Source organism: Hemitrygon akajei, chromosome 27, assembly GCF_048418815.1.
Source record: "Hemitrygon akajei chromosome 27, sHemAka1.3, whole genome shotgun sequence".
NCBI classification, from domain to species: Eukaryota; Metazoa; Chordata; class Chondrichthyes; order Myliobatiformes; family Dasyatidae; genus Hemitrygon; species Hemitrygon akajei.
Window position 1 is genome coordinate 51490346 of NC_133150.1, and position 72089 is coordinate 51562434.

Sequence of the window (72089 nt, forward strand, 5' to 3'; positions counted from 1 at the left end):
CATCTGCCATCTTTCAGCCCACTCGTCTAACTGGCCTAAATCTCTCTGCAAGCTTTGAAAATCTACTTCATTATCCACAACGCCACCTATCTTAGTATCATTTGCATACTAATCCAATTTACCACCCCATCATCCAGATCATTAATGTATATGACAAACAACATTGGACCCAGTACAGATCCTGGAGGCACACCGATAGTCACTGGCCTCCAACCTGACAAACAGTTATCCACCACAACTCTCTGGCATCTCCCATCTAGCCACTGTTGAATCCATTCCACAACTTCAATATTAATACCTAACAATTGAACTTTCCTAACTAACCTTCCATGTGGAACCTTGGCAAAGGCCTTACTGAAGTCCATATAAACAACATCCACTGCTTTACCCTCGTCAACTTTCCTTGTAACCTCTTCAAAAAATTCAATAAGATTTGTCAAACATGACGTTCCACACACAAATCCATGTTGACTGTTTCTAATCAGACCCTGTCTATCCAGATAATTATATATACCATCTCTAAGAATAATTTCCATTAATTTACCCACCACTGATGTAAAACTTACTTGCTAGGTTTACTCTTAGAACCCTTTTTAAACAATGGAATCACATGAGCAATATGCCAATCCTCTGGCACCATCCCCATTTCTAATGACATTTGAAATATTTCTGTCAGAGCCCCTGCTATTTCTACACTAACTTCCCTCAAGGTCCTGTGGAATATCCTGTCAGGATCAGGAGACTTATCCACTTTCATATTCTTTAAAAGCACCAGTACTTCCTCTTCTTTAATCATCATAGTTTCTATAACTACCCTACTTGTTTCCCTTACCTTACACAATTCAATATCCATCTACTTAGTGAATACCAAAGAAAAGAAATTGTTCAAAAACTCCCCCATCTCTTTTGGCTCCGCACATAGCTGTCCACTCTGATTCTCTAAGGGACCAATTTTATCCCTCACTATTCTTTTGCTATTAATATAACTGTAGAAACCCTTTGGATTTATTTTCACTTTACTTGTCAAAGCATCCTCATACCTTCTTTTAACTTTTCTAATTTCTTTCTTAAAATTCCTTTTACATTCTTTATATTCCTCGAGCACCTCATTTACTCCATGCTGCCTATCTTTATTGTAGATCTCTCTCTTTTTCCTAACCAAGTTTCCAATATCCCTTGAAAACCATGGCTCTCTCAAGCCTTTAACCTTTCCTTTCAACGAACAGGAACATAAAGATTCTATACCCTTAAAAATTCACCTTTAAATAACCTCCATTTCTCTATTACATCTTTCCCATAAAACAAATTGTCCCAATCCATGCTCTAAGCTCATCCACCTTATCATCTCTGAGAACACCTTGAACCTTGAAGTGGATAGGCAACAGCAGCAGAAGACCACGAACATACCCTTAGTGGCCAATTTATTAGTTACAGGATGTTATCAACAAAATGGCCGCAGAGTGTCAAATCTCCCCAGACACTGAGCAACCGGGGTTACATTCACAAACATGACCACAAAAGTCTCAATCTTTGTATTATTGCCCAACCCACAAACACATCATGACAGAGTTAATGGGATCGGGGAGGAGTTACTCAGACCCTGCTGTGGCTTTTAGTCCCTGTGGCATTGGCATTAGTACTGGAGAAGGTGAGTACAGTTCCACTAGGACAGACTGTGATCAGACAGAATCCAATCACAAGGGAGGTAGACTGAGCTTCAAATTTGATAAAACTGGGTTGGGAGGAGGACCCCAATGCAGGGAGATCTGGAAGGTTGAAGAGGAGTAACAAGGAAACAGAGAGGGATCTCAATAACCAGGAGGAGTACAAACTGAACTTGTCTAAATCTGAACAAATTGCTGAAGGTCATATGTGTGAGTTCACTCTGCAGGAAAGTGATCATGATGCTTTTGTCATGGTGTCAGAACAACACAGACCTCAACATAATCAAGACAGAATGTGTACACAACCCTGTCTTGATCAAAACAGCTACTGTAGAGATTGTTGACAGATTTGAAGCAGGCCTTCTTGATTCGGAGCAAGATGGCTGTGAGTGAACGGCTGATTTTTTGGAGCGAAGGGAGTTTTTTACTACTCGGGTTAAAAGAGAGGCGAGACTGTGCAGGCACATGACGTCAGCCAGTAGAGCGTGAAAGGTTTAAAAAGAAGGCAGCCATATCCAGCGGGCAGCGGAGTGAGAGGCAGCAGAGTGCTAGGGCTTTAGCTCAATGGGCTTAGGTAGTAACAGGTCGAGACGAGGTAGGTTTAACTGTGATAACTGCTGGAAGGAGGTAGTATGTGTGTGAGCCCAGTTTATGGTGCTCGGTGTCAGATGTGGGGGGTCCTGGAGTCTCCCAGCTTCCTGGATGGCCATATCCACACCAGGTGTGTTGAGCTGCAGCTCCTGAGGGACTGAGTTAGGGAACTAGAGATGCAGCTCGATGACCCTCGCCTAGTCAAGGAGAGTGAGGAGCTGATAGAGAGGAATTATAGGCAGGTGATCACACCAGGGATAAGGGAGACAGACAAGTAGGACACAGTTAGGAGGGGGAAGGGGAAGAGTCAGGTACTAGAGTACCCCTGTGGCTGTACCCCTTGACAATAAGTACTCCTGTTTGACTACCGTTCGGGGGAGCGACCAACCTGGGGGAAGTGGTAGTAGCCGTGCCTCTGGCACAGAGTCTGGCCCTGTGGCTCAGAAGGGTAGGGAAAGGAAGAGGAAGGCAGTAGTGATAGGGGACTCTATAGTTTGTGGGTCAGAGAGGCGATTCTGTGGATGCAGGAAAGAAACTTGGATGGTAATTTGCCTCCCTGGTGCCAGGGTCTGGGATGGTTCTGATCACATCCAAGATATCCTGCAGTGGGAGGGAGAACAGTCAGAGGTCATGGTACACATTGACATACACAATGATGTAGGTCGGAGAAGTTAAGAGGTCCTGAGAAAAGACTACAGGGTGTTACAAAAGAAGTTGAGAAGCAGGACCGCAAAGGTAGTAATCTGGGGATTACTGCCTGTGCCACACGACAGTGAAAATAGGAATAGAATGAGGTGGAGGATAAATTCGCGGCTGAGGGATTGGAGCAGGGGGCAGGGATTTAGATTTCTGGATCATTGGGACCTCTTTTGGGGCAGGTGTGACCTGTACAAAAAAGATGGGTTGCACTTGAATCCCAGGGGTACTAATATCCTGGAGGGGAGGTTTGCTAAGGATACTGGGGAGAGTTTAAACTAGAATTGTTGGGAGGTGGAAACCAAACAGAAGAGACTGAGGAAGAGGAAATTCACTCACAAATAGAGAAAGCTTGTAGACAGTGCAAGAGGGAGAATAGGCAGGTGTTAGAGAAGGGATACGTTCAGACTGAAGGTTTGAGATGTGTCTATTTTAACGCAAGGAGTGTTGTGAACAAAGCGGATGATCTTAGAGCATGGATCAGTACCTGGAGATATGATGTGGTGGCCATTGCAGAGACTTGGATGACTCTGGGACAGGAATGGTTATTTCAAGTGCCGGGTTTTGGATGTTTCAGAAAGGAGAGGGAGGGAGGCAAAAGAGGTGGGGGCATGTCACTGCTGATCAGAGATAGTGTCACAGCTGCAGAAAAGGTGGACGCCATGGAGGGATTGTTTACAAAATCTCTGTGGGTACAGTTTAGGAACAAGATGGGGTCAATAATGTTACTGGTTTTTATTTTAATAGGCTGCCCAATAGTAACAGGGATATCGAGGAGCAGATAGGGAAACAGATCCTGGAAAGGTGTAATAATAACAGAGTTGTCGTGATGGGAGATTTTAATTTCCCAAATATCGAATGGCATCTCCCTAGCGCAAGGGGTTTGGATGGGGTGGAGTTTGTTAGGAGTGTTCAGGAAGGTTTCTTGACACAGTATGTACAAAGTGTAGATAAGCCTACAAGAAGAGAGGTGGTACTTGATTTGGTATTGGGAAATGAACCTGGTCCGGTGTCAGATCTCTCAGTGGGAGAGCATTTTGGAGATAGTGATCATAATTCTGTCTCGTTTACAATAGCATTGGAGAGACACAGGAACAGACAAGTTAGAAAAGAGTTTAATTGGAATAAGGGGAATTATGAGATTATCATGCAGTAAATTGGAGGCTTAAATTGAAAAAAGGTGTTCTCCAGGAAAAGTACGGAAGAAATCTGGCAAATGTTCAGGGGATATTTGTGTGGAGTTCTGTATAGGTACATTCCAATGAGACAAGGAAGTTCTGGTAGGGTACAGGAATCATGGTGTACAAAAACTGTAATAAATCTAGTCAAGAAGAAAATAAAAGCTTACAAAAGATTCAGAGAGCTAGGTAATGTTAGAGATCTAGAAGATTATAAGGCTACTAGGAAGGAGCTTAAGAAGGAAATTAGGAGAGCCAGAAGGGGCCATGAGAAGTCCTTGGTGGGCAGGATTAAGAAAAAGCCCAAGGCATTCTACGAGAATGAGAAGAGCAAGAGGATAAGTCATGAAAGAATAGAACCTATCAAGTGTGACAGTGGGAAAGTGTGTATGGAACCAGAGGAAATAGCACTGGTATTTAATGAATACTGAAATGCAGACTGAAATGCTTGAGCTTGTAGATAATAAGGAAGAGGATATGCTGGAGCTTTTGGAAAGCATCAAGTTGGATAAGTCACTGGGACTGGATGAGATGTACCCCAGGCTGCTGTGGGAGGTGAGAGAGGAGATTGCTGAACCTCTGGCGATGATCTTTGCATCATCAATGGGGACGGGAGAAGTTCCAAAGGATTGGAGGGTTGAGGATGCTGTTCCTTTATTCGAGAAAGGGCGTAGTGATAGCCCAGGAAGTTATAGACCAATGTCTTACCTAAGTGATTGGTAAGTTGATGGAGAAGATCCTAAGAGGCAGGATTTATGAACATTTGGAGAGGTATAATATGATTAGGAGTAGTCAGCATGGCTTTGTCAAGGGCAGGACATGCCTTACGAGCCTGATTGCATTTTTTGCAGATGTGACTAAACACATTGATGAAGGAAGAGCAGTTGATGTAGTATATATGGATTTCAGCAAGGCATTTGATAAGGTACCCCATGCAAGGCTTATTGAGAAAGTAATGAGGCATGGGATCCAAGGGGACATTTCTTTGTGGATCCAGAACTGGCATGCCTACAGAAAGCAAAGCGTGGTTGTAGACGGGTCATATTCTGCATGGAGGTCGGTGACCAGTGGAGTGCCACAGAGAGCTTTTCTGGGACCCTTACTCTTCGTGATTTTTATAAATGACCTGGATGATGAAGTGGAGGGATGGGTTAGTCAGTGTGCTAATGACACTAAGGTTGGAGGTGTTGTGGATAGTGTGGAGGGCTGTCAGAGGTTACAGTGGGACATCGATAGGATGTAAATCTGAGCTGAGAAGTAACAGGTGGAGTTCAACCCAGATAAGTGTGAAGTGGTTCATTTTGGTAGGTCAAATATGATGGCAGAATATAGTATTAATGGTAAGTCTCTTGGCAGTGTGGAGGATAAGAGGGATCTTGGGGTCCGAGTCCAAAGGACGCTCAAAGCATCTGCGCAGGTTGACTCTGTGGTTAAGAAGGCGTATGGTGTATTGGCCTTCATCAATTGTGGAACTAAATTTAGGAGCCGAGAGGGAACGTTGCATCTATATAGGACCCTGGTCAGACCCCACTTGGAGTACTGTGCTCAGTTCTGGTCGCCTCACTACAGGAAGGATGTGGAAGCCATAGAAAGAGTGCAGAGGAGATTTACAAGGATATTGCCTGGATTGGGGAGCATGCCTTATGAAAACAGGTTGAGTGAACTTGGCCTCTTCTCCTTGGAGCGACAGAGGATGAGAGGTGACCTGATAGAGGTGTATAAGACAATGAGAGGCATTGATCATGTGGATAGTTAGAGGCATTTTCCCAGGGCTGAAATGGTTGCCACAAGAGGACACAGGTTTAAGGTGCTGGGGAGTAGGTACAGAAGAGATGTCAGGGGTAAGTTTTTACTCAAAGACTGGTGTGTGCGTGGAATGGGCTGCCGGCAGCAGTGGTGGAGGCAGATACAATAGGGGCTTTTAAGAGGCTTTTAGATAGGTACATGGAGCTTAGTAAAATAGAGGGCTATAGGTAAGCCTAGTGACTTCTAAGGTAGGGATATGTGGGCTGAAGACCAGTATTGTGTTGTAGGTTTTCTACGTTTCTATGCATCCTTATCAACAGTATAGACTGTGGGTCTTTCCAACTCACACAGTGATCAAGAAAGCACGTCAAACCAAATTGAATAAAAGTGATCAATACAAAGAGAGCTTAACAATCCTCGTGATCTCAAATGAGGCACACGCAACACAAAGTGAAAACCCACTTTGTGCAAAGACAAACAATTAGACATGAAAAGTTCACAATGGAAGGAAAACTACATGCCCATGAGGTGATACTGAGAAAATACAATACACATACAAATTGATAAAATCCCTTTCTTGGTTAAAAACAACCCATAGTTATGACACATACACCTTACTCAAGTTTCCCATTGTGTGATCTGTGTTCATATCTCTCTCTACCTAACACACACACACACACACACAGAGAAAAACACACTCACACAGAGAAACACGCACACACTCTCACACACACAGAGAACATTGCTCATGCTTACACACATACATGCACTCACACACACTCACACTCACAGACACAGATGCACTCACAGACACATGCAAACACTCACACTGTGTGCTCTGTTGTTCCATGTGTGATTCCAATTCTCAGACAAACACACACACAGACTCACACGCAGACACGCACCATAGTTCTCACTCTCACTCTCACTCACTCACATGCAAACACTCACACACCCTGCTCTGTAGTTCCATTGTGTGATCTGGGTTCACAAACACTTTGCCGAGCTTGTGTCAACATGACAAGCAGGAGCAGAAAGCGGATGTGCTACCATTGAACCACACAACGTATTCAACTGATCCTGGCTAAAACTTTTTCTCCCCATTTTCCTTGATCTCTTTAATATCTAGAAAACTATCATAGAAAGAAGAATTCCTCACCAGAGAATCCCAATGATTTACCACAGTGTACTGGCTGGCTTCATTATGACCTGGTATGGGAACATCATGTATTTGAGTGAAAATCCTACAAAATGAGGCAAATTCAGTCCAGTACATCACGGATATAACCCTTCCAGCCATTGAAAGTGCCTACATGAATCATTGCCATAATCAAAGATCCTCACCTCCCAGGCCATGCTCTTTTCTCACTGCTCTCATCAGGTAATATGTACAAGTGCCTCAGGACTTTCACCACCACGTCCAAGAACAGATTATTTATTGATATTTATTTATATTTGCATTTGCAGAGTTTGTTGTCCATTGATCCTGTTTACAGTTACTGTTCTATAGATCTGCTAAGTATGCCCCAAGAGAAATAACCTCAGGGTTGTATGTGGTGACAGATATGTACTCTGATAATAACACTTACTTTGAACTGTTTGAATACAGGCGTAGTCTATTTTCCACATTCGTGACAAGTCAGACCCACCACATCAGAAACCAGTCTGGTGAATGATTGTGATAATTCCTCTTCAGCATGCATTTCACACCCACTATTACAGATTCCAACATTGTCCCCGCTCCCAGTGTCAGCTGGGCAGGTGAGTGGTTCCCAGTTTTCTCTCTCTCCCTCCTTTTTGAAACAGTCTGAAGGAACCATTCCTGAAACTGTAGAGTTTGGCAGATGATGACCAGAAAGTTGAGTAACACTACTGACACCTTGTCACAAACTCTGGGATGGAGATAATCGGGCCTGTGTCAGTTATCCATTTTCATGATGTTATTTCATCATTGATGCTGATTGATTTTATTTCTACATTTGCTTTCAACACTTGTCTATCCTGTATTTCTGGCCGGTTTTTGTGTCTTCTGCAAAGACACACAAGAAGCCATGGTTTATTTCCTCCACTGTTCCTTCATTCCCCACTGCAAAGACCCACCTCTGTCTGTAAGGGAACTACAGTTGTACCTGCTGCTATATTCGTTTCATTTCCTGATTCTGGCTCTCACAGACTGTTCTTAATATCCTTCAATTTTCCATTTTCGTTTTCTTCAATGATATTTCTGTTACCCTTTGCTGTGTTCATAATCAATCTCAATCCTCAGATTTATTAGATTATTAGATTAGATTATGAGGACACTCAGTCCTCGTTTATTGTCATTTAGAAATGTATACATGCATTAAGAAATGATACAATGTTCCTCCAGAGTGATATCACAAAACAAAAAAAGGACAAACCAAAGACTCACACTGACAAAACCACATATAAATATAACATACATCTACAGCAGTGCAAAGCAATACCATAATTTGATGAAAGCAGACCATGGGCACAGTTTAAAAAAAAAGTCACAAGTCCTGATCGACTCCAATTGTCCCGATATCAGGCAGTAAAAGGGAGAAACTCTCCATGCGATAAACCTCCAGGCACCGACAACTGATGCCTCGGAAGTACCAACCACAGCAGATTCTGAGTCCGTCCGAAAACTTCGAGCCTCCGACCAGCCCCTCCGATACAGCCTCCCGAGCGTCATCTTCTGCCGAGCGCCTTTGACCTCGTCCCGGCCACCGAAACAAGCAAAGCCGAGGTCTCGGAGGCCTTCTCCTCCGGAGATTCCGGACCGCAGAGTAGCAGCGGCAGCGAAGCGGGCATTTGACTCATTCTGGTTTCTATTGGAGGCGCTAGATGGAGTAGGTCAAATTTTGGCTCTGCTCCCATCATTTTTCAATTTCCTTACCACCCTATTATTATCTATATCAAAGTGTTTTTAACAACTTTATATGTTTGAATTCTGAATTTTAATCAATGGTAATGACTACTAAGGAAGAAAGGCATTAGCCGAAAGCAAGGAAACCCGGTAATGGAAATGAGAAGAAAGGTGTCTTCAAACAACCTCAACAGCCTCAACTCACTTTGCAGAATGTCTCGAATCTTTTGGATGAAAAATTCGATAAGAGATTCGCTGCTATGGCAGTATTGTTAAAGGAGAACGGAGGGAAACTGGCAGCACTCAAAAAGGAGAACGAAAACAGCAACAGCAAATTTCAGAGCTTAGTGAAGCTGGGAAACAGAGAGATTCCAGATTGACTTCTTTGGAAAAGAACCTAACCTTGGCTACTTTACCTGCTGAAACGTGTCTACACCCACCTGGACAAGCTGGCGAGCACTGTGAGGGTCATGTTTTTTGACTTCTCCAGAGCGTTCAACACCAACCGCCCTGCTCTGCTGGGTGAGAAGCTGGCAGTAATGCAGGTGGATGCTTCCCTGGTGTCATGGATTATTGATTACCTGACTGGCAGACCACAGTACGTGCGCTTGCGACACTGTGTGTCAGACAGAGTGGTCAGCATCACTGGGTCTCCACAGGGGACTGTCCTGTCTCCTTTCCTCTTCACCATCTACACCTCAGACTTCAACTGCAGCACAGAGTCTTGTCATCTTCAGAAGTTTTCTGATGACTCTGCCATAGTTGGATGCATCAGCAAGGGAGATGACACTGAGTACAGGGTTACGGTGGGAAACTTTGTCACATGGTGCGAGCAGAATCATCTGCAGCTTAATGTGAAAAAGACTAAGGAGCTGGTGGTGGACCTGAGGAGGGCTAAGGCACCAGTGACCCCGTTTCCATCCAAGGGGTCAGTGTGGACATGGTGGAGGATTACAAATACCTGGGGATACGAATTGACAATAAACTGGACTGGTCAAAGAACACTGAGGCTGTCTACAAGAAGGGTCAGAGCTGTCTCTATTTCCTAAGGAGACTGAGGTCCTTTAACATCTGCAGGATGATGCTGAGGATGTTCTACAAGGCTGTGTTGGCCAGTGCTATCATGTTTGCTGTTGTGTGCTGGGGCAGCAGGCTGAGGGTAGCAAACACCAACAGAATCAACAAACTCATTCGTAAGGCCAGTGATGTTGTGGGGGTGGAACTGGACTCTCTGACGGTGGTGTTTGAAAAGAGAATGCTGTCCAAGTTGCATGCCATTTTGGACAATGTCTCCTATCCACTCCATGATGTACTGGTTAGGCACAGGAGTACATTCAGCCAGAGACTCATTCCACCGAGATGTAACACTGAGTGTCATAGGAAGTCATTCCTGCCTGTGGCCATCAAACATCACAACTCCTCCCTCGGAGTGTCAGACACCCTGAGCCAATAGGCTGGTCCTGGACTTGTTTCCACTTGGCATGATTAACTTATTATTATTTAATTATTTATGGTTTTATATTGCTATATTTATACACTATTCTTGGTTGGTGCAACAGTAACAAAACCTAATTTCCCTGGGGATCAATAACCTGTCTGTCATACATTGGAGTAGTATAAAGTCAAGATTATTGATTTGGAGAGTCGTAGTCACAGACAGAATTTGCGAATAATAGGACTCAGTGAAGACGTTGAGAGCAGGGATCTTACTAAATCTTTTTCTCAATTCAAAATGGAGGCCTTTGGCTCGGAGGTCTTTTCTTCTTCTCCGGTAATCAACCATATGCATCGGGCTTAAAACCAAAACCATTGAAAGAGTTAAAACCACGCCCTGTGATTCTTCGATTCCACTATGTGAGTACTAAGCAGCACTTATTTCAAATTGCTCGTCAGAAAGGAATTACTAAACATCAAAATTTTAAGTTTGTCTGGTTAAAGATTATAGTCCTGAGGTAATGCAAGAAAGATTGAGTTTTAAATCAGTGATGTCAGTATTATATCAAAGGAATTTCCGACCGGCTCTGCTATACCCCGCTCGTTTAAGGATTTTTCTGCCTGATAAACTGTTTAAGTGGTTTAAATCCGTGGATGACACACAACAATTTCTCAAGGAGCATTGTTTGAGCTTGGATGTTTAATAAATTTACCATTCCTTTATGTTTGTATACATCTGGTTTATTAGTTAATAACCAGCCTATAGATTTGGACATTTTAAGTTCGTAGAACTTTGCCCTTGGGCTGATTCTTCTGGTACTTTGCTTTGGCATCCAGAGGTTTATTATGTTTCTATGTTAAAGTTCCTTTCTTTTATTATTTCAATTTATTTTTAATTATTCATTTTAGAAAGTTATTAAGACTCTGGCTTGGTGATTATTTGTTTTTTCTTGAAATATTATTAAGATTGTATTCTGCTTCATTTTTTAAGACCTTCTCTTTTAAAATTGTCTTCAAATGGTTGTTTTTTTCTTAACCTGTTTGGCATTCCTTTCTCAATGTTTTGACTATGGGTGGTTATTTTATTTTTTAAAAGGTTTGGAGACTTGTCGTCAAGAGAGCTGAGGGTAGGGAGCTTCTTAGATAGTTCCCTGGCTTTCTATTGGCAGGTTTCGGGTCTTGTGGGAGTGGGGGGGAACTATTTTTAGTTCAGTATTTTTCATTTGGGCTGATCTGAAACTACAGAAAAGTCTGTATTGTCGTAACTTCTCTTTCCTCTTTAAACTTTTAAACTTTAAACTGTTCCCTCTTCCTGATTCATGAGTTTCCAATGCAATATGGTTAACCCTTTACATACTATATGGTTTATTATTAACTTTGTTTCATGGAACACAAATGGTTTGAATCACCCAATTAAACAGTAGAAGATTTTAAAATGTTTTTCATACATCGAATGCTGAGATTATTTTTTGCGCAAGAGACTCATGTGAGGAAGGATGATAATCAGCAGTTTTTTAGGTTTTGGAAAGTGCACAGTTTCATTCTAACTCTTCAACCAAAGCAAAAGGCATATCCATTTTTATATAGACTCCTCAATCTCATTTGTTCATTATGAGACAATCTCAGACCCACATTTACTTTATAACCAAAAAGTAGTTTTGGTTAATATTTATGCACTGAAAACTGACTATCCTGAATTCTTCAAGCATTTATTTGTATCTCTTCCCAATTTAAATGAATATATGTGCATAATGGGTGGAGATTTTAAGTGTTATCTGAATCCTATGATGGATAGGTCTGTGCCCAATCAGGTACTTCCAAACAAATCTGCTACTTTTATTAATTCCTTTTTAGTTGACTTGAGAATTTTAGAAATTTGGAGGTTTTTAGATCCTAATGATAAAGAGATCTTTCTTCTCTCATGTATCTCATAATTACTCTAGAATCAATTACTTATTTATTGATTCTCGATTATTTTCATCTATCACTGCCTGTAAGTATGATGCAATCGCCATTTCCGATGATGCGCCTTTGAAATTATCAATTAAATTAATTGATGTAACTTTTAGTACTAGACAACGGCGGTTCAACTCTATTTTGCTTCATGATTTAAATTTTGTTAATCTTATTAAAGAACAGATTTCATTTTTCTTTTCAACTCACTCAATGGAAGAAATTTCCAGTGGGATATTATGGGGTACCTTTAAAGAAATTTATCTGTGGGCAAATTATTTCAAACTGTGAAGAACTGAAAAACCAGATTAATAGTGAAATACATACATTGGTTGATAAGATTAAAGAAATTCATTAAAAAAAATTCTATTGCTCCCAACCTGGAGCTTTATAAAGAGAGAGTTGAACTTCAGATGCAACATAATTTGTTATTAACATCCCCGATTGAAAATCAATTACTTAAAACCAAGAGTTATTTTATATACACGGTGATAAATCGGGTCAATTATTGGCTAACCAATTGAAAGCTGCTTTGGCGAAACATCAGATTAATAAAGTTCATAGATGGGATGGTATTTTGACTGCTGACCATGATGAAATTAATAATCTTTTCAAGAATTTTACACCAATTTATTTCAATCAGAATTTCCTGATGATCCTACCATAATGCATGAATTGTTAAGGAAACTGAATATTCCAAAAATACCAGCTGATGAACATTTAGCATTAGATGCACCCATTAACGAAGAGGAAATAAAGAAAGTAATTTTTTCGATGAACTCTGGTAAAGCACTTGGCCCGGATAGGTATACAGCTGAATTTTTAAAATCTTTTTCAGATTTACTTTCTCCCTGGTTATGTAGAATTTTTAAAGATGTTTTATTTGTAGGTAAATTACCAGAATCCTTTTATGAAGCATCTATTTCTTTAATTCCTAAATAAGACAAAGATCCCACTGAATGTGCATCATACAGACCTATATCGTTGTTGAATATGGATTCTAAAATCTTTTCCAAAATATTAGCAATTAGATTAGAGAAGGTATTGCCACAAATTGTCTCTGAGTTTCAGACAGGATTTATTAAAAATCGTTACTCACATTTTAATGTTAGGAGGTTAATGAACATTGTATACACCACTTCATCTAATGCTCCAGAATGTGTTATTTCGCTTGACACCGAGAAGGTGTTTGACAGACTTGAATGGGAAAATTTATTTAATATACTTGAGAAATTTAATTTTAGCCCAAAATTTATATCTTGGAATCAATTGATATATCAACACACCCTTGGCTGCTGTATTTACCAATAATCAGAGATCAGCTTTTTTTTTAGGCTTTTCGAGGCACTAGACAGGGTTGTCCTTTAAACCCTTTACTATTTGATATTGCCCTGGAGCCCTTGGCAATCGTTCTTTGTGATTCACCCAATATATTTGGCATTATTTGTAGGAATAGGACACATAAAGTATCACTATATGCAGATGACCTGTTACTACATATCTCTAGCCCAGAGAAATCCATTCCTGCAGAAATAACACTACTTGCTCAATTTAGTAGTTTTTCTGGTTATAAATTGAATCTTAATAAGAGTGTGCTTTTGCCATTAAATATGCAAGTTCCAATTTATAGACAATCACCATTTAGATTGGTTACTGATTATTTTATTTATTTGGGTGTTAAAATTACTAAGAAGCTTAGTAAAAATTACTAAGGATCTATCTAAAATCAAATTTTACCCTTAATTGATCATGTTAAACAACTGTTTACTATATGGTCCCCATCATCCTTATCTTTGATTGGTCGAACTAATGCTATTAAGATTATTATTTAACCTAAATTTCTATATCTATTTCAGGTGGTATCAATTTTCATTCCTAAATCTTTTTTATGATATTATTGATTCTAAAATTTCTTCATATATATGGCAGAACGGAAATCCCAGGTTAAGTAAGAAATATTTACAGAAATCAAAACAGGTAGGTGGTTTGGCTTTGCTGAATCTTATATTTTATTATTGGGCAATTAAGATTCTATATTGATGTTTTGGACACAAGAGCTGGATGAAAATCAATGTCCACAATGGATGAAACTCAAGTAGGAGTCTGAACAGGGGTTTTCACTGGCTTCTATTTTAGGGGCTGCATTTCCCTTTGCATTTACTAAATTGAATAAACAACTGATATATCCAATAATTTAACATACAATATGAATATGGTTTCAATTTTGTAAATTTTTTGGTTTGAATAAATTTATCCTGTCAAGTTCTATTATATCTAATTTTTTCTTTCAACCATCTAGAATTGATCAAACTTTTCTTTTATGGAAAACAAAGGGAATAACATGTTTTTGTGATTTATTCATGGATGTGAAAAACTGAAACCAGTTTCTCAAGCTCCGTTTCCAGAATTAGCAGCAGGATGTGTCTTTGGCTAAAGAATGAGCCAATCCTCTGTCCCAATACCCACCAGTAACCAAGCTTTTCTTACTCTCTAAGTCAAACTCGTGCTTCACTGTGCCCAACCTACACTCTCCTTGCTGTGGTACTGTGGGACCAAGAAATGCCCCAGTCCAGAAAGTAACAGAGAACCTGGAGAGAAGTATTTTAAAGACAAAAACTTGCTCTGAATAAAACTTACAGATTGAGTTGCAGAGAGTTAGCCAGCAGGAGATCAGCAGATGTCTGGTGTTCATTGTTCTCACGGAACAGAATAGATGCTGATGGGCCGCACAAATCTTCCTCTCCTAGTCAGTACATTGTGAGGAGCAGTCGACAAGAAAGTACGTGTTGTGCAAATGGTGAAATACAGAGGTGTGATCACAGGCAGAAAGCCACAGCGCTCGACGTCAAGAGAGGACTGACTGATGTTAGAATGTCAGCTCACACCAAATAAGAACAATAAGAGCAGGAGGATTTTTGGACCCTTGTCGCTGCTCCCCCTTCAATGAGACTCTGACTGATCTTTTATCTCATCACCACATCCTGATCAAAGGAACAGAAAAGCTGACATGAAGTGGTGGATATGGCCCAGTCCATCACAAGAAAATCCCTCCCCACCACTGAGCAGATCTACAAGGAGCACTGCTACAAGAAAGCAACATGGATCATCAGGGACCCCTACCATCCAGTCCATTATCTCCTTTCATTGCTGCTGTTGGAACGGAGGTATGGACCTCAGGTTCCACACCACCAGGTTCAGGAACCACTCGGGGCCTGTACTCACTGAAATTTAGAAAAATGAGTTGAAGTATATGCAGTGGGATCGATAATCTGATAAATAAGAGACCAGTTCCAAATAAACAGCTCTTTTTGATGTTGTCAGACTGACAGGCTTATCAAAAAAACAGCCTGTGTGACCTGACGAAGACTGAGCTGCATGTTTGAATGAACCGGGTTGAACAAAAGAAGTGACATGGGCAAGAGCAATAAATTAATACTGTTTGTGGCCTTGTGCCAGATCCAGTGAGAGGCTGGCACAGGTCAGTCAGATGAAACAGATCCAGTGACATCAAAACACAACAGATTGATCGACAAGGCAGAGAACACGAATGAAGGGTTTCAGCAGCTCGAGATGTGTGGGACCTTGATGAAAGACTTGCAAAGTTGTAACATGGTGGCAGGAAGTGGTTGAGGTTGTGAAACAGAAAATGGTGCTGGAGTGCAGTTGTCTCTGGAGTGAGAGAGAAAACACATACAGATGGGCAGCAGGAAGTTCTGCTGGTTCAGGACTCCAGCAAACCCAGTTTAATCCTGGTTTTAGATTCCATCTGTGTGGAGTTTGCATGTTCTCCCAGTGAAGGTACGGGTTACCCTGGGTGCTCCTATTTCCTCACAGATTCCAAAGATTCAAGGGTGGTAGGTTAACTAACCACTATAAATTGCCCCCACTGGGAGGGTGAGGGGTAGAAACTGGGGGAGGTGATGGGATTAATGAAATGGTATTGGTGTAAAGTGGTGTTTGATGATTGGAGTTCCCTCAGAGGATCAAAGGGATGATCTCTGTGCTGTTTGACCCAATGGACAGCAGAGGAAGTCAGAGAATGGACAGGGCAGCCGAGAGAACAACAGACAGAGATGCTGAAGGAGACAAAGAGCTTCATGGATGTGGACAAGCAGAGAACCCGGGAGTGACTACAATGGATGAGGGGTCTGCACGTCCACTCAACATGTCTCAAACATTTGTTACTGCTCTCTACTCAGAGTTCCCCATTACAACTGGTCTTGCCCACCAAGCAGACTTGAGGGAGCACAGAGGAGGGAGGGTCCACAGCACCAAGTTTACTCGTTCTTTGGAAAGACCAGTAATGGGGGAGTTGCATTGCCTTAGTTGTTGCATGAACAAGGTGTGCTGCTGGATTTCCAGATGACCATAAGATATTAGAGCAGAATTAGGCCATTTGGCCCAACAAGACTGCTCCGCCATTTCATCATGGCTGATCCATTTATCCTCTCAGCCTCAATTACTTGCCTTCCCCCGTATCACTTCATGTTTTCATCAATCAAAAATCTATCAACTTCTGCCTTAAATATATATAAAGAATTGGCATCCACAACTGCCTTAACCACAAATACCACTGATTCACCATTCTCCAGCTAAACAAATTCCTCCTCAACTCCATTTGAAGAGGATGCCAATCTACTTTGAGACTGTCCCCTCTGGTCTTCGAAACACCAACAGCAGGTTGCATCCTGGAGGATAATCATGATTTAATTTGATGTTCTAATTGCATGAATATTCATAAAGATTGAACTGTGAGCAGTGTAAAATAAATAAATGTGCACATGTTTGACATAAAGCGAAGCTCCATCTGCACTGCCCCATGACACTGCCCATGTACAGGTTAAACTCTACCATCTCTCCATGATTCCAGAGGTGATGTATGCTGGTGTCTCTCACAGCTTCTCCTTCCTTCACCACCGCTGGTGGGATCCCCAATGTCATGGAGCAGATCAAAGGTCCCGGTAATTATCAGAACCAAGAGCAACACACACAAGATGCTGTAGGATCTCAACAGGTCAGGCAGCATCTATGAAAATGAATAGACCATGATGTATCTTCCTGACATGGGGTCTGAGGTTGAGCAGGAATGATGAATGTTGAGTTAAGGAGATCCTTATGCACACCTCGATCCCCAATTCCTGCATTCCTTCCCTCAACCTTCCATTCAGCCAGTTGTTGCTGGAGTAAGTTCCCACTTACCCAACATAAAAAATCCACAGTGCCCTGTTTATGGCTTTGATTCCAGGCAATCCTCTCCATGCTCACATCTGTTGTTATGATTGTAAGTGGTCCCAGTTTCCCTTCAACACCCAGGTGTGACCCAACCCAGACCGTCCCTGCATTTGGTCCAAGAGCAGCAGAGCCAGGACTGTAATTGGCACAGACCGTGACTGGGACTGTGTGCGGTGTTTCAGTGTGAACCTGCCACTGAGTCACGCATCCTCTCCCCCCATTCATCAGCTCACAGATTGGGGCTGGAATCAGGAAGTTAATTCTTATCTGGTGATGTGGATCATTCTCAAACAGGAAACAAGGAGTTGGAATGGGGGATCAGTCACAGGGACAGGGGCTGGGATGTAGGAAAGGGGAATTAAACATTTACTTTCTTATCTGTTTTAAGGGTAAAGGCAAAATAAACCCTGCAATTATGAGAGAACCAAGAGTCACATGAGAATGAAAGTCCACTAAAACAGGTTGGTGTCGATAAATCCCAAGGACCCAATGGTCTACATCCCTGTGGTTTTGGAAGAGTTGGTGATTAAAAAGCGATGTTCTGGTTATCAACTTACAGAATTCCATAAATTCCTCTGCATTGGAGAACACCAAATGCCATCCAACTATTTAGGAAAGGATAGAGGGAGAAACAGGGAGCCACCAATCGTAGCGTAGTTGGCGTAATGGTAAAGTAACCATAACGGTAGCACAAGTCTTTACAGTACTTGATCTCTTACGATCTTTCCTTTCAGTTAGCCCTGATGAAGGGTCTCGGCCTGAAACATTGACAGTGCTTCTCCTATAGATGCTGCCTGGCCTGATGTGTTCCAGCAGCATTTTGTGTGTGTTGTTTGAATTTCCAGCATCTGCAGATTTCGTCGTGCTTGCTCTTTCAATTCCTGCTGCTGCCTGTAAAGAGTTTTGTGTATTCTCCCAGTTTTCTTCCAACAGGCCAAAGGGTCCTTTGCTGTTGTGTGATCTGGGTTCACACACACACACACACACACTCCCCCCCCCGCTCCAGTGTCGTGTGATCTGGGTTCACACACACACACACACTACCCCCCCCCCCCCCCTCCAGTGTTGTGTGATCTGGGTTCACACACACTCATTACTCCAATGTCCCATTGCGTGATCAGGGCTATAGACAATGTTAGCAGTATCTAATCAGGGAAGAGAGATGGACCAGCACCTTCTGGTGCCCCCTGATATCTGGTTCTCCTTTCTGCTTGCCCTGCTCTGCCCCATCTATGGCTCCCTCCTCCTTTCCTTCATTCCTCTCTCCCTCCATCCAGTCCCACCTCTCCATCATGAGGCCCCTCTCTCTAATCCTGCAAAATGGCTCCATTATACATATGATGCCTGTTGCTGGGCTCTGGGAGGACGAAGTTCAAAGTAAACTTTATTATCAGAGTATATATGAAACTGCATGCAAGCCTGAGTTTTATTTTCCTATGGGTGTGGTCAGAAAATCTATAGAGCAGTAACAGTTCCATGAAAAATCAAGTAGAGTGCAGAAGACTACAAATTGTGCAAATGCAAATATAAATAGATAGCAATAAATAACGAGATCATGAAATAACCTTAAAGTGAGCTCTTTGGTTGTAGGAATATCTCAGTGGATGGGCAAGTGAGTGTTCTTAACCCTGATGGTTGAGGGGATGATGGCACTTTGTCCACTTGGCCTCTTTACATCCCTGCTAAGTCCTTCCCCACCCTCCATTTATCAGTATCTTAAGGTCTATTTTGAGAAATAGCAGCCAGCATGTTCAGCTCTGTACCCACAGCCTCTTTAGTTACTGAAGCTGTTAATCACTCTCTGACCACAACCTGTGAAGTATGATGAGACAGAGTAGAGAGAGCCTTGCTCTGTATCTAACTCACACACCTTCCCTTTCTCAAAGAGTTATTAAATGATTACAAGATTAACTTATAACAAATTACAATGTTCCACTGGTCAAACAATTTACAGTAAATTCCTTTATACTGCCTGTCACCCTCCGTCTTCCTTGAGAAGAACCACAACAACCCCATACTCCTGGCAGATGTACAGCCCTAGAAGAGTACTGGGGCAATGTAGAAAAGAGCTTTGTTTGACTACTTCCTTTCACATTTTACATCAATGACCTGGATATAGAGTTGTTGGCTTTGTGGCCAAGTTTGCAAATGATACAAAGAGTACTGCTGAGGAAGACATGAGTCTGTGACGGATCAGGAGAAAGGCAAAGATGTGACAAGTGGAATATCGTGTAGGGAAGTATATGGTCATGCACTTTGACAGAAGGAATAAAGGCGTAGACTATTTTCTAAATGGGGAACAAACTCAGAAAGCAGAGGTGCAAAACAATTTGGGAGTCCTAATCCAGGACTCCCTAAAGGTTGACTTGCAAGTTGAGTCAGTGGCGAGGAGGGCAAATGCAATGTCAGCAAAAGGACCAGAAAATAAAAGCCAGGATGCAATGCCAAGGCTTTGTAAGGCATTGGTCAGATCACACTTGGAGTATTGTGAGCAGTTTTGGGGCATAGGAGAGAGTTCACAGGAGGTTCACAAGCCTGCAAACAAAAGGATTAACTTATGAGGAAAGTTTGATGGCTCTATTCACAGGAGTGTAGCAGAATGAAGGAGGTTCTTGTTGAAAGCTATCAATATTCAAAAACCCAGAGAGAGCAGATGTTGAGAGGATGTTATTGTGGGGAAGTCTAGGACCAGAGGGCACAGCCTCAGAATACCAGGATGTCTCTTTAGAACAGAGATGAGAAGGAATTTCTTTAGCCATATGGTGGTGATACTGTGGAATTCATTGCCACCAGTGGCTGTGGAGGTTGTCATTGGGTATATTTAAAGCAGAGGTTGATCAGTTCCTGATCAGTATGGGTGTCAAAGGTGACAGAGAGAAGGGAGTAGAATGGGCTTGAAAGGGATAATATATTTGCCATAATGGAATGATGGAACAGACTTAATGGGCCAAATGGCCAAATTCAGCTTCTTCATGTCTTATGGTCTTGGTCTTCATCTAATTCATTCTTTTTGCCTTTTTCAAAGATTTATTCAGTAATTACATTATATTATAACAGACTACAATATTCCACATCCCACAATTTATTGTAAATTGCCTTCAGATTGCAACATAGTCTTCTCTATCCAGAGCATCTGGATCCCCACTAGTGCTCACCGATGTTGCAGGGTATCCTTATTCCCCTCAGAGTCTGGGGTCAGCTGCCCCTCAACAGGGCACACGATGTCAATAGAGGTCACAGTCTGGAAAACCCCCACAAGGCTAATCTGTCCCCTCAGGATCCCCCCGATCTTCTGGCCCTCATCCAACCCAAAGGACAGATACTTTCCAGATGCTGCCTGACAGAGGGTAAGACCTTCCTCCCAAAGTTCAAAAGTTTAAAATAAATTTATTATCAAAGTACAAATATATCACCATAGACAATCCTGGTGTCCCAGGGTATCCTTATTTCCCTCAGAGTCCAGGTCAGCCACCCCTCAACAGGGCACACGGTGTCAATAGAGGTCACAGTCTGGAAAACCCCCACAAGGCTGATCTGCCCTCTCAGGGAAATCACAGTAAATTCAAGAAATAAAATAGAATCAATAAAAGACTGCACCCCAAGGCAAAAACCAACCCCACAGGACAAATTTCTCCCCTCATGTTTCCCCTGTTCTTCTGGCCCCCACCAACACAGAGGACACATATTTTGCAGATGCTGCCCTAACAGAGGTAAATGATCTCACTCAGGTGGCCAGCAGGGCCATTTGCGGTCTCAGGGAACATAGGCCTTCTTCTCTGTATCCTATTGACACGTGGAGTGACCTACATTACGGAAGGATCATCAGCCCCCATCACCTCATCTCCTCTCCCCATCTCCTTGGCCCTTGCTAAAATCCAGAGGCTCCAGATACCCCATCTCAGGCGCAAAGGAAACTGCCCGCACTTGTTCCTCAAGGGGAATGGCCTGGAGAGACGTTGTCCGTTTCCCAGCCTTCCCTCCCTTGCGACAAATCCATCCCTTCCTTTGCTGGTGCTACGCTCCTCCCCAGCACCCCCACCATGGACACACCCTCCTCCCTTATCTGGTTCCTTACTCCAGCTTACTCCCTGAGTAGATTCCATTTTGTTGCCTCCGTCTATCACCTCACAGCCTCTGCCACAATTTCCTCTCTTCTCCCCACCATCTGCTTATCAATCATCACAACCCCCTCACCCTGATCCACCTATTATCTGCCAGCTCTTGCTACAACCCTCTATTGTGTGATCGGGGCTATAGACAACGTCACCACTATGCATTCAGAGAAGAACGATGGGCCAGTGCCTCTGGAGCTTCCTGAGAACATGTTCTCCTTCCTGATCCCTCTTTTCCTTCATTCCTCTCTCCCTCCATCTAGTCCCCCTTCTCCATCATGATCCCTTCCCACTGATCCTGTGAAACCTGTCCATATACACGAGAGCCTCGTTGCTGTGGTCTGGGAGGACGTTGATCACTTGGCCTTTTCTATATCTCTGCTAAGTCCTTCCCACTCTGTGTGAACATTTGTCTATTTCAGGCTCTGTTCTGAGAACTGGCAGCCAGCGTGTCCCACTCTGAACCCACTTCCTCTTGAAATACTGAAGCTGCCATCCACTCTAACCACAGCCTTTGAAGTATAACAGGACAGTGTTGAAGAAGTTTTGCTCAGTACCTAACTCACACTTCCCCACTTTCCCTTTCTCAAAAAAAGTTCATTCACATTCCACCGGTCAATCGATTTACAGTAAATTCCTTTTACTGGCTATTTCTGTCCATTTTCCTTGTGAAGGATCTCAACCACCCACCCCTTCACCAGATGCTGCTCGACCCCATGTTCCTCCAGATGTTTGATCCCCCAGCTCCAGTGATCTCAGTACACGTACACACACACACACACACACACACACACACACACACACACACACACACACACACACACACACACACACACACACACACACACACACACACGTGTTATCTATGGAACAATCCATAGATATGATACCTGCTTGCCTATCCATATACATGCTAATGCATGTTCATAGACTCGATGCCTTACATTGAATCCTCCAGTACCTCACCTGTTGCTAAGGATGATTTAAATATTTCTGCTAAGGCCCCTTCAGTTTCTGCACGACTCTCACAGGGTCTGAGGAAACACCTTTGAAGGCCCTGGGGATTTATCCACCTCCTCCTATTTAATCTGTACAGGGTTCATGAAGTCGCTGCTGTTTTGCCTCACTTCTATAGTCTCTATGTCCATCTCCTGAGTAAATAGAGATGTAAAAAAGTCCATTTCAGATCTGCCCCATCTCTTTTGGTTCCACGCATGGATTACTATTCTGATCTATCAGAGGACCAGTTTTGTTCTTTGCAGTTGTTTTGTTCTTAACATTTCTGTAGAATCCCTTAGGATTCTCCTTCACCTTGTCTGCTAGGACAACCTCATGCCTTCCTTTAGCCCTCTTGATTTCTTTCTGAACTGTTCTCTTGCATTTATTATACTTACTTGCCTAGAACGGCTACGCAGCTCTTCTTTTAGAGCATTCCGATCGTTTGTATCCTAGTCTGCTATGGAATCTCCAATGCACAGGATGGAACAAGGCTGCAGAGACTTGTAGACTCAGGCTGCTCTGTCATGACACAGCCCTCCCCGTCAATGAGGACATCTTCAATTTGCAGTGACTCAGGAAGGAGGCATCTATTACTAAGGACCCTCTCCATCCAGCATATTGCCCTCCTTTCATTACTACCATCAGGGAGGTGATACAGGAGCCAGAAGATCCTCATACATCAATTCAAGAACATCTCATTCCCTTTACCATCAGATTTTGGCATGGCCCATGAGCACTACTGCATTATTCTTTCCTTTGTACTTCTTTAATTTTGCTATTTATAGTCATTTTTATGACTTTTCTTTGTACTGTTGCCACAAAACAGCAATTGTCTCACCATGCACATCAGTGTTTTTAACCCTGATTCTGATTGTAATTCAGGTTTCTTCCACAAGGAAACATCTTCTCCCCATTCATCAGGATCAGGCACATTTCAATCAAGTCCCCTCTCACTCTTCTGAAAACTTCTAGGTGTTGGTCTGTGCAACCTTCAAAGACAACCAATCCATTCCAAATACCTGTCTAGTAAATCTTCCTGGTAAGGCTAATAAGGTGCTAATATTTTTCTTCAAATAAGGAGACCAAAAAAATCCAAAATCCACAGTACACCCTATGTGGTCTCACCATTTCCTGAAATAACTCATGAATGGTGCCAGAATCAACCCATCTCTTGATTCAGGGAAGATCCTGTAAACACCCACCTCTCTGTCTACTATTAGCAAGTCAAAAACCAATCCACACCAACCTGCAAGCTCTCAGCACTCTGTTCTCCTCCCCTGTGGTCCCTTTTCTATTCCCACATTACTTTTTCAGACTAGAGTCCTGTGACGCTGTGTATTTTGTCAAATATACTGACAGTTTGGATGAGAGTACATGTGGCCTGATTTCAAAGTCTGCACTTGAACCAAAATTGATGGCACCTGGACAGCAACGAAGTTCATCCCAGTTACTACAGGACAGAGTGGCACTCTAGCATAGTGGCTAGCACAACACTTTACAGTGCCGGCGACCCGGGTTCAATTCCTGCCACTGCCTGTAAGAGTAAGCGGTATGTGCATTCTCCCTGTGACTGTGTGGGTGTCCTCCAGGTAATCCTCCCACAGTCCTAAAGCTTACTGGTTAGTAGGCTAACTGGTGATTGTAAAATTGTCCAGTGATTAGGCTAGCATTGAATTGGAGGTGCAGCATGAACAGCCATACCACTCCACTCTGTGTCCCAATATATAAATGTTACACCTGCACCATGAACTTTGATTTTCCACAATCATCTTTGATGTAGAACTGCAGTAAATGCTCCCTAGAAATCTGAGTACATTCCATCTACCAGTTCCCCTTTATCCACAGCACAGGTTACTCCTTCCAAGGACTCCAGTAAGATGGTCAAACGTAAATTCCCTTTACCAAAGCATGTAGATTTGGCATGTCAACAAATACATTTAAAAATTTCTATAGTTGTACCATGGAGAGCATTCTGACAGGCTGCATCACTGTCTGCTATGGAGGGGCTACTGCACAGGACTGAAAGAAGCTGCAGAAGGTTACAAATCTAGTTAGCTCCATCCTGGGCACTAGCGTACGAAGTACCCAGGACATCTTTGGGGAGTGGTGCCTCAGAAAGGCAGCGTCCATTATTAAAGACCTCCAGCACCCAGGGCATGCCCTTTTCTCACTGTTACCATCAGGTGGGAGATACAGAAGCCTGAAGACACACACTCAGTGAGTCAGGAACGGCTTTTTCCCCTCTGCCACCAATTCCTAAATGGACATTGAAGCTTTGGACACTACCTCACTTTTTAAATACACATTATTCCTGTTTTTGCACGTTTTTTAAAAATCTATTCAACATACGTAATTGATTTACTCATTTATTTATATTATGTTTTATTTTATTCATTATTATTTTTTCTCTCTCTGCTAGATTATGTATTGCATGGTCGATGGGCTTGAAGATATACTGCCACCAGGCACCTTCAGATCTGCCATTCGGAGCTGTGGTTTCCTGAAATAGACCACACCTCCTCCAGTCAGGTTCATTCCAAGCAGTTAAATTCACCTCACTTCGACTGATCGTTTACCTACAAGGACCTGGTGAAGAGGAAGCTTTCTGACCCCGCGCTTCTGCTCCAGGAGAAGAATGAACAGCAGATGTTTCCTTGTGGGCCTCTGGTTCATCCTCTTCTCAGTCTGTAAGTTTAACCAAATAGCATATATCTGTTTCACTTCCCTTTCTCCGTCTCCTTTATTTAGACTACAGGGACAGTTCTGGACCATACGCTCCCACAACAGAAACAGCAGGAACAGGATGGTTGGAGGAAGCTCCCCCTACACTATCCCATCACACACTCCCAGAACACGGGTCAGATACTGAGTGAAGCTCCCTCTACACTGTCCCATCACACACTCCCAGGACACGGGTCAGACACAGAGAGAAGCTCCCTCTACACTGTCCCGTCACACACACCCAGAACACGGGTCAGACACAGAGTGAAGCTCCCTCTACACTGTCCTATCACACACTCCCAGAACACAGGTCAGACACAGAGAGAAGTTCCCTCTACACTGTCCCATCACACACTCCCAGGGTACGGGTCAGATACTGAGTGAAGCTCCCTCTACACTGTACCATCACACACTCCCAGGACACGGGTCAGACACAGAGTGAAGCTCCCTCTACACTGTCCCATCACACACTCCCAGGGTACGGGTCAGATACTGAGTGAAGCTCCCTCTACACTGTACCATCACACACTCCCAGGACACGGGTCAGACACAGAGTGAAGCTCCCTCTACATTGTCCCATCACACACTCCCAGGACACGGGTCAGATACTGAGTGAAGCTTCCTCGACACTGTCAGATCATGCACACCAAGGGGTGAGACACAGAGGGAGAGGGAGAAGGAGAGGGAAAGTGAGTGAGGGTGAGGGAGGGAAAGAGAGATGGAGAGGGAGAGAGTTAGTGAGAGGAAGGGAAAGAGAGGGAGAGTGAGAAGGTTGGGGAAGAGACAGAGGAAGCAAGGGGAGGGAGAGGGAAGGGAGAAGGGGAGAGAGATGGAGAGAGCAAGAGGAAGAGGGAGGCGGGGGGTGAGCAAGAGGGAAAGGGAGACAGCGAGAGAGTGAGAGGAAGAGGGAGACAGTGAGAGATAGAGTGAGAGAGAGAGAGTGAGAGAGGGAGGAAGAGTTAGAGGGAAAAGAAGAGCACGAGGGAGGGGGATAGAGAGAGGGAGAGGAAGAATTAGAGGGAGAAGGAGCTAGAGAGAGAAAGAGTGAGAGGGAGACAGAGAGAGGAAGAGAGAGAGAGAGAAAGGGAGAAGAGAGAGGGAGGAGGGGGAGCTAGAGGGAAAGAGAGAGTGAGATCGAGTGAGAGTGAGAGTGTGAGGGAGAGGGAAAATGAGTGAGATGGAGAGGAATTGCAAGAGGGAGAGAGTAAGAGGAACAGAAAGAGAGAAAGAGGGGGAGAGCGAAAGACAGAGAGAGGGAGAGGTAGAAGGAAGGGAGAGGGAAAGGGAGAGGGAGAGGCATAGAGAGAGGGGGTAGAGGGAGGGGGACAGGGACTGGAAGCAAAGGAGAGGGAGAGAGAGAGGGGAGAGGTGAGGGAGAGAAAGAGGGAGAGGGAAAGGGAGAGTGAGAGAGAGGACAAGAGGGAGAGGGGAAAGAGAGAGAGGGGAAGAGGGTGGGGGAGGGAGAGTGTGAGGGGGAGCAAGAGGGAGAGAAGGAGAGAGCGAAAGGGAGAGGGAGTCAGAGGCACAGGGAGGGGTAGAGGTTGAAGGAGAGGGAGAGGGGAGGGAGGGAGAAAGTGAGAGTGAGGGAGAGAGGGAGAGGGAGGGGAAAGGGAGTGGCATAGGAAGAGAGAGTGAAGTAAAGGCTGAGGGAGAGGTAATTAGAGAAGGAGAGGGAGGGGAGAGGGAAAGAGAGAGAGGGTAAAGTGAGGGGAGTGAAGTAATGGGAGCGAGAGAGGGAGACAGAGCGAGAGGGATAGGCTAGGGAGGGGGAGTGGAAGAGAGAGGGAGGGAAAGAGAGAGCAATAAGGAGAGAGAGAGGAAGAAAGAATGGGAGAGGGTGCGATACAGGGAGACAGAGAAAGAGAGAGAGAACAAGAGGGAGAGGGAGGGAGAGGGAGGTAGGAAGAGGGAGAGGCAGGAAGAGAGAGGGGGTGAGACAGAGTGATGGGGCGAGGGAGAGGGAGGAAGAGAGACAGAGAGAGGGAGAGGGAGGGAGGGAGGAAGAGGGAGAGGCGGGGAGAGAGAGTGAGGGGGAGGGAGAGGGAAGGGCAGAGAGAGGGGTGAGAGAGAGTGAGGGGGAGAGGGAGGGAGGAAGAGAGACAGAGAGAGGGAGAGGGAGTGATGGGGAGAGAAACAGAAAAATAGATCAAGTGGGAGCGGGAGGGGGAGGGGAAAGAGTGAGAGGGTGGGAGCGAGGGAGAGGGAGAGGTTCAGAGAGAGGCAGAGGGAAAAGAATAGGGAAAGATAGTGGGAGAGAGAGGAAGAGGGAGAGACGGGGAGGCAGAGAGAGGGGGGAGAAAGGAAGGGGAGAGAGAGAGAAGAGAGAGAAAGGGAGAAAGGGAATGAGAGGGAGAGGGAGGAGGAGATGGAGATGGAGAGAGAGGGAGAAAGGGAAAGGGGGAGAGAGAGGGAGAGAGAGGGGGAGAGAGAGGGGGAGAGAGAGGGGGAGAGAGAGGGGGAGACAGAGATGGAGGGGGGGAGTGTGTACATGTGTGTGCTGTCGGTATGCTTTCTGTATGTTATGTGTGCAGTGTATATATATTTTTAGGTTGTGTGTTTATGTTTTGTGTGTGTCTGTGTGCATTTGTTTGTGTGCGTGTGTGTATTTTTGTGTGTGTATGTGTGTCTGTGTGTGTTTTGTGTGTGTGTGTGCCTGTGTGTGTTTGTGTCTATGTGCGTCTGTTTGTGTGTGTGTGTGTCTGTGTGCGACTGTTTGTGTGTGTGTGTGTCTATGTGCATCTGTTTGTGTGTGTGTGTGTCTGTGTGCATCTGTTTGTGTGTGTGTGTATGTGTGACTATGTTTGTTTTTGTGTGTTTTGTGTGTGTGTGTGTGTGTGTGTGTGTGTGACTGTTTGTGTGTGTGTGTCTATGTGCATCTGTTTGTGTGTGTGTGTGGGTGCATCTGTTTGTGTGTGTGTATGTGGGTGCATCTGTTTGTGTGTGTGTATGTGTTTTGTGTGTGTGCGTTTTGTGTGTGCGTTTTGTGTGTGCGTTTTGTGTGTGTGCGTTTTGTGTGTGTGTGTTTTGTGTGTGTGTGTTTTGTGTGTGTGCGTTTTGTGTGTGTGTGTTTTGTGTGTGTGCGTTTTGTGTGTGTGTTGTGTGTGTGTTTTGTGTGTGCGTTTTGTGTGTGCGTTGTGTGTGTGTGCGTTTTGTGTGTGTGCGTTTTGTGTGTGTGCGTTTTGTGTGTGCGTTTTTGTGTGTGCGTTTTGTGTGTGTGTGTGTTGTGTGTGTGTGTTTTGTGTGTGTGTGTGTTTTGTGTGTGTGTGTTTTGTGTGTCTGTTTTGTGTGTGTGTTGTGTGTGTGTGTTTTGTGTGTGTGTGTTGTGTGTGTGTATGTGTGTTTTGTGTGTGTGTTTTGTGTGTGTGTGCGTTTTGTGTGTGTGTGTGTGTGTGTGTGTGTGTGTGTATGTGTGTTTTGTGTGCGTCTGTTTGTGTGTGTGAGCATGTGAGTGTGTGTGTGCTCATCTCTCACTCTATATTGGCATCCCAGCTCCGTTCTCCACTTCACACGTCTCTCCCCTTTCTGCTTACCAAAGAAGTTCTGATCCTCTCCCACTTCCTGCCACGATTTGATGCCACGTTTCACTACCCACTTATCCTGTCAGAACGAGATCACTGCACACTGACACCAGTTCACCACTGGACAGGAACTCCGGGCTAAGACATTTCCAGATGGTGCCCAGTGTCTGCATGGACAGCAGTGAAAAGCACAGCTACGAACCACAGGAAGCTGGAGCTGGTCTGCTCACCTGGGCAGAGATGCGGCAAGTGCAGTCAAGGGAGATCATCCACTCAGCACTTCTGTCTGAGCACGAATGTGAATGATCAGCTTTGTCTCCAGCACTCACGAGCTGGGTCCCACCGTCAGTGAGGGTGGGGATGTTCATGGAGCCTCTTCCTCCCGTCAGCTGTTGTCTATCAGCAAACGTAGTGGGGGGGCAGAACTGATTCAGAGTCAGTTTTATCGTCACTGACTATGGTACAGCCAGCTGGTGGTGTAGTGGTATCAGTACCAGACTTTGAGACCAATGGTCCAGGGTTTGAATCCGGCACACTTTCCATCCATGCCTGCAGAAGGCAGAGGGTTGTGGTGGAGGGAGTACATTCAGATTGGAGGGTTGTGACAGTGGTGTCCTACAAGGATCTGTTCTGAGACCTCTACTTTTTGTGATTTTTATTAATAACCTGGATGTGGGGGTAAAAGGGTGGGTTGACAAGTTTGCAGACGACACAAAGGTTGGTGGTGTTGTAGATAGTGTAGAGGATTGTCGAAGATTGCAGAGAGACATTGATAGGATGCAGAAGTGGGCTGAGAAGTGGCAGATGGAGTTCAACCCAGAGAAGTGTGAGGTGGTACACTTTGGAAGGACAAACTCCAAGGCAGAGTACAAAGTAAATGGCAGGATACTTGATAGTGTGGAGGAGCAGAGGGATCTGGGGGTACATGTCCACAGATCCCTGAAAATTGCCTCACAGGTAGATAGGGTAGTTAAGAAAACTTATGGGGTGTTAGCTTTCATAAGTCGAGGGATAGAGTTTAAGAGACGTGATGTAATGATGCAGCTCTATAAAACTCTGATTAGGCCACACTTGGAGTACTGTGTCCAGTTCAGGTCACCTCACTATAGGAAGGATGTGGAAGCATTGGAAAGGGTTCAGAGGAGATTTACCAGGATGCTGCCTGGTTTAGAGAGTGTGGATTATGATCAGAGATTAAGGGAGCTAGGGCTTTACTCTTTGGAGAGAAGGAGGATGAGAGGAGACAAATGCTGATGAAATGGCAAAAAATGTTGCCTGATCTGCCACAAAGGTGCAAAAATGTTGTAGACATTTACTACTGGAATGTTGCAAAACTGCAATACTTATAAATTACAATACAAAATATTAAATTAAGTAAGTACTATAGTGCAAAAGAGAGCAAATAGAAGGCATAACTTGTTTAATTTAATTTTGGGGCTATTTGTCCTGGAATGGGGGAGGGAAAGCAGAGGAAATGGGATAGGTGTAAGGTGGTGAGGGTAGGGGTCTGCACAGAATAGCCAGGGAGGACTGATTGCCCCAAGCATAGGGACAGAGCCCTGCACAGACAACTAAAGAAACTGAGGCAAGGATCTAGGGCAGCGTGGACAGAGACCTTCAGCTCAGCACATTCTCATGGATAATCACGTACCCATCTATACAGGAAAATATCACAGTTGTATTCAGACAGGATGTCTTACAAAGCTTTCCCAATGAGGGCAAATGGGTTCAAAGTTCAAAGTCAAATTTATTATCAACTATGGAAACTATAGAAAGGGTGCAGAAGAGATTTACAAGGCTGTTTCCTGGATTGGGGAGCATGCCTTATAAGAACAGGTTGAGTGAACTCGACCTTTTCTCCTTGGAGCGACGGAGGATGAGAGGTGTTCTGATAAAGGTGTACAAGATAATGAGAGGCACTGATCATGTAGATAGTCAGAGGCTTTTTCCCAGGGCTGAAATGGCTAACACGAGAGGGCATAGTTTTAAGGTGCTTGGAAGCAGGTACAGAGGAGATGTCAGGGCTCCATGTCAGATGTCATGGAGATTAGAAAAATAGAGGGCTATGGGTAAAGCCTAGGTAGTTCTAAGGTAGGGACATGTTCGACACAGCTTTGTGAGCTGAAGGGCCTGTATTGTGCTGTATGTGTTCTATGTTTCTATCAAAGTACATACATATCACCATATACAACCTTGTGATTCTTTTATCTGCTGGCTAAATTTAGCAAATCTATAGAACAGTAACTGTAAACTATAAACATCAGGAACTGTTAAATGCAAACAAACAGTGCAAATGCAGATATAAATAAATAGCAATAAATAATCAGCATGAAATGACAATATAACAGAATCTTTAAATGAGTATAACTATCCCCTTTTGTTCAAGAGCCTGATGGTTGAGGGTAGAAACTGTTTGTGAACCTGGAGGTGTGAGTCCTGAGGCACCTGTAGGTTCTACCTGATCACAGCAGAGAGAAACGTGCATGGCCTGGGTGGTGAGGATCTTTGATGATGGATGCTGTTTTTCTATGGCAATGCTTCATGTAGATATGCTCAATGATTGGGAAGCTTTTACCAGTGATGTACTGGGCCAAATTCATTACCTTTTGTACAATTTTCTGCTCAAAGGCATTAGTGTTCCTGTACCAGGCCGTAGTGCAGCCAGTCAGCACACATCTATAGAAGTTTGTCAAGTTCTTGGAACCTCCGCAGATTCCTGAGGAAGTTGAGGTGCTGTCGTGCTTTCTTCATAATAACATTTATATGATGGGTCCAGGTCAGATCCTCTGAGATAGTGACACCCATGAATTTAAAGTTACTGACCCTCACCACCTCTGATCCTCTGATGATAACTGGCTCATGGAACTCTGGTTCCCTCTCCTGAAGTCTACAATCAGTTTCTTGGTCTTGTTGGCATTGAGTGAGAGGTTGTTGTTATTACACCAGTCAGCCAAGTTTTCAATCTCCTGCCTGTATGCTGATTCATCATTCCCTTTGAAACAGCCCACAAGAGTGGTCTCGACAGCAAACTTGGATATGGTTTTGGAGGTGTACTTAGCCACACAGTCACAGGTGAAAAGCAAGTAGAGCAGGGGGCTAAGTACACATCCCTGTGGTGCTCCTGTGCTGATGGGGATTGTGGAGGAGATGTTTTTGCTAATTCGAACTGAGTGGGGTCTGCAAGTGAGGAAATCCAAGATCCAATTACACAAGCAGTATTGACGTTCGGGTTTTGGAGTTTACTGATCAGTTTTGAGGGGATGATGGTGTTACATGCTGAGCTGTATTCGATAAAGAGCATCTTGATGTACACATCTTTGCTGTCCAGATGTTCCTAGGTTGTGTGAAGAGCCAATGAGATATCATCTGCTGTAGACCTGTTGCTTTGGTAGGCGAACTGGAGAAGATTCAAGTCACGATTCAGACAGGAGCTGATATCCTTCAACTCCAGTTTTCAAAACACTTTATCACTGCGGATGTCAGTGCTATTAGGCGATAGTCATTTAGACAGGTTACCACACACTTCTTGGGTATCGGTACGATTGAAGCCTGCTTGAAGCAGTTGGATATCACACACTGCTGGAGTGAGAGGTTGAAGATATCCATGAATACACCAGCCTGTTGGTCAGCACAGGTCTTCAGTACTCGGCCAGGTACTCCGTCCAGCTCAGATGCTTTCCTTGGATTCACTTTCTTGAAGGCAGTCCACATGTTATCTTCAGATACTGACACCAAAGGATCATCAGGAGATGGTTCCTCCCTGTGCTGGTGGTCAAAGCGAGCATAGAAGGCATTGAGCTCAGCTGGAAATGAAGCTCTGCTGTCCCCTATGTTGCAAGATTTAGCTTTGTAGGAGGTTATAGCATTCAAGCCCTGCCACAGCTGTCGAGCATTCACATTGATTCCAGGCTAGTCCAGAATCTCCACTTTGTCTGAGAGATTGCTTTTCAGAGATCATACCTGCACCTTTTGTAGCATTCTTGATCTCCAGACTTGACTGCCTCTGATCTGGTTCTCAGCAGGTTCTGGATGTCATTATTCATCCAGGGCTTCTGATTGGGGAAAATCCTGAACGATTTCATGGAGACACACTCATCCTCAGTTGTTTTAATAAAGTCTGTAACAACCCTGGAGTAATCATTCAGGTCTTCAGATGAGTTCTTGAACACGGCCAAGTCCACTGACTCAAGATAATTTTGTAAGCACTCCTCAGCCTTCTGTGACCACCTCTTGGCTGCCTTGATCTCTGGAGCCTTGCTCTTCAGGCTCTCTGCACCTTCTCTTTAGGGTAGAAGGCAGAAAGAAAAAAGCATTGATCTGTGGAAGAAGACACAGAGACAAATCACAAAGAGGTATAAACTGGCAAATTTCCAACATCCAGTGTTGTCTGGAATACAGAATAAAAAACAAAAGCATTTTTCTCCTGTCTAACTTATTACAGCCTCATTACTCCAGGAAAGTGTGATCTTTTTGCCTTTAAACTGAATGCATCTCTTCTGATGTTTAGTCATTCTGGAGAAAGGATTATTTTCCTAATAATATACAGTACTGTGCAAAAGTCTTAGACACATATCTATAGCTAGGATGCACAGTACTGCATTTGTCAATGTAGAGCGGAGAGCGAGTTTGTAAATCTGGTAGGAGCAAAGGATGTTGGGAATGGCGAGGGTGGCACGCTGTGGGAGGGAGTGGAAAGGTGGCAAGGAAGTGGTGCCGGGGTGGTGGGTGGCGCGGGCACAGCTACACCCAGCCCTGAGACACCGGGCAAAGTCACTGGATTCCAAACAATTGATTTACTGATCATTACAGAATGCCTCTTTGGTGCTTCCCCCTCCCCTTGCCCACAATAGAGAGCCATATTAGAATCAGGTTTATCATCACTCACAAATGTCATGATTTTGTTTTGCAACTGCAGTACAGGGCAATACAGAAAATTACTACAGTACTGTGCAAAAGATTTAGGCACCCGAGCTGTATTTACATATGTGCTCAAGACTTTTGCACAATACTGTATCAGTGAAGAACTGTAAGCTGTCTTTTATCTTAAGAGCACTCACAATCCCTTGCACTTACCTCCTGGGTCCCATTTTCCATGTCTGTGCCCTCATGTTCCCCTGCTGCAAGTTTCAACTCCCTTCCTCAGGGCCAGGTGCAAAGAGTGTTCACACTGCTCCCTCCTTGGGCTCTCTGTGTGATGAAGGGACAGAGCACCAGCTCTCTCACTGGAAGATGAGCCACATGGCCTGCTCCGATACTGGTGATTTCACAGCTCTGATTCCTCCTCCAGGTGTTGAACTCACCTACTGACCATTTCCTTTTGTCTCCTCAGCAAGTACTGGGGCTTCCCCTCCTACTGTGCATGGAGCTCAGGGCCAAATGGCCTGGCTGTCTTCTGGGATTTCAATTCATTGGAACTTTACTGAGATTGAATGGAGCCGAATATCACCCTGAATAAGGATTGTGAAGTACTCGAAAAAAGGTTTTGAATACTTCGGTACTGTTGAGGACAAGCGACGAATGACTCTTTTCCCCATGGACTTCAGTCTGTTAATCCATAATCTACGAGCAGGAGATGCTGGTGATTACGAGATGACCATGAGAACACATCCGGGAGAAGGGACTTATTCAACAGTGCGACTGGAGGTGTACGGTGAGTGAGACGTCACAGAGTGGCCCAGGTTTCACCATTTCCTGAAACTCCCCCTATTTATCGGGTGAGGGCAGATCCTGTGTGTTCCCCTGTTTACTGAACCCCACTGACTGCCCGTGTCCAGAGCTGGGCTCACGGTCCCAGTGTAGTGTGGCTGAGTCAGTTGTGAGTCTGGGGATCACGCTCACCACATCCCCGGAGACTGAACCAGGAGGCGTGAAGATTGTATAATCAATGGGGGACCTCGTGTATCCAAAAACTCAAGGAGCTGAGCACATGTGGAGCAGGGGAATGGGAGATAAACCGATGGGGTGGAAAAGGCTGATGTGAATGGGCTGAACAGTCTGTATCTGTGGGTCACAGTTACACACTGTATCCCCAGGTCAAAGGCCTGGTCTGTCATGTTCGGGGATCCCATTTTGCCAGGGCACTGCTTGTTAATTGCCCAGACTGAGGTCTGAGCTCAGCAAGGTGTTTATTCCTCAGCCTTCATGCTGTGCTGTGCTGAGTGAGACCCTGTGTATTCATTACACTGAATATAGTGTCCCAGTGAGTGACACAGTACACGGACACAACAGCACACTCACACACAGCAATATGGTTCCTGACTCACTCTAACAGTAAAATCACATTCACAATAATCTCACTCAGCAATGCCTGGCTGAGAAATCTTATCTATCCCAGGATTAACTATTATATGAAGTACATCAGAACATGGGAAATAGGGCCAAGAGGAGGCCATTCAGCCCATCAAGCCTTTTCTCACTCACTGGGGTCAGAGCTGGGGTACAGGATCAAGGGGCTGAATGCTCACCCACATTATAGGAATCTTCCTGTACTTCTGTCCCTTGTGTGCTTATCCAGTTACCTCTGAAGCCCTCAGTGCGGTTCAGCAGGGCTACCCCCAGAGGGAACAAATCCCACATTCCCAAAGCTCCATGGGGAAGTGATTTTCTTCTAGATTCCATATTGGATTTATCATTGTGTCATCAACGATCATAAGAGCAGAATTAGGCCATTTTGCCCATCGAATCTGTTCCACCATTTCATCATGGCTGATCTATTTCGCTCTCAGCCGCAATCTCCTGCCTTCCCCGTTTTTCCTTCATGCCCTGCCCGATCAAGAATCTATCAACTCTGCCTTAAATATACATAAAGACTTGGCCTCCAAAGCTGCCATATAACCATATAACAATTACAGCACGGAAACAGGCCATCTTGGCCCTTCTAGTCCGTGCGAAACGCTTACTCTCACCTAGTCCCACTGCCCCGCACTCAGCCCATAACCCTTCATTCCTTTCCTGTCCATATACCTATCCAATTTTTGCTTTAAATGACAATACCGAACCTGCCTCTACCACTTCTACTGGAAGCTCATTCCACACAGCTACCACTCTCTAAGTAAAGAAATTCCCCTTCGTGTTACCCTTAAACTTTTGCCCCCTAAGTCTCAATTCATGTCCTCTTGTTTTGAATCTCCCCTACTCTCAATGGAAAAAGCCTATCCACATGAACTCTATCTATCCCCCTCATAACTTTAAATACCTCTATCAAGTCCCCCCTCAACCTTCTATGCTCCAAAGAATAAAGACCTAACTTGTTCAATCTTTCCCTGTAACTTAGGCGCTGAAACCCAAGTAACATTCTAGTAAATCTTCTCTGTACTCTCTTTATTTTGTTGACATCTTTCCTATAATTCGGTGACCAGAACTGTACACAATACTCCAAATTTGGCCTTACCAATGCCTTGTAAAATTTTAACATTACATCCCAACTCCTATACTCAATGCTCTGATTTATAAAGGCCAACATACCAAAAGCTTTCTTCACCACCCTATCCACATGAGATTCCACCTTCAGGGAACTATGCACCATTATTCCTAGATCACTCTGTTCTACTGCATTCTTCAATGCCCTACCATTTACCATGTATGTCCTATTTGGATTATTCCTACCAACATGTAGCACCTCTCACTTATCAGCATTAAACTCCATCTGCCATCGCTCAGCCCACTCTGCTAACTGGAATAAATCTCTCTGCAAACTTTGAAAACCTACTTCATTATCCACAACGTCAGCTACCTTAGTATCATCTGCATACTTACAAATCCAATTTACCACCCCATCATCCAGATCATTAATGTATATGACAAACAACTTTGGACCCAGTACAGATCCCTGAGGCACACCACTAGTCACCAGCCTCCAACCTGACAAACAGTTATCCACCACTACCCTCTGGCATCTCCCATCCAGCCACTGTTGAATCCATTTTACTACTTCAATATTAATACCTAATGATTGAACCTTCCTAACTAACCTTCCATGCGGAACCTTGTCAAAGGCCTTACTGAAGTCCATATAGACAACGTCCACTGCTTTACCCTCATCAACTTTCCTCGTAACCTCTTCAAAAAATTCAATGATTTGTCAAACATGATCTTCCACACACAAATCCATGCTGACTGTTCCTAATCAGACCCTGTCTATCCAGATAATTATATATACCATCTCGAAGAATACTTTCCATTAATTTACCCACCATTGACGTTAAACTGACAGGCCTATAATTGCTAGGTTTATTCTTAGAACACTTTTTAAACAATGGAACCACATGAGCAATACCCCAATCCTTTGGCACCATCCCCGCTTCTAATGACATTTGAAATATTTCTGTCAGAGCCCCTGCTATTTCTAAACTAACCTCCCTCAAGGTCCTAGGGAATATCCTGTCAGGAACTGGAGATTTATCCACTTTTATATTGCTTAAAAGTGCCAGTACTTCCTCCTCTTTAATCATCATAGTTTCCATAACTTCCCTACTTGTTTCCCTTACCTTACACAATTCAATATCCTTTTTAGTGAATACCGAAGAAAAGAAATTGTTCAAAATCTCCACCATCTATTTTGGCTCCACACATAGCTGTCCACTCTGATTCTCTAAGGGACCAATTTTATCCCTCACTATCCTTTTGCTATTAATATAACTGTAGAAACCCTTCGGATTTATTTTCACCTTACTTGCCAAAGCAACCTCGTATCTTCTTTTAGCTTTTCTAATTTCTTTCTTAAGATGCTTCTTACTTTCTTTATATTCCTCGAGCACCTCATTTACACCAAGCTGCCTATATTTATTGTAGATATCTCTCTTTTTCCTAACCAAGCTTCCAATATCTCTTGAAAACCATAGCTCTCTCAAACTTTTAACCTTTCCTTTCAACGTAACAGGAACATAAAGATTCTGTACCCTCAAAATTTCACCTTTAAATGACTGCCATTTCTCTATTACATCCTTCCAATAAAACAAATTGTTCCAATCCACTCCTTCTAAATCCTTTTGCATCTCCTCAAAGTTAGCCTTTCTCCAATCAAAAATCTCAACCCTGGGTCCAGTCCTATCCTTCTCCATAATTATATTGAAACTAATGGCATTGTGATCACTGGACCTGAAGTGCTCCCCCACACATCCTCCGTCACCTGACCTATCTCATTCCCTAACAGGAGATCCAACACTGCCCCTTCTCTAGTTGGTACCTCTATGTATTGCTGCAAAAAACTATCCTGCACACATTTTACAAACTCCAAACCATCCAACACTTTTACTGTATGGGCTTCCCAGTCTATGTGTGGAAAATTAAAATCTCCCACAATCACAACCTTGTGCTTACTACAAGTATCTGCTATCTCCTTGCAAATTTACTCCTCTAATTCTCGCTCCACATTAGGTGGTCTATAATACACCCCTATAAGTGTTACTACACCTTTCCCATTCCTCAATTCCACACAAATACTCTCCCTAGACGAGCCCTCTAATCTATTCTACCAGAGCACCGCTGTAATATTTTCTCTGACAAGCAACGCAACACCTCCCCCTCTTGTCCCTCCGATTCTATCACACCTGAAGCAACGAAATCCAGGAATATTTAGTTGCCAATCACACCCCTCCTGCAACCATGTTTCACTAATAGCTACAACATCATATTTCCGGGTATCAATCCATGCTCTAAGCTCATCCACCTTTCTTACAGTGCTCCTAGCATTAAAATAAATGCATATAAAAAACTCTCCACCTCTTCCTCTCTGTTTATCTCTAACAGTACAAAGAACTTTACTGTTTTCTTTTTCTTCCTTCTCCCATACATCTGTTCCTACACTCTGGTTCCCCTCCCCCCCGTATCTAGTTTAAATCCACTGGAGCCTCTCTAGCAAACCTACCTGCAAGAATATTTGTCCCCCTCCAGTTCAGATGTAAACCGTCCTGCCGGAACAGGTCCCACTTTCCCTGGAAAACTACCCAATTATCTATAAATCTGAAGCCCTCCCTCCTGCACCATGTCTTCAGCCACGTGTTGACCTGCACTATCTTACTATTTCTAAACCCACCTGCACGTGGCACCGGTAGCAATCCTGAGATTGCTATCCTGGAGGTCCTGTCCTTTAACTTGGCACCAAGCTCCCTAAACTCACCTTTCAGGGCCTCCTCACTCTTCCTACCCATGTTTTTGGTCCCTACATGGACCACGACATCCGGCTGCTCACCCTTCCTCTTGAGAATACTGAGAACTCGATCCGAGATATCACGGACCTTGGTACCAGGGAGGCAACAGACCATCCGGGATTCTCGATCTCTTCCACAGAACCTCTTACCTGTCCCCCAAACTATCGAATCCCCTATCACTACTGCTGTCCTCTTTTCCCTTCTGAGCTGAGGGTCCAGTCTCGGTGCCAGAGACGCAACCACTGCAACTTGTCCCTGGTAGGTCGTCCCCACCAACAGTATCCAAAACAGTATAATTATTGTTGATGGGAATGGCCACAGGGGTGCTCTCATCGTTCTGTCTCCCCTCTCCTGACAGTCACCATACTACCTGTCTCCTGACTCCTAGGGGTGACTATCTCCCTGAAACTCCTGTGTATTTCTGCCTCTGCCTCCCCAATGATCCGAAGTTCATCCAGCTCCAGCTCCAGTTCCCTAACTGGGTTTGTCAGGAGCTGCAGCTGGATGCACCTTTTGCAGGTGTAGTCATCAGGGACAGCTGTGCTCGCTCTGACTTCCCACATACTGCAAATGGTGCACTCAACTGCCCTAACTGCTGCCTCCATTACCTACTCCTAAGGTAATTAAGTTAATTAAAGGAGCTTACCCGGTCTTACCTCACCCGGAGTGAAGCTCGTCCTCAGCCTCTACTCACTTTTTAAATTCCCCCGCTGATCTCAAACGCTGACTTTCACGCACTTGTGCAGTCATGCCCCATTCAAATCTCGCCTTTGCCTGTTCTCACCAAAGCCTGATTGAGCCAAAGCCGACCCACTCTGCCTCAGTCCACTCCGATGATGGCCGCTGTATATGGCGTCTTTTCTTTTTAAACCTTTGGCGCGCTGCATCACGCGCCTGCGCAGTCTAGCCTCTTTGCCATGAACAGTTAAAAAAAACAGCTTCTCTCCGAGCTTTTTTTGCCTCTTCCCTCTCCGCCTCTTGCTGCGATTGGTGCGATCCAGTGGCAATGAATTCCACAGATTCACCACTCTCTGGCTAATCAAATTCCTCTTCCTCTCCATTCTAAAAGGACACCAAACGGTTATGGGAAGAACGTACAAACTGCTTACACGCAGCGGCGGGGTTGCAGGTCCTGTAAAGCGTTGCGCTAACCATTCCGCCATTGGGCGGCCCTGCTGTGGTTCTGATAATGGATACATCTCCCGCAGGACGGACTGGTCACAGGCAGGATAATGGAGTGGGGCAAGCAGAGGGTCGGGGTGCTGCGTGGGGAGAGGGGAGGGGTAGTGAGGGCACTGGGGTCCTGGGATGGGTGGGTGGAATGGATCCTGTCTGTCCCATTTCTTTGGGAGGCAGTCACTGAGTTTTTTTTCTCCTCCCCAACTGCGAAACCAGAATTACCAGGATGGGGAATTGCTCTGTTTATCATTGTGGCTCTGATCAGTGTGATGGTCATGGTCAGCATCGTTGTTCTCTGGAGGAGAACAGCGGGACAGATACCGTAACATCTGTGCTCGTGAGTACCCGCAGGGGGCATTGGAGAACTGGGTGCAAGGGGAGCGGGGAGTGGTCAAGGAGAAGGCAGTGGGGAGAGTAGAATTGGATGAGTACACAGGAGGGGGTTTGAGTGTGACAGAGAAGAGGGTGCAGACGGAGATGGTAGGGGTGTAAAGGGTGGGAGTGGGGGGAAGAAGGGAAGGGAAATGAGTCATTCAAAGAGAGGGCTGCATGGCACAGACCACTGAACATGTTCACAGAGCCAATGTTCTCGTACAGTCTGGTGCGATCCAGTCATTACATACTGCCCCAGGCAGAACACAAAGAGTGACCGCAGAAGTGACCTCATTGGGGACTCTCACAGACCATCACTTTCACCCTTTATGGAGACCCAAGGGGAAGGGAGCTCCAGGAAGACAAATAGGGTGCAAGACAGGTAATGCCAGGGTCCATGGTGTACATGGGAATAAGGAAGAAGAGGGGAGCGGTAGTGATAGGGGACTCAATAGTCAGAGGAACCCAACAGGAGATTTTGTGGATGTATACGAGACACCTGGATGGTATATTGCCTCACAGGAGCCAGGGTCAGGGACGTCTTGGTTCGCATCCACAGCAGATTGGAATGGAAGGGAGAACAAGCAAATGTTTTGGTACACAGTGGTACCAATAACATATGAAGAAAAAGTGATGAAGTCCTGAAGAGAGAGTTTAGAGAGCCGATTAGGGGTCAGCTATATTGGACTGGGTGTCATGAAACGAACCAGAGGCGATTAGGGAGCTTCAGGTAAAGGAGCCCTTAGGAGGCAGTGATCACAATATGACTGAGTTCAACTTCAAATTTGATAGGTAGAAAGTAAAGTCTGACATAGCAATACTTCAGTGGAGTAAAGAAATTACAGTGGTATGAGAGAGAAGTTGGCCAAAGTAAACTGGAAGGAGATGCTGGCAGGGATGACAGCAGAGCATCAGGGGCGTATGCTTCTGGGAAAATGAGGAAGGTGCATGATAGATGTATTCCAAAAACAAAGATACACTCAAATGGCAGCTGTGGAGGCCCAGTTATTGGGTGCATTTAAGGCAGAGATTGATAGGTTCTTGATTGTCCATGGCATCAAAGGTTACAGAGAGAAGATGGGGGAGTGGGGCTGAGGGGAGAAAAGAAAAGGATTGGACATGATTCAATGGCGGTGCAGACCCAATGGGTTAAAAGGCCTAAGCCACCTCCTATGTCTTATGGTCTAATGGTCTTATTGTAACAAAAACATCCACATGCACAAATTACCCAGGATTGAGACACACTGTCCCGAGTGTACAATGTCCCCACACACCCAGTCACTGTGGTACAGTGTCCCCAACACACCCAGTCACTGGGGTACACTGTCCCCAACACACCCAGTCACTGGGATACATGGTCCCCAACACACCCAGTCACAGGGATACACTGTCACAACACACACACAGTCACTGGGATACACAGTCCCCAACACATCCAGTCAATGGCATACACGGTCCCCAACACACCCAGTCACAGGGATACACGGTCCCCCACACACCCAGTCACTGAGATACACGGTCCCCAACACACCCTGTCACTGGGATACATGATCCCCCACACACCCAGTCACTGGAATACACGGTCCCCAACACACCCAGTCACTGGGATACACTGTCCCCACACACCCAGTCACTGGGATACACTGTCCCCAACACACCCAGTCACTGGGATACACGGTCCCCAATACACACTGTCACTGGGATACACGGTCCCCAACACACCCAGTCACTGGGATACATGGTCCTCAACACACCCAGTCACTGGGATACACTGTCCCCAAAACATCCAGTCAATGGGATACACGGTCCCCAACACACCCAGTCACGGGATACACAGTCCCCAACACACCCAGTCACTGGGATACACGTTCCCCCACACACCCAGTCACTGGGATACACGGTCCGCAGCACACCCAGTCACTGGGATACATGGTCCCCAACACACCCAGTCACTGGGATACACGGTCCCCAACACACCCAGTCACAGAGATACACGGTCCCCCACACACCCAGTCACTGGGATACACGGTCCCCAACACAACCAGTCACTGGGATACACGGTCCCCAACAGACCCAGTCACTGCGATACACGGTCCTTAACAAACCCAGTCACTGGGATACACGGTCCCCCACACACTCAGTCACTGGGATACACGTTCCCCCACACACCCAGTCACTGGGATACACGGTCCGCAGCACACCCAGTCACTGGGATACATGGTCCCCAACACACCCAGTCACTGGGATACACGGTCCCCAACACACCCAGTCACAGAGATACACGGTCCCCCACACACCCAGTCACTGGGATACACGGTCCCCAACACAACCAGTCACTGGGATACACGGTCCCCAACAGACCCAGTCACTGCGATACACGGTCCTTAACAAACCCAGTCACTGGGATACACGATCCCCCACACACTCAGTCACTGGGATACACAGTCCCCAACACACCCAGTCACTGGGATACACTGTCCCCACACACCCAGTCACTGGGATACACGGTCCCTACACACTCAGTCACTGGGATACACAGTCCTCAACACACCCAGTCACTGGGATACACTGTCCCCAACACACCCAGTCACTGGGATACACGGTCCCAAACACACACTGTCACTGGGATACACGGTCCCCACACACCCAGTCACTGGGATACACGGTCCCCAACACACCCAGTCACTGGGATACACTGTCCCCACACACCCAGTCACTGGGATACACGGTCCCCACACACCCAGTCACTGGGATACACGGTCCCCAACACACCCAGTCACAGGGATACACGGTCCCCAAAACCCCCAGTCACTGGGATACACTGTCCCCAACACACCCACTCACTGGGATACATGGTCCCCCACACACCCAGTCACTGGGATACACAGCCCCCAACACACCCAGTCACTGGGATACACTGTCCCTCACACACCCAGTAACTGGTATATACAGTGCCCAACACACCCAGTCACTGGGATACACTGTCCCCAACACACCCAGTCACTGGGATACACTGTCACCAACACACCCAGTCACTGGGATACACTGTCCCCCACACACCCAGTCACTGGGATACACTGTCCCCCACACACCCAGTCATTTGGATATACGGTCCCCAACACACCCAGTCACTGGGATACACGGTCCCCTACACACCCAGTCACTGGTATATACGGTGCCCAACACATCCAGTCACTGGGATACATGGTCCCCAACACTCCCAGTCACTGGGATACACTGTCCCCACACACCCAGTCACTGGGATACATGGTCCCCACGCACTCAGTCACTGGGATACCCTGTCCCCAACACACCCAGTCATTGGGATACACGGTCCACAACACACCCAGTCACTGAGGTACACGGTCCCCCACACACCCAGTCACTGGGATACATGGTCCCCACACACCCTGTCACTGGGGTACACGGTCCCCAACACACCCAGTCACTGGGGTACACTTTTCCCCACACACCCAGTCACTGGGGTACACTGTCCCCAACACACCCAGTCACTGGGATACACGGTCCCAAACACACACTGGCACTGGGATACACGGTCCCCACACACCCAGTCACTGGGGATACACGGTCCCCAACACACCCAGTCACTGGGATACACGGTCCCCAACACACCCAGTCACTGGGATACACTGTCCCCACACACTCAATCACTGGGATACACGGTTCCCACACACCCAGTCACTGGGATACACGGTCCCCACACACCCAGTCACTGGGATACACGGTCCCCAACACACCTAGTCACAGGGATACACTTTCCCCCACACACCCAGTCACTGGGGTACACTGTCCCCAACACACCCAGTCACTGGGATACACGGTCCCAAACACACCCAGTCACTGGGGTACACTGTCCCCAACACACCCAGTCACTGGGATACACGGTCCCAAACACACACTGTCACTGGGATACACGGTCCCCACACACCCAGTCACTGGGATACACGGTCCCCAACACACCCAGTCACTGGGATACACGGTCCCCAACACACCCAGTCACTGGGATACACTGTCCCCACACACCCAGTCACTGGGATACACGGTCCCCACACACCCAGTCACTGGGATACACGGTCCCCAACACACCCAGTCACAGGGATACACTGTCCCCAACACACCCACTCACTGGGATACACTGTCCCCCACACACCCAGTCACTGGGATACACAGCCCCCAACACACCCAGTCACTGGGATACACAGCCCCCAACACACCCAGTCACTGGGATACACGGTCCCCAACACACCTAGTCACAGGGATACACTTTCCCCCACACACCCAGTCACTGGGGTACACTGTCCCCAACACACCCAGTCACTGGGATACACAGCCCCCAACACACCCAGTCACTGGGATACACGGTCCCCAACACACCTAGTCACAGGGATACACTTTCCCCCACACACCCAGTCACTGGGGTACACTGTCCCCAACACACCCAGTCACTGGGATACACGGTCCCAAACACACCCAGTCACTGGGGTACACTGTCCCCAACACACCCAGTCACAGGGATACACTGTCCCCAACACACCCACTCACTGGGATACACTGTCCCCCACACACCCAGTCACTGGGATACACAGCCCCCAACACACCCAGTCACTGGGATACACGGTCCCCAACACACCCAGTCACTGGGATACACGGTCCCCAACACACCCAGTCACTGGGATACACTGTCCCCAACACATCCAGTCACTGGGATACATGGTCCCCAACACACCCAGTCATTGGGTTACACGGTCCCCAACACACCCAGTCACTGAGGTACACGGTCACCAACACACCCAGTCACTGGGATACACTGTCCCCCACACACCCAGTCACTGGGATACACTGTCCCCAACACACCCAGTCACTGGGATACACTGTCCCCAACACACCCAGTCACTGGGATACACTGTCCCCCACACACCCAGTCACTGGGATACACTGTCCCCAACACACCCAGTCACTGGGATACACGGTCCCCTACACACCCAGTCACTGGTATATACAGTGCCCAACACATCCAGTCACAGGGATACATGGTCCCCAACACACCCAGTCACTGGGATACACGGTCCCCAACACACCCAGTCACTGGGATACACTGTCCCCACACACCCAGTCACTGGGATACATGGTCCCCACACACTCAGCCACTGGGATACACTGTCCCCAACACATCCAGTCACTGGGATACATGGTCCCCAACACACCCAGTCATTGGGTTACACGGTCCCCAACACACCCAGTCACTGAGGTACACGGTCACCAACACACCCAGTCACTGGGATACACTGTCCCCCACACACCCAGTCACTGGGATACACTGTCCCCAACACACCCAGTCATTTGGATATACGGTCCCCAACACACCCAGTCACTGGGATACACTGTCCCCCACACACCCAGTCACTGGGATACACTGTCCCCAACACACCCAGTCATTTGGATATACGGTCCCCAACACACCCAGTCACTGGGATACACTGTCCCCAACACACCCAGTCACTGGGATACACGGTCCCCAACAGACCCAGTCACTGGGATACGTGGTCCCCAACAGACCCTGTCACTGTGGTACACTGTCCCCACACACCCAGTCATTGGGATACACTGTCCCCAACACACCCAGTCACAGGGTTACACAGTCCCCAACACCCCCAGTCACTAGGATACACTGTCCCCAACACACCCACTCACTGGGATACACTGTCCCCCACACACCCAGTCATTTGGATATACAGTCCCCAACACACCCAGTCACTGGGATACACGGTCCCCTACACACCCAGTCACTGGTATATACGGTGCCCAACACATCCAGTCACTGGGATACATGGTCCCCAACACACCCAGTCACTGGGATACATGGTCCCCAACACACCCAGTCACTGGGATACATGGTCCCCACACACTCAGTCACTGGGATACATGGTCCCCAACACACCCAGTCATTGGGATACACGGTCCCCAACACACCCAGTCACTGAGGTACACAGTCCCCCACACACCCAGTCACTGGGATACATGGTCCCCCACACACCCAGTCACTGGGGTACACTTTCCCCCACACACCCAGTCACTGGGGTACACTGTCCCCCACACACCCAGTCACTGGGATACACAGTCCCCAATGCTCCCAGTCCTGGGGTACACTGTCCCCAACACACCCAGTCACTGGGATACACGGTCCCCAACACACCCAGTCACAGGGATACACTGTCCACCACACACCCAGTCACTGGGATACCCAGTCCCCAATGCTCCCAGTCCTGGGGTACACTGTCCCCAACACACCCAGTCACTGGGATACACTGTCCCCCATACACATAGTCACTGGGATACATGGTCCCCAATGCTCCCAGTCCTGGGGTACACGGTCCCCAACACACCCAGTCACTGGGATACACTGTTCCCCATACACACAGTCACTGGGATACATGGTCCCCAATGCTCCCAGTCCTGGGGTACACGGTCCCCAACACACCCAGTCACCTGGATACACTGTCCCCCATACACACAGTCACTGGGATACATGGTCCCCAATGCTCCCAGTCCTGGGTACAGTGTATAAGCACCCGATGTAATTCTGTTTTGGATTTGTCAGAAATGAGAGGGTGTGAGGTTGAAGAATGAGGTTGCCTAAATCTTGTGAAATGGTGGCTCCTGGGATTGGCGTTACCAGAAAGAAGTGTGGGCTGTTCGAGGGGTCTACTGGTGGTTGGTCAGGGTGGAGACAGGGCAGGGGATGGGTGTGGGTGACTGGATCATGTCTGTAGGTGGCTCACTGACTGACGGAACCCCTCACCGCTTCTCTCTGTCCCACAGGTTGACATTGACAAGGGGTTTGTGGAATGGATCAGATGTGGCTTCAACGTCCAACTGATGGGCTGCCCAGCTCATAGACACCCCTTTAGTGTTTCTAGCATTTCCTGTTTTTGCTTCAGATTTCCAGATTGTGCAGTTTGATTTTATTTACTGTTTAAATCCAAAAGTTCAAAGGTCATCTGCTATATTATAAAATATTATAACAGCCTTTTCTAAAGCATTCTGTTGTTCAATGTGTGTGTGGCTGGAGGGAATTACATACATCAGGAGGGGTACACCTGCCAGAGGGGATTATAGAGAGGGAGGGGAAGAGAGGCCAGAGGGGGTTACAGAGATGGGGGGGGGGCTGTAGAAGCCAGAGGGGGTACAGAGAAAGGGAAGGAATAAGGGCCACAGCAGTTTATAGATATAGTGTAGGGACCAGAGAGGGTTACAGAGAAAGGCATATAGAGGCCAGAGGGGTGTACAGATAGAGGGAGGGCTATAGAATCCAGAGGAGTTACAGAGATAGAGAGGGGTATTGAGGCCAGAGGAGTTACAGAGATAGGGAGGGATACAAAGTTGGAGAGGTTTACAGAGATAGAGAGGGGTATTGAGGCCAGAGGAGTTACAGAGATAGAGAGGGGTATTGAGGCCAGAGGGGTGTAATGGCCTGGTTCACATGGTTCATCTTTTTTCTCCGTTAAGCTTTTCTGTTCCCTGTGTAAGCTGCGTGTTTGGGTTACTGTTGAGGATAAGAGATAGGAGAAATGTGCACCATCTAATTGGGATGAACTAATGGGGGGGGGGGTTCTCTGCTGAGGGACACTAAGGTTGGGCTTTGGGCTTTTGAGAGGGGAGAGGAGAGAAGAGGTCGGAGGAGTTGACCCAGAATGTGGCCGGGATTCGATGAAGCCCGGGGAGATCGAAGGAGGATCGGCGAAGGGGAACCCGTGAGCTCCAGCTTGTGCACGTTAGACTGCTTCATTAAAATCGGCCCTTTTCTTTTGCTTTTTCTTTATTAACCCTTTAGTCAAATTCAGAGATAAGGAGGGTATTGGGACCAGAGGGGCTTACAGAGATAGGGAGGGGGATTGTGGCCAGAGGAGCTTACAGAGATAAGGAGGTGTATTGGGATCAGAGGGGGTTACTCTATACATTCTACACATCTGGCTCTGAGTCAATGCCACCATTTACTGCCCATTCTCATTTGCCCCAGAGAAGGTGGGGTTGAGCTGCCTCTTGACCTATGAAGGTGCTCCCGTAGGGGAGGGATTTCCAGGATTTACGCCCAGTGACAGTGACGGGCCACTGACAAATTTCCCAGCCAGCATCATGTGAGACATGGAAGGGAAGTGTTCCCCTGCACACCTTCAGTGGTAAAGGTGGTGGGGTTGGGAGGTGATGGGGTTGGGAGGTGGTGGGTTGGGAGGTGGTGGGGTTGGGAGGTGGTGCGGTTGGGAGGTGGTGGGGTTTGGAGGTAGTGGGGTTGGGAGGTGATGTCGGAGTAGTGTGGATGAGCAAAGGCGGTCTATTTTGTCCACGGTGCACTCTGCAGCCATCGTGTTCTGGAGAATAATGTGTGCCTATGTACAACATTCACAGCCCTACCTACAATAATCACCTTTTGTCACCTCCTCAAAAACCTCTACCTAGTTTGTAAGACATGATCTCCCCTACACAGAGCCGGGCTGACTATCCAAATAAGTCCATACTTATCCAGAGGGGATAAAATCCCACTACCAGGAATTTCTCCAATAATACCCTCTCCACTGATGCAAGAGTCACTGGTATATAATATCATAATCTGTCCCTGTTGCCTTTCCTAAACAAAGGAAAACATTGGCTGTTCTTCACCCATTCAGGATCTGTTGCCTTTGTGAATAACTTGGGGTATATCCCATTGAGCTCTGGGGACTTATCCACCTTAAAGATTTTCCAAAGACCCTGCACTTCCTTCTCCTTCATAGAAAGGTTCCTGGACTATTAGTATACAGTACTCCACCTGATCTCGCTCTCACCATGGCCTTCTTGATGAATCTGGATGTACTGACCAACACCTCACCCACTTCCCTGCTCCAGTCATAAATCCCCTTCTTTATCCGTGAGTTAAAGAGTTACTCTCTTCCAAGTTCTCCCCTTGTTTTTAAATGTATAAGATGATTTAGCTTTCACCCAGTGTACATCTCTGTATTCAGAGATGTACTCCAAAGGACGAACAACATTCAGAGTGAGGCCCAGTATGCAAGTCTGTATTTAGAGTGAGTCCTGGTGTACATCCCTGTATTTAGAGGGAATCCCAATGTCTGATTCTGTATCTAGAGCATGTGCGGGTCTGTATTTAATGTGAGTCCCAGTCGGCATCTGGATTTAGAGGAAGTCCCGGTGTGCATCTGTATTTAGAGAGAGTCCCGGTGTACATCTCCATATTTAGAGAGAGTCTCGGAGTCCGAGTCTATATTTAGAATGAGTCTCGCAGTCCGAGTCTATATTTAGAGGGAGTCCCGGTGTACATCTGTATTTAGAGGGAGTCCCGGTGTACATCTGTATTTAGATGGAGTCCAGGTGTACATCTCTGTTTTTAGAGAGCATCTCGGTGTACATCTCCATATTTAGAGAGAGTCCCGGTGTAAATCTCCATATTTAGAGAGAGTCCCGGTGTACATCTCCGTATTTAGAGAGAGTCTCGGAGTCCGAGTCTATATTTAGAGGAAGTCCCGGTGTGCGAGTCCATACGTCGAGGGAGTCCCAGTGTAATTGCTGTATTTTAAGGTGAGTCCCATGTCCCGGGGAATTAGTCAGGATTTCCAGGGATCCCCCCCTGCTGTGTGTTACTACTTACAGAGGGTCCCGCGTACTGTGCCATATTTACATGTGGTCCGTATTTCCATTCAGATGGGATTTAAAGGAGTTTCTAATGTGCTTGTGTATATTTAGAGGGTGTTCTCCAGTCCCACGTAGTTGTTCGTTATTTCTCGGGGTTCCTCAGGAAAGTGTTATATTTACAGAAAGCCCTCAGTAAGTGTATCAGTAGTCACAGGAGGAGTAGAACTATGTCGGTATTCACAAGCAAGCCCTGCCAACGTGGTAGTATCTACAGGTGTCTCTCTAGTCTTGTGACGGCGGATACAGAGATGTCTCTAAATACAGACATGTATACCAGGACTCCCTCTAATTACAGAATTGTACACTGGGACTCCCTCTAAATACAGACTTGCACAGCAGGACTCCCTTTACATACAGACTCGCACTCCCTCTAAACATAGAGCTGTGATCTGGGACTCCATCTAAATACAGAGATGTACACCGGGACTCCCTCTAAATGCAGGGTCTGATTTTAAATCCGATGTCAAAATGGTTGTCGAGTGCTGTAGTGGGTAGTGTTTGTCGTCTCACTTTCAGCTTTCACCGCTAACTAGCAGGCTTGTAAAAAGGAGAGCTGAATATGAAGTCTCTCCCTGCCGGTACATAACCTCTCCAAGAGCAAGCCTCAGGTAGTGCCTCCTCGATGGCCACACATGGAAACTGAACTCTTCCCGGAGGCTGAACTACAGAGGATGGGGAAGTGGTCTGCCCCTGCACACGTCTTAGGCCCATACCCCTTTGTTCTCCCTGGAGGAGAACAAGAGGCTGAGAAGTGACATCAAACCAGAAAGGATATATACAGTGAACGGCAGGGTCATGGGGAGTGTTCAATACAAAGACCATGTGGGTTACAATCTTCATCACCTTCTCTGGCAGCTCATTCCAAATATCAGCTGTTCTTTGTATGAGAAATCTACCTCTCAGATTTCCTTTTAACCTACATCCTCTCATTTTAGGCACCCTGTCATGGGACAATGACTCTGACTGTTCATCCATTCTTTGCCTCACCTGTTTCTTGTCTGGGTCTGAAAAATCAACTGTGTACTCTTAGGTGCTGCCTAGTCTGCTGAGTTCCTCCAGCATTTTGTGTGAGATGCCATGTGACATGTACACATGCCTTTGACAACTCCTTATGTAGGCCTGGCACATAAGTGCCATTACAAAGAAGGCAAGGCAGCACCTCTATTTCCTTTGAAGTTTGCGAAGATTCAGCACTTCACCTAAAACTTTGACAAAATTCCATCGATGCAGGGTGGAGATTAAATGGTCTGGTTGCACCACTGCATGGGATGGAAACACAAGTGCCCTTGAATGGAAAAGACTACAAAATGTAGTGGCTGTCTCATACAGTCACGTCCATCACAGGTAAAGCCCTCTACACCATGAAACTCATCTATAAGTAGGACTGTCACAAGAAAGGAGCATCCATCGTCAAGGATCCCAACGCCCAACCCAGGCTCTCTTCTTGTTGCTGCCAACAGGAAAGAGGTATAGAAGCCTCAGGACACACATCACCAAAGAAGATACCATATATATTTTTCAAATATATGAAGAATAAGCAAAGTATGTGAATGTTGTTTACTTGGATTTTCAGGAGGGCCTTTGACATGAGGATGACTGTGAGAATGAAGCATTTAATGTATGAGGTGTGTTTGATGGCTCTGGGCTGATATTCACTGGAGTTTGGAAGAATAAGGGAGACCCTCACCTCATTGAAACCTAGCGCATGTGGTGGAATGTTCCCTATTGTGACTGAATCTAGGACCAGGCAGCACAGCCTCAGGATAGATGGTTATCTGTTTAGAACTGAGATAAGGCGGAATTTCTTTTGCCAGATGGTGGTGGTAAGTCTGTGGAATTCATTACCCAGATGGCTATGGAGGCCAAGTCTTTGAGTATATTTAAAGCAAACAGGACATCAAAGGTTACAAAAAAGGCCGGAGAATGGGGTTGAGAGGGATACTAAATCAACTATGATGGAATAGCAGAGCAGATATGATGGGTCAAGGGACTTATTCTGCTCCTATATCTTATGGTCTCCAAGTATAAATTCCTTCCTTTATCCTTGAATAGTCCTAACCTCTTATTTTCAATGCACATATAAATTCCTTGGGACTCTAATTTTATGTCCCATTTTGGCCTTCCCAATTCCTTACTTATGCTCTTCCCAGCTTTCTTCATATTTCATCTTCAAGGCCCATCATAAACCTTACACATGACTTGAATCATTTTTGACTAAATTCACTATTTCTCTTGTCATCTGCTCCTTTGTGTCATGGTCCGGCCCGAAGTCCGCATTCCGGTTCACGGTCTGGTCTGCGGACCCCGGACTCCGGGTACTACGACTGTCCCTCGTTTCGGCTTGGGCCTAAGCATCTGCACCTGATGCTCATCTGTTGGCCGTGAATATAAGCGGCTCTGGGATTGAGCGTAGTTGGGGGGTCGTCCCGTCAGTCTCTGCTTGGAGTAACCCATCGGTGGAAGGCGGCTTCATTCAGTAAGTTATCGATTTGGCTGTTCCGTAGCCTGCCGAGGTTACCGGCCGCCCCGAGTCTTGGAGCCACCCCGGACCGAGCTCCCTTCCTGTCCCTCGCCTCCATCGGGTAAGCCAGGCTGGTTTGCCGTTGCCCTGCGGTTGGTTCTGTCCCTTCCTGTCCCTCACCTCCATCGGGTAAGCCAGGCCGGTTTGCCGTTGCCCTGCGGTTGGTTCTGTCCCTTCCTGTCCCTCACCTCCGTTGGGTACCAGGCTGGTTTGCCGTTGCCCTGCGGTTGGTTCTGTCCCTCACCTCCATCGGGTACCAGGCTGGTTTGCCGTTGCCCTGCAGTTGGTTCTGTCCCTTCCTGTCCCTCACCTCCGTCGGGTACCAGGCCGGTTTGCCGTTGTCCTGCAGTTGGTTCTGCTCCTCGCCTCCGTCGGGTTGTGCCCCGCGTCCTGCCCAGGCCCCCTGCGGCCTGCCCAAGAGTTCCACGGCCCACCCAGGAGGCTAGTCTCCTAGAACGCCAAGCCTCCAGGAATGCCTAGAACTCCGGCCTGGTCACACCTTCACCTGGTTTGGGGGTCCGAGCCTGAGTCAAGGCCCAGGCTCTGGGTCCATGTCCAGTCTCGAGTGAGTCCCCCCCAAGATCCTTGTGCCCAGTCTGCACCTGTCCTGTCCTTTAGTCTTGTCCCGTCCTGTCCCATCCACTTCAGTGTCTACATCCTGCATTTGGGTCCAGTCTCAATGCCCCCCTTATGACACTTTGTTCACGTTGTCTTCCCTACTTAATGGAACATGCCTATTCTGGACCCTTGCTAGATGGTTAAGTGACTCCCATGTATTAGTTGTTGACTTACCTAATAACAACTCTTCTCAATTCACTCTGCCAAGTTCTTGCCTAATAGTGCTGTAATATGATATTTCTCCCCTCACTCCCTCCCCATTCCATACTTATTAATAATTATTGCAAAATTTTTAAATGTTGTGATCAGTTTCCAATATACTCTCCAACTGAAATGTTAGTCAACCTGGCCAGGCTTATTTTCCATGGCAATGTACCCTCCTCTCAATGGAGTATCCCCATACTGTTTCAAGAAACCCTCTTGGATGTACCCAACAAATTCTTCCCAATCCAAACCACTTACACTAAGGAAATGCCAGTCAATATTGAGGATGTTAAAACTCACCTGCTCCACCAACACTGTTGTTTTTAAATCTGCTCATAATCTAACTATATATCAGTTCCCTTATCTGCCAGGGGTTATTGGGAGGTCTATAATAACATAACTGTAATCCAGTAATTCCCAACGGGAGCAGTTAGGTGTTCTATGAGAAATAGAAGTAATCGGGGGGGAAGGGGTGGTGTTCTAGATTCTTGGAGGGGCGGTAAGTGGTACCTTAATTGAGGTATAAGACCTGACTGACTGTTAGTAGAGCAGGCATTTCCAAAAAAATAAATGATGAAGCACTGGAACACAGGAAGAACCACAGCTCTGCAGGCGGTGAGCACTCCTCGTCACAGTGCGTCTGAAACTCGGCAATCTCATCCAACCTTACCAACCAATAGACATTATTAACGATGCAGAAATTAGCAACCAGGGTGTCCAATAGTTCCCCTTGTGAACGAGTTTATGCAATTTAACGGTTGGTAAGTCAAGTACACCCTCTCAACCTTCTCCACGCAAAACAGGTCACACAACAATATAGCGCTGGCCGGAAACGGTGACATTGAGCCAATCAGTGAAGCCATTAAACCATCAAGATTGCAGGAACATTTCTGTAAAAGACACCCTGAAAAGGCTACATGTGGTATTACTCAGTTGCAGAAGGAAAAAAGAACATTTAAAAAGCATTTCTAAGTTGAGTCATTTGCCAAGAAAGCTAAAAATGACCTTGATATTGGTTTCATTGCTTCTTATATTTCCAAAATGTTAGTAAAGTGTGGAAAATCTCACACAACTAGGAAAGACTAATAATGCCTGCTGTATGAGAAGTGCTCACCACTGTTCTCAAAATGGTTCCCAGTATTGCAAAATCAGTTCCTCTATGTAATAACTCTGTTGATCTTTGTCTTTGCGAAATGAGTGAAGACAATTGAGTATCAGCTATGTACAGAGCTACAAAAAACAATTTGGTATATAACTGGAAGAGTCTACTGTACAAGACAGTGAGGCATTGCTAATGGTATATGTACGGTTTATCACAAATGGAAAAATTTATGCAGAGATTCTCTTTTAAAATTAAAACAAGCAGCAACGCAAATCAATCTGCGATGAACTCGAAGTGTATATTAAGGATAAAAGTATTCCAATTAGATGGAGTACCATAAATGACAGGTCACCATGCTGGTTTAGTGACATTAATGAAAAAAGAAAACCAAGTCTGTTTGCAATCCAGTGTGTAATACATCATCAGCATCTTGCAACAAAAAGCCAGCAACTTTTTTTCCAAGCATGACCCTTGTAATATCTGCTATCAACAAAATTAAAGCTCAGCCATTAAATAGCAGAATATGTTGCCAGTTATGCCAAGATAACAATGAAGAGTTTGAATGCTTGCTTCTTGACACTGAAGTGCATCGGCAGTCAGAAGACTGCTGATTAAAATGTGTCTTTGATCTTTTTGGTACTATGGTTGAATTCTTAATCAAAGTCAACAAGAGCTTGGGATGCAAGATTGAACTTCTAGGTGAAGATGTAGCATACCTAGCCGATTTGTATGACAAAATGAACATTCTAAATATGAAACAGCATGGTGAGAACTTCAATTTAATCCAGGCAAAAAGTGCAGTATCTACTTTTATGGGGAAATTGGAAATGTATAAGCAAAGCATTGGGAGAAGAATATTGTCACTGCATGGAAAGTATGCCACTCTCTTTCACAGAGGCTGATTTGTAAGAGTACTGCTTACACCTGCAGTCACCGAAGAAGGATTCTCAGAATCGATTCAAAGATCAGAATTAGAATTATTATCACTGGCATGTGACATGAAATTTGTTATTTTAGCAGCAGCAGTTCAATGCAATACATAATTTAGAAGAAAAGAAACAAAATAAAATAATAATAATAATAAAGTAGATCAATTACAGAATATGTAAATTGAATAGATTAAAAATCATGAAAAAACCAGAAATAATATATATTTAAAAAGTGAGGTAAAAAAAGCAAGGGTTCGATGTCCATTTAGTAATCGGATGGCAGAGGGGAAGAAGCTGTTCCTGAATCACTGAGTGTGTGCCTTTAGGCTTCTGTACCTCCTACCTGATGGTAACAGTAAGAAAAGAGCATGCCCTGGGTGCTGGAGATCATTAATAATGGATACTGCTTTTCTGAGACACCGCTCCTTGAAGATGTCCTGGGTACTTTGTAGGCTTGTGCCCAAGAAGTAGCTGACTAGATTTACAAACTTCTGCAGCTTCTTTCGGTCCTGTGAAGCTGCACCCCCATACCAAACCGTGATGCAGTTTGTCAGAATGCTCTCCATGGTAAATCTATAGAAGTTTCTGAGTGTATTTGTTGACATACCAAATCTCTTCAAACTCCTAATGAAGTAAAGCCACTGTCTTGCCTTCTTTATAACTGCATCAATATGTTGGGACCAGGTTAGATCCTCAGAGATCTTGACACCCAGGAACATGAAACTGCTCACTTTCTCCACTTCTGATCTCTCTGTGAGGATTAGTATCTGTTCCTATGTCTTACCTTTCCTGAAGTCCACAAACAGCTCTTTCGTCTTACTGACGTTGAGTGCCAGATTGTTGCTGCGACACCGCTCCACTAGTTGGCATATCTTGCTCCTGTATGAGATTTGAACGATCTAGAAATTCTAGATAGGGTAATTAACCCATTGCTTTGTAAAGTGGAAGAACAGAACAGGAACTTGCAAGAAGAAATTATCGAAATTCAGAATGATGAAGAAGCAAAAATGTTTTTCAAAAATGTTGGCTTTTGTGTTATGTGGCTGCACAGTCATCCAAAATTTCCTGGTCTTTGGAGAAGAGTCAAACTGCTGTTCATTGCATTTCCATCCTCTTATCTTGTTGAAGAGGCTTTTGTGCAGTGAACCACATACTCACAAAAAACAGAAACGGCTTGGACATTGTTGAGTGTGGGGATTTAAGGCTTTAGCTGACACAACTTGAACCAGATACTTCAGCACTTGCAAAAAACCATACAGTGCAAAGGTATTTTGTAAGCTAGGCTTAAAGACAAATAAAAATTTAAAGTGAATCATTTTTCTTTCATGTTAGCTTATGGTAGATATATTTTTACACTATGGGGTTGCTGGGAAGTATATTATGCCTAACAGGGGCATTGGCAAGTTTGAAAGTGTTGTAGGGAAGTTGGGCTAAAAAAGATCAGGAAGCACTACTCTAATCCCATCAGAGTGATTACACCTTTTCTGTTTTGATCTCTACCAATATTGACTCAATGGATGAGCCCTCCAATGCAACTGTGACATCCTCCTGGGTGAGTAATGCAACTGCTTTACCTTTTTACCTCTTTCTCCATCATATCAGAACCATCGACATCTGCAACACTGAGCTGTCGGTCCTATCCCCCTCACAACCAGGTCACAGCAGCATACAGATTAAACTTCATTTGCTTTACCTTAAATACCCCTGGACTGAAACCAACTTACTTCTGCCCAACTGACCCACCATGTTCCTGACCTAAGCTCTACCGTACCATCAGTCCGTCTTTCTAATGATCTACTGTTTGTTTTCCAACACCTGCCCAACACCCTCACACTCCAGTTTAACCTCTCCCGAGCAGCAGCAGCACCAGCGAACCCCCCTGCGACAATGTTGGTTCTCCTTTGGTTTAGGTACAGCCAGCTACCCTGGTACAGATCCCACCAGAGTCCGTGATCCACAGCTACACTTAAACTGCAGTTCTTCACGGCAGTGGCTTCCTGCTCTCAGAGCTCGCCTGGCGACTGAGCATTTTCGGTAGCTCCAGGAGCGGTCTGGAAGGCGTGCGCCTTCGGGGTGAAGCCCTGCGGCCCTGTGGATGACCCAGCTCCTCGCCGGTGTTATCGAATGAAGCAACATGGAAGATCAGAACATCGCGACAGCAGTGCAGCCTGCTGTTGAAATAAGCAACGCTGCAGACTGTAACATTGAAACAGCGAGCCAGTGGCCTCCCCTCTCACTGAGGCAGGAGTGATACCTCGCTCTCCCTCGAGAGAGAGAGAGAGAGAGAGAAAGCCTTTGGGATGTTGAATGTTGGGACGGACAGTGGTTTTTTGATAGTCTCTAAATCATGGTCTCTTTGGGGGCTTTACTATGGATTGCTTGGTGGCTGACGGTTTTGCTGAGGCAGGTGGGGGAGGGTTAGTGCTTGCTGCTGTTTGTGTGTGGGAGGGGTAGGAGGGCTTTTGGTTTCTAGTGTAATCCTGTCATTCATTCTTTGGGTTTTTCTTCTGTTTTGTGGTTGTCTGTAGAGAATCAGGATTTCAGGTTGTATACTGTAGACATTGTCATATTAAATTGAACCTCTGAACCTGGCCTGCAAGGGACTCAGCTGTCCAAGTACCTGAAGCCCTCCCTCCAACACCACTTCCTTAACCACAAATTCAACTGCACGAGATTTATTTCTCGGTAAGGGTTGTAGGAGAGGCTGGAAGGTTGCAAGAGGCAGAGCTAGCTCATGTTTTAAGGGAAAATGTTCATGTGCCCCCTCCTGCTTTCCCTCCCCATGTCCTCACAAAGGGGATTAACTGGGACATCTCTCTCTCTGTGACTTAGCAGAGCTCCTAGCCCTGCAGACAGTTGGTAAGCTGAGGTACAGATCAGACCTCTAGGTCTGATCCATCATGAGATCAGAGAGCGAGGAGAATCACAGAGACTCTTTCTGTCCAATCCTGAAGTCCACCTAACTTCAGATATCACTTTGTCCAATTGGTACACAGCTCGCTTCTGCCAAGACCAATTCCTGCCCAGCAGATGACAGAGGGAAGGTGAGAGCCTGGGAGAGGAGGGGTTGGAGATTAATGAGGGGAGTGCACAGTGATTTCCCTTGGAGGCAGGAAGTGCACCTTTCTGAAGGAGTACCCCTCTGGGGCCAGGCAACAGGCATACCGTCCCCTTGGCTGTCAGACGCACTACACCCTCTCCCTCGGGGGCCTGTTGTCAGGCTCACAATCACTTACGTGGTTGAAAGCTTTACAGCATTCTGTATCGATGACATACAACCTCGTCAGTCACTACAAAATACAACTACATCCCATCTTCAACAACGTTCTCCAGTAATTTCCCAATCGCTGATGTGAGGCTCACCTACTCACATGTATGACACGTCTGTGAAAAAGAAACAGGACAAAGAATAATTAAGGAGGGTGCTGCCTGAAGCAGAGTTTCTGAGATACGGGGAGAGGTTGGCCTGGTCAGCTCACTGCTCCTTGGAATGTAGGAAAATCAGGGGCGACATACAGAAGCATTCAGAATTATCAGAGGCAAAGATAAGGTGGCTGATAACAGTCTTTTTCAGAAATGGGAGCCCAAAACTAAGGGGTACAGATTTGGTGCAGTGTAAGGATTTAAAAGCAACTTGCAGGGCAAAGTTTTCACACAGATGGTTGTGTATGTGGAATGAGGTGATTAAGGGAGAGAGAGAGATTAGCTTTACTTCTAACATTTATGTCAAAATATCAAAACACTCAGACAAATGTGTACTCTGCATCAAATGAAATCAGTGAGGATTATGCTGGCTTTTGGCCCACAAGTATCACAGCACTTGAAACACCAACAGAGTATGTCCATAACTCACTAACTCTAACCCTACATCTTTGGAATGTGGGAGAAAACTGGAGCACTCAGAGGAAATCTGCGTGGTCACGGGGAGAATGTGCAAACTCCTTTGGGACAGCAGTAGGAATTGAACCCTGATTCAGGATTGTTGGCGCCGTAATAGTGTTACAATAACTGTAATGCAGATGCCAGAGGATGTGGTTGAAACAGATGCAATGGTATGATTTTAATAAGATCTTGAAAAGCTTTGTGAAGGACCAGGGCTTAGAGAAGTGTGGCCCAAAGACAGGAAATTGGGACGAGCTACAAGACTACCATGGTTAGCATTTTCAGGTTGGGCCAAAGTGGCCTGCATTCTTGCCGTACTGTTCTATAGCTGTATCTCTGCCTCTCATGATCTTATACACTTCTACCTGGTCACCCCACATTCTATTTCGCTCCAGGGAAAATACACCCAGCTTATTAATCACTTCCCAGAACTGCAATTCTACAATCCAGGCAGCATGCTGGTGAATCTTACCAGCAGAGTCACAACTTCTAGTGTCGTGACTGGAAATGTACACATAACCTAAGTGTGGTTAAAACAGTTTTTAATGCTGCAACGTAATATCCCAACTGTTAAAACCCATAGGGAAAACCACCCACCCCCACTTTCACATCCCAGATTCCCTTTCCCACCCCCCTTTCCATTCTCCCTCCACTCCAGAGACTCAATTTGATCCTTTTGTTGCCCCACCAGCTTCTTCTTCATCTGTTTCCCACTCACCTCCTCACACCAACTGTCTATTCCCCCCCCCCACCCTCTCTGTCTCAACTCAGAGCTCTCTGCCTCCACAGACCCCACTCAAACCACCAAGAAACTCCAGTGGGTCTGACAGGGAGGGCAAGGGGGCTGAGGAAGCTAGAGATAGGTAGGATAGGATGTATGGGCTGGAGGGGTTTGCGAAGATAAGGATGGGTGTAAGAGCAGGAGGGGTGGTGAAACCAGGGAAGGGTGCAGGGCTGGGGGAGTTTACAAAGATAGGAAGAGGTGTAGGGACTGGAGCACTGTGTACATTGGAACATTGTAAATGATACTGGAGAGGCAGCAATGGGGAAAAAGAAATGGTAGACCACCAATAAATATTTTGTGTGGAAGACACCTACAACATGCCAGAAATCCGAGAGATGAGTGACAGAAATGAGTATAGTCACAATCAGAAATCCGAGACGAGTGACAGAAATGAGTATAGTCACAATCAGAAATCCGAGAGACGAGTGACAGAAATGAGTATAGTCACTATCAGAAATTCGAGAGACGAGTGACAGAAATGAGTACAGTCACTATCAGAAGCACGTGCTTGGAAATCCGAAGGCAGATAAGTCACTGGACCAGATGCCCTCCATCCCTGGATCCAAAAGTAAAGAGATTTTGGAGGCATTAGTAATGATCTTTCAAGAATCACTAGATTCTGGAAAGGTTTCAGAGGACTGGAAAATTGCAAATGTCACAATACTCTTTAAGGGGGACAGAGGATAGGAAGTTATACACCAATTAGCCTGACTTCAGTGTTTGGTAAGATGTTATGATTCATTCGTAAGGATGAGGTTTAGTAAGAATTAGTAAGGGAGGCTCATGATAAAATCAGCTGAAGTCAGCATGGAATACAGCTCAGGGAAGTGTATGGTCATGCACTTTGGTAGAAGGAATAAAGGTGAGGAGCACTTTCTGAAACAGGAGCAAATTTAGAAACAGAGGTACAAAGAGACTTGGGAGTCCCAGTGCAGGATTCCCTAAAGGTTAAACTGCAGTTTGAGTCAGTGGCAAGGAAAGCATATGCAATGATAGAATTCATTTCAAAGGACTAGAATATAAAAGCAAGGATGTAATGCTAAGGCTTTATAATGCTTTCGTCAGACTATGTTTGAAGAATTGTGAGCAGATTTGAGTCCCTTCTCAAGTGCACTCCTTCTCTGCCACCTGCCCCATGCCCCTCCCTCCTCAATACCCCTCCCATGGTCTACCCTCGCCAATTCCAACATCCTTTGCTCCTGTCAGATTTACAAACTTGCTCTCTGCTCCATGTCGACAATAGGTTTGAAATTGTCCCTCAGTGAATAAACTTCCATAAATGGGACACCAGTCTTCTCAGTCACAGCGTGGCCTCTGCCCCAAGTCTAACAGCCCGACAGAAAGGGTTGAACCTCCCCGGTTCCTCAGAACATAGAATAGTACAGCACAGGAACAAACCATTGTTCCCAAAATGTAGTGTCAAACCAGCTAAAAAGCAAATCAAAAACACCCAAACACTAATTCCTCCTACCTCCACCACGTCCCTATCCCTCCATCTTCCTCATATTTATGTGCCTATCCAAAAGCCTCTAATGTATTTGCCTCTACCAGCGCATTCCAGACATCTACAACTGAGTAAAAACCCTACCCTTCATATCCCTCTTGAACCTGCCCCTCTCACATGCCCTCCAGTATTAGAGATTACAACCCTGGGAAACAGACACTCTCTGTGCACTCTATCTGTGCCTCTTATAATCTTGTAAACCTCTATCAGATCTTTCCTCAGCCACCGCCACGCCAGAGAAAATAACCCTAGTTTATCCAGACTCTCACCATACAACAAGCCCTCTGAACCGTGCAGAATCCTGGTAAACCTCTTCTGTACCCTCTCCAAAGCCTCAACATCCTCCCTATAATGGGACGACCAGATCTACACGCAATACACTGGATACAATACAATATTGTCACCAAACAATTGATACCAGAGCGTACAATCATCACAGCGATATTTGATTCTGTGCTTTGCGCTCCCTGAAGTACAAATCCAAGTAAATATAATTAAAAAATTAATTTATAAATCATAATTAGAAAAAGAAAAGGGAAAGTAAGGTAGTGCAAGTTAGGTCCCGATATCGGGAAGGTACGGCCCAGATCCAGGTCAGGATCTGTTCAGCAGCCTTATCACAGTTGGAAAGAAGCTGTTCCCAAATCTGGCCGTACGAATCTTCAAGCTCCTGTACCTTCTCCCGGAGGAAAGAGGGAGAAAAAGTGTGTTGGCTGGGTGGGTCGTGTCCTTGATTATCCTGGCAGAACTGCTCCGACAGCGTGCAGTGTAAAGTGAGTCCAAGGATGGAAGATTGGTTTGTGTGAATGCGGCCGAACCAAGAGTTTTATCTAGAGTTCTCTGGGAAAAGAAACTCTACTTGGCGTCTCGACTGTTCAAAGTTTGAGCTGCTTGGCTGGATTTTGTTTGAGGGTTTTTACGAACTGTAACATTTTAGAAATGAACCAGCAGCCATAGATTACACATGGTGTCTGATTTTGAAGTTAAAACCACTATCTTTATTAGTGACTACTTATAATATAGAAACTTAAACCAAGATAAACAGAAGTTAACAGTGTTATGTGTATATATGTGTAAATATAACTCCCATACTATATTGAGTTTGAGTGGGGGAGCAAGGCTTAGAGTCGCGAGATGGTAAAGTAGGAAAGTTCAGTAATCCACAAAATAAATTATGGGAAAGAGATATTTGTAACCCAGGTTGTAATGTAGAAAAAGGTAATTACAAAATATTCCACAGGTTCCACGCTGGAAACAAGATAACAATTGCCGTAGATCTTGTCCAACGTATTGTTCCAAATCCACATACGAATTATCACGGAAAGTGACCTGTCACAGGAATACTGTTTTACCACACAACACACCCACGCAGGGGCTACACAAGCAGTCCCACAGATATACCAAAATCCACTTCTATGGATTACACGATGTGCCAGACACCCATACTGGAGCAAACTTGCTCCGACAGTTCGTAGGTCCAAGTCTTGCGAAGACTGAGAGAGTAGTTGTTCTCATTCTCTCTCGTTCTCTCTTTTAGTCTGCACAGACCGCAGAAGCCTGTGACTGACGTCATAGTCCCGCCTCACTCAGGCACTCTTAAAGCGACAGTCCGCAATTAATGAAACCGGCGGGTTCGTAACAGGGTTACTTCATTCATTATCATCAACCTCCACATCGAGCTATACCTCTTCCTCCACTACACTAACACTTACCTCAGTTCCTCACTTTCTCTGCTTCTGAGCTGAGTCACTGTTGTCTAGCTTATAAAAGACACTGGGGAAAAAAGATAATGTGTGTTTACTCTGTCAATGCCTCTCATAATCTTATAAACCTCCATAAGATCTCCCCTCCCTCTGCCACTCCAGAGAAAACAAGCAAAGTCTTTCCAACCTCTCATTATTGCACATGCCCTCTAATCCAGTCAACATCCTGGTGAACTTCTTCTGCACCCTCTCCAAAGCCTCAACATCCTCCCTACAGTGGGAAAACCAGAACTGACGCACCCTAATTAGAGTTTTATAAAGCTGCAACATAACTTGCTGACTTTTGAACAATGCCTCAACTAATAAAAACAAGCATGCCATATGCCTTCTTACCAAATTGTGTAGCCACTTTTAGGGAGTTATGAACTTGGACCCCAAGGTCCCTCTGCTTGCCATCGCTTTTATGGGTCTTGCCCTTAAGATTATACTGTCTCGTTACATTTGACCTATTAAGTTGCAAGACTTCACATTTGGCCAGTTTAAACTCCATTTATCATTTCTCTGACCGTATCTGCAACAAACCTATATCCTACTGAATTCTTCGTCAGTCTTCGACACGTCTCACAACACCACCAATCTTCATAGCTTCTGCAAGTTTACTAACCCACCCATCAACATTTTCATCCACATCATTTATGAACAGTAGAGGTCCCAGTACAGATCCCTAATCACAGACCCCCACCCTTTGTCGTCTATGGGCAAGGCAGTTCTGAATCCAAATCACCAAGTCACCATGTACGCCATGCATCTTAATCTCTGGATGAGCTTCCTTGTCAGATGCCTTACTAAAATCCAGGCAAACAACATCCACAGCTCTACCTTCATCAAAAAACTCAGGCAAGATAATAAGGCATGAATTGTCCCATGCAGACCCATGCTGGCTCTCCCTAATTAGGCCTTGGTTTTCCAAATACTGATAAGTCCTATCCCTAAGAATTCTCCCAGTAACTTCCCGACCACTGACGTGGGACTCACCAGTCTGAAGGTTCCAGGATTATTCCTGCTTCCCTTCTCATAAACTGGAACAACATGAGCTACTTGCCAGTCCTTTGGGGCCTCATCACTTGTGAGTGAGGACACAAAGATATTGGTCAAGACCCTGGCCATCTCTTATTTGCCTCTCTCAATATCCTGGGTCTGTCTCATCAAGTCATGGGGATTTATCCACCGGAATATGCTCTTTCAGGGACCCAACATTATCTCCTCCTTTACCTTGAAATGTCCTAGCATATCATTACAGTTACTGTCCCAAACTGAAAGCTCAGTCACTTGGCCGGGTTCATTACCCAACACTAGATCCAGTAAAGACTTTGTGCTTGTTGGACTATCTACACATTGATTTAAGAAATCCTCCTGGATGAGCTGAATAAATTCTGTCCCATGTAAACCTCTTATTCAAAGTCCCAGTTTATAGTAGGGAAGTTGCATCCACCATGACAACAACCCTATTGTTTTTACACCTCTCCTTATCGTGTGTGCAGGCCTGTTCTTCACTCACCTGGTGGCTATGGGAAGGGGGGGGGGTATGTAGTACAATCCCATTAGCATGATAGTACCCTCCTCAACTTTTCTACCAATATTGATTCAATTTTCTACCTATATAGACACAACTATGTCCCCTCTGAGTGCAGCTGTGAGATTGTCTCTGATTATTGCCCTAACTTCTCCCTTCCCCCACTTCTACCTCCCTCTCTATCAAAGGTACGGGAAGGAAGGGGAATTGTGTTTTGGGGGGGAATACATCAGTCATTATGGAAAGGCACAGCAGACTTGATAGACTTAATGGCCTAATTCTGCTCCTATAATCCTATGATCTTATTAAAGGGCAACGTGATGGGGCACTTCTCCATTCAGAGGGTCGAGTGAGTTTGCAACAGGCTGCCAGCGGAGGTGGTGGCTGCGCGTTCAATTGCGACATTTGAGAGAAGTTGTCACGGACTGGATCGGCCGTAGGGCCTGTTTCTGTGGTCAGCGCTCTGACTCTGAGCTGACCCCAATCCAGGGACCTGAACTTTCCTTCCAAATGAAGCAGCGATTCAGTCGAACGTTCTCCAATCCAGTCCATACACTCTGTGATCCCGCTGAGGTCTCCTCTGTGCTGGAGTCACCAAACGCAGGTTGGGTGAACGCTTGAGTCCGCAGGAGAGACCCCAACGTTCCCTGTCACTGTCTTTCATCAATCTACTGAAGAGACTTAAGTAGATGGATCAAAGGTTCAGTTTATTGTCAAAGTTTTTATAAATATATAAAGTGGAAGAGGGTGGCTAAAGTCAACGTAGGTCCCTTGGAAGATGAGGGGAAATTGATATTGGGTAATAAGGAAATAAAAGATGGTATCAAATTAAAAGCTCATGTGTACAGAGTCGCAAAGAGTAGTGGGAGACTGGAGGATTGGGAAACTTTAAAAATCAACAAAGAACAACTAAGCAAGAAATAAAGAAAGGGAAGATAGAGTATGAAAGTAAATTAGCACAAGCTCTAAAAACGGATAGCAAAAGTTTAAGTACTTTAAATACTTAAAGCGGAAGAGGGTGGCTGAAGTCAATGTAGGTCCCTTGGAAGACCAGAAGAGGAAATTGATATTGGGTGATAAGGAAATGGCTGAGGCATTGAATGACTATTTTGTGTCAGCCTTCACGGTGGAGGACACGTCTAATATACCAAAGAAGGATGTTATGGATGAAATGGGAGGTGAGGACCTCGATAAAATCACTGTCACTAAAGAGATAGTGATGAGAAAACTAGAGGGCCTGAAGGTAGATAAGTCCCCTGGTCCTGATGGGATGCATCCCAGGGTGCTGAGGGAATTGGCAGAGGTTATAGTAGACACGTCGGTAATCATTTATCAAAACTTTCTAGACCCTGGGCAGGTCCCAGTGGATTGGAAGACAATAAATGTCACGCCACTTTTTAAAAAAAGGGATGTAGGCAAAAGACGGGCAACTATATGCCAGTTAGCTTAACATCTGTAGTCGGGAAAATGCTTGAAGCTGGCATTAAGGAAGAAATAGCAAAACATTTAGGAAGGAGTGGTTAGATAGATAGATAGATAGATACTTTATTCATCCCCATGGGGAAATTCAACTTTTTTCCAATGTCCCATACACTTGTTGTAGCAAAACTAATTACATACAATACTTAACTCAGTAAAAAAAATATGATATGCATCTAAATCACTATCTCAAAAAGCATTAATAATAGCTTTTAAAAAGTTCTTAAGTCCTGGCGGTAGAATTGTAAAGCCTAATGGTCCAGTTTGATAAACTTACTGGTGTTCTTCGAGGGCATAATGAGTGCAGTGGATATACAGGAACAGGTGGATGTCATATACTTGGATTTCCAGAAGGTGTTCGATAAGGTGCTGCACAAGAGACTTATAAATAAGATATGGATCTATGGAGTTGGAGGAAGTGTATTGGCATGGATAGTGGATTGGTCAACCAATAGAAGGCAGAGAGTTGGTATAAGTGGGTGTTTCTCCGGTTGGCAGTCAGTGGTGAGTGGGGTGCCGCAGGAGTCGGTGCTGGCCCCACAACTGTTTACCATTTACATTGATGATTTGGAAGAGGGGACTGAGTTTAGCATACAAAGTTCATTGATGAGACTAAACTGAGTGGAAAAGCAAATTGTACAGAGGATGTGGAGAGTCTGCAGAGGGATACAGATAGGTTAAGTGAGTGAGCTAGTGTCTGGCAGATGGAATACAACATTGGTAAATGCAAGATCATCCACTTTGGAAGGAATAATAGAAGAGCAGACTATTATTTAAATGGTGAAAGATTGCAGCATGCTGTTGTGCAGAGAGACTTGGGAGTGCTTGTTCATGAATTGCAAAAAATTGGCTTGAAGGTACAATAGGTTATTAAGAAGGCAAATGGAATGTTGACCTTCATTGTTAGAGGGATTGAGTTCAAGAGCAGGGAGGTCATGCTGCAACTATACAGGGTACTGGTGAGGCTGCACCTGGAGTACTGTGTGCAGTTCTGGTCTCCTTACTTGAGGAAGAATATACTGGCTTTGGAGGTGGTGCAGAGGAGGTTCACCAGTTTGATTCCAGAGATGAAGGGGTTAACCTATGAGGTGAGATTGAGTCGCTTGGGACTATACTCTCTGGAGTTCAGAAGAATGAGAGAGGATCTTATAGAAACAGGCAAAATTTTGGAAGTGATAGATTAGATAAAAATAGGAAAGTTGTTTCCATTGATAGGTGAGACTAGAATTAGGGAACATTGCCTCAAGATTCAGGAGAGAAGATCTAGAAAGGAGATGAGGAGAAACTGTTTCCCAAAGAGTGGTGAATCTGTGGAACTCTCTGCCCAGGGAAGAATTATTCTTTAAATATATTTAAGATGCAGTTAGATAAGTTTTTACACAGTAGTGGAATTAAGGGTTATGGGGAAAAAGCAGGTAGCTGGAGCTGAGTTTACTGACAGATCAACCATGATCTTATTGAATGGCAGGGCAGGCTCGATGGGCCGGATGGCCCACTCCTGCTCCAATTTCTGATGTTCTTATGTTCTAAAAAAAACAAAACTCGCTGACCCCCAAATCCCCCCTCCGCCACAGCAAAAAACAGCCACAGTAACAGTCCCCGGACCCCTCACTCACCAAAACAGCCACAGTAACAGTCCCCGGACCCCTCGCTTGCTAAAGCAGCCACAGTAACAGTCCCCAGACCCCTCACTCACTAAAACAGCCACAGTAACAATCCCCGGACCCCTCACTCACTAAAACAGCCACAGTAACAATCCCCGGACCCCTCACTCACTAAAACAGCCACAGTAACAGTCCCTGGACCCCTCACTCACTAAAACAGCCACAGTAACAGTCCCCAGACCCCTCACTCACTAAAACAGCCACAGTAACAGTCCCCGGACCCCTCACTCACTAAAACAGCCACAGTAACAGTCCCCGGACCCCTCACTCACCAAAACAGCCACAGTAACAGTCCCCGGACCCCTCACTCACTAAAACAGCCACAGTAACAGTCCCCGGACCCCTCACTCACTAAAACAGCCACAGTAACAGTCCCCGGACCCCTCACTCACTAAAACAGCCACAGTAACAGTCCCCGGACCCCTCACTCACCAAAACAGCCACAGTAACAGTCCCCGGACCCCTCACTCACTAAAACAGCCACAGTAACAGTCCCCGGACCCCTCACTCACTAAAACAGCCACAGTAACAGTCCCCGGACCCCTCACTCACCAAAACAGCCACAGTAACAGTCCCCGGACCCCTCACTCACTAAAACAGCCACAGTAACAGTCCCCGGACCCCTCACTCACTAAAACAGCCACAGTAACAGTCCCCGGACCCCTCTCTCACTAAAACAGCCACAGTAACAGTCCCCGGACCCCTCACTCACTAAAACAGCCACAGTAACAGTCCCCGGACCCCTTGCTCACTAAAACAGCCACAGTAACAGTTCCCGGACCCCTCGCTTGCTAAAACAGCCACAGTAACAGTCCCCGGACCCCTCGCTCGCTAAAACAGCCACAGTGACATTCCCCGGACACCTCACTCACTAAAACAGCCACAGTAACAGTTCCCGGACCCCTCGCTTGCTAAAACAGCCACAGTAACAGTCCCCGGACCCCTCACTCACTAAAACAGCCACAGTAACAGTCCCCGGACCCCTCACTCACTAAAACAGCCACAGTAACAGTCCCCGGACCCCTCACTCACTAAAACAGCCACAGTAACAGTCCCCGGACCCCTCACTCACTAAAACAGCCACAGTAACAGTCCCCGGACCCCTCGCTCGCTAAAACAGCCACAGTGACATTCCCCGGACCCCTTGCTCACTAAAACAGCCACAGTAACAGTCCCCGGACCCCTCACTCACTAAAACAGCCACAGTAACAGTCCCCGGACCCCTCACTCACTAAAACAGCCACAGTAACAGTCCCCGGACCCCTCACTCACTAAAACAGCCACAGTAACAGTCCCTGGACCCCTAACTCACTAAAACAGCCACAGTAACAGTTCCCGGACCCCTCACTCACTAAAACAGCCACAATAACAATCCCCGGACCCCTCACTCACCAAAACAGCCACAGTAACAGTCCCCGGACCCCTCACTCACTAAAACAGCCACAGTAACAGTCCCCAGACCCCTCACTCACTAAAACAGCCACAGTAACAATCCCCGGACCCCTCACTCACTAAAACAGCCACAGTAACAGTCCCCGGACCCCTCACTCACTAAAACAGCCACAGTAACAGTCCCCGGACCCCTCACTCACTAAAACAGCCACAGTAACAGTCCCCGGACCCCTCACTCACTAAAACAGCCACAGTAACAATCCCCGGACCCCACACTATCAGAAACAGCCAGAATAACAGTCCCCGGACCCCTCACTCGCAGAAACAAACAGCCACAGTAGTACCAAACCCCCAGCCTCTCTCTCATACAAAAATTAACAGATCACCCACCCACCATTCGTCCACAAGAAAGAAAAGACAGGAAAGTGAAGAAAACCAATATAATGTACAGTCAGAAATGACAGAAGGGGAACAGTGACGGAAGGTGTCACAAACCCTCCCAACAGAGAGAGCAGCAAAACCTCTCTAAAGCAGCCATTCCTCGAAGGGACTTGACAGCGGAGCGGCAAGCGCAGGCACTGAGCTCCTCCGGCAGATTCCAGCAGCTGCCCGTTTCTCTGCCCTACGACAACGAGGACTGACACGAGGCTGAGGAAAAGACCCTCAGTCGGCCCAGGAACATCGCAGCCATCTCGCCTCCATGTTGGCCTGCACGGTGGCAGTGTGGGTACGTAGCCGACTCAAGCGGGAAGCAGCGAGAGCACCAGGAGCCTTCAAACTCCTCCGGCCATGCGGCGAGGCACGGACCAAGGAGAGAGGTGCTTTCAACCTCGGAATCTGAGTATCCCGGTCGTGCGGTGAGAGGCCGGTCTGCGATTTTGCTGAATATTTCCAACATCTGCAGAATCTCTTGCGCGACAGAATGCAGAATGAAGTGTAACTGCTACAGAAACTACATGGGGTATTTAAATATTTGACTATTATCAGATTCGACATTTGTCAAACACCATTATCCAATGTATTGCATCTGAAGTCTACGAAAATCAACATCATGATGCTAAATTTAACATCTGATTGTATATTTAAAAGTTGTTTTGAAAGTCGTTTCCCACTTTACCAGAGACGGCTCACAGCTCATGCCTCTGATAGTTTGCTTTATTCCGATTTAGAGAGGTGTGGTATTTACAGAGAAAACGTGAAGACCAGCACAGACCCACCGCATTCAGCATACCTCGCAGTTCCTCGCTGATGCACCATCACTAACTCTAGGAGACTGGAAGTGAACGATAGGCTTTTATTAACAGCAAAAGGGAGCACGACAGCTCGAAGATTGAGGGAGGAGCAGAGCCCCAATCGCCTTTATACAGGGGTCTGTGGGAGGAGTCACAGGAGCAGTCAGCAGAGGGGTGTGTCCAGACAGGTATACATGGTTTACCACACCCACCATCCCTGCCCTCCGCTGCCTCACCTTCACCCTGGACTGACATCCCCATCAGGAAGGCGTAAGGCCTTTCCAGTTCTTTCTAAAACACAGGTCCAAATGGTTCTCCTCGACTAACACCCTCCTCCACTGGGCACTACCAGTGCTCACGGTCAACAGCGTCGTTTCCTTCCACTTCCTGGAGATCAAGTGCGCAGCCACGGACACTGGAATTGGCCCCAACTGTGGTTGCCTTTTCTTTGGCTATATGAATTTCCAAACCTACCCAGATATCGCTCCCAAACTCTTCCATTGATGACTGCACGGGTGACAATTCCTGCACCCATCTGGAACGCAATTTCATTAATGTCTAGACTAACTTCCACCCCCCCCCCCACCCTTCAAATTCCCCTGTTCTATTTCCGACACCATTCTCCCCTTTCTTGATCACTGCCTCCATCTCTGGAGACATTTCCTTCAAACTTACTGACTCAGACAACTACCTAGACCCCACATCCTCCCACCATGTCCCTTGTTCGGACTCCATTGCTTCGTCGCAGTTTCTGGATTTCAACTGTAGTTGAGATGAGGCCTTACACTGCAGGATGTCTGTGATCCTTCTTCGTGAAGAATTGCTCCGCCCCCCCCCCCCCCCACCAACACTCTGTCAGAGGCACCCTCACCCACATCTCCTCTCTTGTACATCTCAACTCACTTTCTCTCGACCAAGGCAGAAGTGGGAGGGAGTTCTTACATCCAACCAGCCCAGGTATGCAGCATGTCGCTTACCACTTGTGCCAACTGCAATGTGAATCCTACACTAACCTCACTTCCCCAATTCCCTGACATCTTGCTGATTTCCATATCAATCACTCCCTCCATGATTCTCCACCTCACTCATCTCTCCCCTCCCCAGACACTTTGTTCTATGATTGTAGGATGTGTAACAATAGTCCCTACACTCCTCCCTCCCTCATCACCTTCCCGATGAGGCAGACATTCACATGCCCCTCCTCTGACCTTGTCTGAAGCAGTCAGCTCCTCTGCGTTGGTGAGACCCAGCAGAGGCTGAGCGCTTGCAATCCAACCACCAGTGCTATCTGGAGCTCACAGATTTGAGCAATTTCAATTCCTGTCTCTGTTCCCATAATGACATGGATGTCCTTCGCCTCTTCCTCTGCCAGGATGAGGCCAAAC

At 45.8% G+C, this 72089-nt stretch overlaps 1 long non-coding RNA gene across 2 annotated transcripts; it reads left to right on the forward strand.

Moving 5' to 3' along the window:
- The first annotated feature begins 24914 nt into the window (after window positions 1-24914).
- LOC140717055 (uncharacterized) lies at window positions 24915-47366 on the forward strand. Of its 2 annotated transcripts, XR_012096433.1 has the most exons (4): window positions 24915-25161; window positions 34043-34363; window positions 40257-40377; window positions 47253-47366. It is a non-coding gene; the product is annotated as an uncharacterized lncRNA (long non-coding RNA). The 2 variants fall into 2 exon arrangements; XR_012096434.1 differs by lacking the exon at window positions 40257-40377.
- Window positions 47367-72089: the final 24723 nt, after the last annotated feature.